We start from the raw sequence: 72,089 nt of genomic DNA on the forward strand, positions 1-72,089 counted from the left end.
TTGAACAGGATTTAGCCATTTAGAGCTATTTAAGGATTCTATAGAAATAGTTAGAAGCTTGTGTATCCTCTTCAGCAATAGGATTATTGGTTGGTTTATACGGTGTTTGACTGGCGCTATCAAATAAGATACATGTCGCACCAAATTGAGGTACTTATGAATACGACCTTCACGCACATTTTACACTGTAACTCAGAATACAATTTGCCGACTTAACGGCTCATTCGTAGTGTACGGCCACAAATTATCATTATGTAGAAAATAAAATAAAAATTCCTTTAAAAAAGGAATGGGGCGCCCAATGGAGCTTTCATGTAATGTGCTGCAATGTAACCGTTTGGATACTTTTTTTTTTAAAACAATAATGTGTGATGTACCCTGTATAATTGTGTATCATGAAATAGGGGAAGTTACCTTTCTAATCATGCAATAGCTTGTTTATTAATTGCAATTCTGGGTAAAAACCACATGTGCCTGATAACGGTCAAACATTTTTTATTGCATGAGGTGAAAGGGCTTTGGTAGTAGGTTACAAAAAGTCACATCAAAAATTCCTCCGGAGCTTGTTGCCATAGCAACGGCAGTTTTTATGATTTTCGTGATTTTTGCTTATTTTGGGGTGAAAATAAGGGAAAATATATACTTTTCTGAATTGCTCCTGACTTTAAATTTGAGGTCACATTAAAAAAGTAACCTTACCACCATAAAGTATTGTCTTTGGGCTTTCCCCAGATGAAAAAAATATTTCAATAATATTTCCCCATGTGCAATTTTAGGGCTGGGCAACATTGCCAATTTAGCACTTTTGAAAAATGCAATTTTACCCTATCTTTGAAGTCTAAAACTAATTTTGCTTGAGCACCCAGAATTATTTCCTCTTTGTTGGTACTTGGGCAGACATTGCCCTTCCAAATTTGGTAAAAAATCTCTGGGGCTATTTGACCTGTAAAGCCAGTGTTGCCAGAAAGTTTGATAATAAAAAAAAAATGCATTTTTCAAAATAATGCATTTTCTACATATTTACTCATGTAACCTTTAATACCACCAACTTAATTGAAATATTTGCACACTTTGCATACATGATTAGACACACACTGCAACGGAAGCAACACTTTGAGGCTGGGTTCAAGTCCTGTCCTGCAAAAACCGGTATTGCCAGAAAATCATATTTTATTAATCCAAATTTCCTATTTGTGCATTTTACAATTATTTATTCAATTAATTTTATAGTATCAAGGTTAGTTGAATATAATGTGCATTTAAACATCATCTGATACAATACAGGTTCAGACACATGGGCGAGTTTCTCGACAGGTGGCTTAGTAAGCCTTAGGCTTTGGCGACCTAGAGGATACTAAGCCTACTTTTGACCCACAATAGTAATTTTTACATAGAAAATTTTTTTGATAATGATATATGCACCTTAAAAAGTGTATCAGCTTACTAAGATGGACGTTTGGATCAAAAAAGTAAATCACAATATTTTTCTGTGACCTATTTTTACCTATGACCTCTTGGAATTCATAAGTAGGCCTAAAATGCAGGTTTTAATGATTTTGGTCATTTTGGGCAAAAATGGACCCTTTTAACCACCATCACAAACAGGTTTTGAAACTTAGGCAATGATGGTATTGCCAGATTATATGACAATTAATTTACCCACAGGCTTACCCGTAATTTTTGAGTTCGTCAAACATGCGTGCATTTGTTTGAAAACGTAGCCATGTAAAATTAATGATACGCACAATAATATAAACTTCAAACTCCCATGGGGGCATCAATATTGACATTTGCATTGTTTGACACCCTTATTGAATTTCTCTCCTAAATTAAGACATCCGTTCTGATACCATCAATTTGACTTCTACTTTTACGTTGATACAGGACCTGTTGAAGATATACTTGTCCAGGGTGGAAAGGTAACATCACATCGAAACAACCGTGCAGACAATATTTACCATGTTTACAATGCAAATAATAATCCAACTGGTGAAGAAGCTAGTGGGTCATGATAGGCTGTTGCAATTAAAACACTCCCTAGTTTCCCGATTTCTTCTTGTTTCTAACACAATCCTCAAGATAATTTTCTATCTGTATGTGTAGGCCTATATGCTATCAATTTGGTTAAAAATTGCCATTCCAAAAGTATCATGGTATGATCATTGGGTGGAAGGGAGAGCAGTTTCATATCCCCGGCAAGACCCCGGCGCAGATTTGGGGGAGCCGGCCCGGCCCCCTCATTCCGCCCCCCTTCCAAAAAAAAAAAAAAAGGAGAGAAGAGAAGAGAAAGGGGAAGGGGAAAAGAGAAGAGAAAAGGGAGAAAAGGCGATTATTTTAGGCATTGCTTGAAGGCGGGTCCTCGTCCTAAAAGCATGTGAAATTACTGCGGGCCCGCCAATATGCAGGGCCCGAGTGGGACGGGAGGGCCACTCCATTTCGTACATTTTTCTCTATTTTTCTCAAATCCCCTCTGACTGCCCTGGATCCGCCACTGCCAAGGCCACATCATTTCACATTTCAGGTGGGATAGACCTAAGGGGGCAGCTATGGCCAGCTATGGCTGCCATTGAGGTGTAGGAATGCATGCATGAAATTGGATTCATCTACAATATAGCCTCGATTCTTTGTTAGCCTTGTGTGCCATGTTTCCCTAAAAATTGTGTAGATGTAGTCTACGAAAGCCTGTTGAGTCAGATTTAAAACTCATCATTCTCATAATAGATTACACAAAATATCTGATATATTTACAGGCTAGATCACACAAATTATGTCTGGAAAATGTACTTAAACCATTGCTATGACGTCTATTCATTACTGAAGATTATTTTCTACGAATGAACACTTGACACGTTTCTATGCAAGAATCCACAGTTTTAGAGCGTATTGTTAGTATAAAGCAATGGTTTCAATCAGCGAATACACTTGAAACTGTTATTCCTTGATACAAGTTCACTCGGCTATGCCTTGTGGATTCGTAATCAAGAATCAGCAGTTTCGTGTATTCTCATTAACAGGATTATCATAAAGCCTAAAATATTGTTTGATTGGCATAACATTTTAAGCTATTAGGAGAATTCAAAGAGATGCCAGTATACAAGGAAACGGCCTTTTACGCCCATTTTTTGCTAATTTTACTGGGAAATTAGCTCTATTTCACAGATATTTGCTTAAAAATGAGCATTAATGGTCGTTGCCATGGAAACTGCATACTTGTTGAATTCTCTCAATAGCCTAAAATTAAAGAAGCCCTATTTATCAATAAAGTTAAGTGTAATTTAAAACTTTTGTAATGCAAAAATTGCTAAAAATGGTAAAAGGGTCCATTTTACCCAAAATGAACAATATCATTGAAAACCGGCATTTTAGGCCTACTTATGAATTACAAGAGGTCATAGGTCAAAATCATAGGTCACTTTTTTGATTTAACATCCATCTTAATAAACTGATACACTTTCCAAGATGCATTTGTCATATTTAAAAAAATGTCCATGTAAAAATTACTATTTTGGGTCAAAACTAGGCTTTAGCCTATAGTATCCTCAAGGTCGCCTAAGCCTAAGGCTTACTAAGCCACCTGTCGAGAAACTTGCCCATGTGTCTGAACATGTATTGTATCAGATGATGTTTAAATGCACATTATATTCAACTAACATTGATAGTATAAACTTAACCGAATACATAATATTGTAAAATGCACAAATTGGAAATTAAAAATAGAAATTTAAATGGTTTTTGCAGGACAGGACTTGCCCCCAGCCGCAAAGTGTTGCTTCCGTTGCAGTGTGTGTCTAATCATGTGTGAAAAGTGTGCAAATATTTCAATTAAGTTGGTGGTATTAAAGGTTACATGAGTAAACATGTAGAAAAATGCATTATTTCGAAAAATGCATTTTTTGAAAATTATCAAACTTTCTGGCAACACTGGCTTTACAGGTCAAATAGCCCCAGAGATTTTTTACCAAATTTCAAAGGGGCAATGTCTGCTCAAGTACCATCAAAGAGGAAATAATTATGGGTGCTCAAGCAAAATTAGTTTTTAGACTTCAAAGATAGGGTAAAAATTGCAAGTGCTTAATTGGCAATATTGCCCAGCCCTAAAATTGCACATGGAGAAATATTATTGAAATATTTTTTGCATCTGGGGAAAGCAAAGATAATACTTTATGGTGGTAAGGTTGCTTTTTTAATGTGACCTCAAATTTAAAGTCAGGAGCAATTCAGAAAAGTACATATTTTCCCTTATTTTCACCCAAAAATAAGCAAAAATCACGAAAATCATAAAAACTGCCGTTGCTATGGCAACAAGCTCCGGAGGAATTTTTTATGTGACTTTTTGTAACCTACTACCAAAGCCCTTTCACCTCATGCAATAAAAAAATTTTGACCGTTAGCAGGCACATGTGGTTTTTACCCAGAATTGCAATTAAGACTTTTCTGGAAAACCCCTATGATGGAAATAACAACATCATTTATGAAGACTATTTATGTCAAAGGGAAAAATCCCCTGAGACAGATTGTGAAATGGACATAATAGTGGGAAAAACCCACAGGAAGTGATATAAGGTGATATGTTAATGTCTATTATTAGAACATTGGGAAAATCCCAGATTTGCTTCAAAGCTTCATGTTTGCAATAATTCTAGGCAGACCTGTATCGATATGATTGTAATGTGAATGGATGTAGCTATAGCTCTCAAGAAGAGAGTAAATAATGTTAACCAGTTAAAATCAGGATACTGAAAGAGTATTACTGAGTGTGGCCATGGAGATCATGAGTTTCCTACAGTGCTATTTAAAACAGCCTCTGAGCGATGGAGATGGATAGATGTTTTCACCGACAAGCTGGAAGTATGGTTATTTCGAAGCTACGAAAATGGACCAAAGTAAGACATAGAGGGTCTTCTGCGGATTGTGAAGGACTTTATGAAAAATGTTACAATTATTATCATCTGGTTACAGAACTGACAGGCAGCCATAGCCTTTATTATGGCCGAGATTTCAAGACAGAATGCCATGGGAGATTGAGAAACTCCACATGTGTGTGATGGTCTTCGTGTTTCAAAAAAGAAGTACATTTTAACCAGTTTATGTAGCCAATAATTGAGCTATTTTAATACAGCAACGAAGGAGATAGCGAGCAAACAAATGTGCTCTTCCTCATCAAAGGATTAAAGATCTTCTGTCGAATTGCTGGAGTTTTGCTGGGTTTGTGAAGGCCATGCATCTGTCAAAAAACAGCGGAGCTGTGTTTCTAGAAACCTGTTCCCTGGAAAAAGAGTGATTGGTGAAAGAAACACCATTATTGGAGAAAGCAGCGCAAGGAGATACATTGAGAAGAAAGCAGCGCAAGAAGACAAGTAATAGGAGCAAGCAGCATCATTTTCGTGTGAGGATTTCATACGCATGGATATTTATAAACGCAAGTGTACACTGGACTTCGCTGATTTTTACAGGACAAGTGAATGACGATATATTACATCAGTCGTCCAGAACATTGCAAGAACTTTATGATCACCAAGAAGAAGAATGCTGGCTAAGTACTAAATAGATAAAGAGTGATTATATTTGATTATTGATTATGTGCATTTGCTGTCATATATTGTACCAATAATAACGTGTTTTCAATTAAAGACTTAGATTTTGTTAGCATAATCAAACAGTGTATTTGTTGTGCATTCGTGTGAGTTCGGGTAAAAGGTGATTTTGGCCTTGAGTCAAGTACGACTCGTAACAAATGCAATATTAGCATAGATAGCAAAGAAAGGTGTAAAATCGTAAAAAAAATTTATTTCGTGTTTAGCAAATATAAATCATAAGCTTTAAAATGGTATATCATTTGACTTCAAACGATATCCAGAAGCGGGGTTATGGTTTGTTGAACTCTGTTCCTTCAACAAAATTGTATATTTTTTTCGGTTCTACGTGTGTCTCTTTTTCCACCTTTCTGGTAATAAATATCAAACAGTCATAATTGGCGGTCATTTCAAATCATCCCCAAGTCAACGAGGTTCAGGAATGTTGTTAATTGTTGGTTATACACGGGGTTATACATACCTAGACAAAATACAATGCTTTGTTATCCACCACTTCAGTCTTCAGTCTTTATGCTCCTAAATAAAGCAGATAGCTTGTCCAAGGAGAAATGTCCTGCTCAAAACACAGGTGCAGATGTGCCAATAGTGCAGGATATGTACAAGATGTGCGAGTAAAAATGAATTCTAGATGCTTAGAGAACCTGGTGGACTGCAGAAGGCTGTAAAGCTCTAACTGCAGGGAGTGCTGCTGACTGGAAGGCTTGGACTGATGTTGATGTTACAGCTTCCACAGGCAGGCAGTTCCAAATTGGTATCGTGCGAATGAAGAAAGAATACTTGTAAGTTTCCCGAGCTGCTCGGATGGGCTGATACCGGAGATGGTGGGTTAATCTCCCAACGGTTGGATGCAGTTTGATGATGGGTGGAAAGTTGACATTTATGAGTCCATGATGTATTTTGTGGAACATTGAACACTGAATGAACAGTCTCCTTGTTTTAAGAAGGTCCAGATCTAACTGGTGAAGTAGTGGTGTGACGCTAGCCCGCCTATCAAAGTTTCCACAAATAAATCGGGCTGCTTGGCGCTGGACTGTTTCCAATGACTTGATGTCCCTAGATGTATATGGGCTCCATGCTGATGCAGCATATTCAAGCTGAGGTCTTACTAAACTTTGGTAAGCCTTTAGTTTCACCTTCTGTGAGCATGGTCCAAGATTTCGTCGAATGATGCCAAGGGTACTCACTGCCTTAGATCGAATGTTAGCAATGTGCTCTTTGAAAGTCAAATCACTGGAAATGGTGATTCCGAGATATTTGTGACTAGCAACTTTTTGGATGACTTATTCAGCTACAGAGTAATTGAAGACAGACTGCTGCTTTTTACGGGTGATGGTGAGATGTTGACATTTTGATGCATTGAAGGCCATTTGCCAACGGTCAGCCCATGCAAAGCCAGCTTGCAGATCTTGCTGTAATATCTGATGATCTTCAGGTCCCCGGATTTCTCGGTATATAGGATGCTATCATCGGCGAATAATCTGATGTTGGACTTTATCCCACTTGCAATATCATTAATATATATCAAGAAGAGTGTAGGACCAAGGACAGATCCTTGTGGGACCCCTGATTGTACTGGGGCCCAAGCTGAGCTTGAACAGGATTTAGCCAAAGCAAACAAAGATAAGACCTATTTCTATAGTAATAGGTAGAAGCTTATTATCCCCTTCAGCAATAGGATCATTGATTTGTCTAAACAGTGTTTGATGAGATACTTGTCGCGCCGAGTTGAGATACCTATGAATACGACCTACACGCATATTCTACACTATAACTCAGAATACAATTTGCCGAGTTTACGGCTCATTCGTAGTGTCCAATCACATATGATGGACGGCTTTTCATCCCAGCTACATACTCTAAGGACTCTTAAATACTAATTTTTAATCATTTCCCATAAAATTTGTATTTATCGCGAATTTCAAAAAATCAAAATTATATGATATCAGAAGGACATTCTTCGTATTGGAAATGCAATTCAATACGTCTGATGTGCTCTCATGTTCCATGAAAAATACTGCGCAAAGGTGACCCAGCCCTTAGGTGGTGAAATTTTACAGATTCATGTAAAATATCTTATTTTGACTTAAAATGCCCGTTTTTTGGTTCACCACTAGCAGCCTATATTAAAACATCTGTGACACTATAACAGAGGTACAAAAATATGAATTTTGAGGATTTTTACGATCCTCCGGATGAGAAAATCACTGATTAACGATTAAAGTATGTTAATCATAATGCAAAAACGAATGAAAACTGTGCAAAGTTGCATAAAATGCACACATTGCCTACAATTTCATGAAATTACAATCTCTGTAAAATGTTGATAAGAAAATAAAATCTTTGGTTTTATTTAGAAAGATAGATTTTCATTTAAAATTTCAATCCATTTAATTGAATTGTAAGTTTTGTATCAGCTGCATCGGGATGAAAGTACACTGTAGCTGGTTTACTGATATCGAGTATCTCGTTTAAATTCTGACGTAAAATTATAGAGTGTTGCCTAACTAAAGTGAGTAAACATGCGCATCTGACATTCTGTAAAACGAAGTACAAGAATGCATTATAATGCATTATAATGTTATCTTGGTGTAGATTATAGCCATCCAGTAAGTATCAGGTAAAGTTAAATCGAATTCCAGTCTACCAGTTGCGAAGGCTTTAATCCCCTGGATTACATTAACTGACATGTCCCTGTGCATTAAACGACATATTTTGCGGACTAAATTAAGTTAAAAAGCAATCAAATTGTGATAAAAATTCCTTGAAATTTTGATTATCAACAACGTAAACTTGAACCCCGACTTTAATTCATGAATGAAAGAGAAGCACCTTTTACTGTCGCTATGGAAAATCTCAGCCCAGTAAGATCATCGATCTCAATGGGCCACACAGCGCGAGATCCATGCTATACGTTTTGTATGCAAAACATGTTCAGTTCGGCACGAAAACCGCGGTGAAAGCAAAATACCCTTTTAATTAATTATAAACCCCAAATTTCAGATTTAGGTTGAGATATGTTTTCTAAAAAATTCACAGAAAATTGCAGGACGACACATATTCGTCAGCCAAAAAGAGGCACTTCTTACTTTCGCTATGGAAAATCTAAATTTTGATCCCAATGGGTAAGACAATGAGCACCTATGCATGCTTATAAGTTTTGTACACAAACTGTTCAATTCGGCAAAGAAACCGTGGCGAAAACAAGGGTCAAAATACCTTTTTATTCAATCATAAACCACCAGATTTTAGATTTAGGTTAAGACATGTTTTCAAAGACTACAATCATGAGAAATGACGACGATGTTTTCCAAATTAACATTGCAATAGGGCAGGATGTTGGCCAATTAATGCTTTTGTGTGGCAACCTTTTCACCAGGATTGTAGCTTACAATCGTTGAAACAACATGTTCTGTTTTCCTGTTTTCTTGTTACAGGCTAATCGAAAAGGTGTAGGCGCCGTGACATCGGGTTCTATATTCGCAGTGTATCTCTTTGTTCAGGTTATTTCTTTTCCGTTATGGGGGAAATTTGTAAGTTACTTTAAACCCTTAAACAGCATCTACATAAACTAAAGAGAATAGTTACAAACAGCTAAAAAGTCCCAGTGCATATTCCTGATCCGGGGATTCATGAGGCTCGATCGCTCGATCGTGCGTGTCTAACAATCACACCAGCGTTGCGTGCTTTCGCGTACTAGAGCGAAAGACCATGACAATGCGCGGTACATGTATGTGCTTATGTGCGTAGCAGTTTCGTCTGTCGTACTTCGATGGAACGATCGGCCCTCATTAACCCTAACCGCCCTGAGAACTACAAAACACTACAAACAACTTCACTCCACGAGATATGATGACGCAATCACCGTAAGTGATACATGGGCACGCTTTCAATGGCCCCCGTGGCTAAGTGTCAGCGGCCTAGTGCTTGGCATACGAGGGGTCTCGGGTTCGAATTCCAACCCAGAGCAAACAACTTCTTTGTTTGTTTTCTCTCATTATTCTTCCTTTCTTTGCCTTCCAGTCGCCAAAAAGCACTTTAAGTCAATGCAACATGACATGCACTCTGCTGACTTTCTTCAGTTCAGATTACAGATTTAATGCTTAGGCTTTTAGTAGCTTTTATTTATGGTTTTCCACAAAAAAGGAGGACAGTTACTTTTGGCGACATGTTTAGTATTTGACCAACATCAAAAGAGTACACTCAAATCGATGCTGTAGGCAATTGCCTGATTATAATACTCACGCATGTGCCAGGTTTAGTCCACTCATGGTACTGACAATACTATCATCAGTTAGCGCTATTTTATTTTACATTTTGGGACTTCCCGAGATAGGGGCTGGAATTTTGTTGCTCTTTCACCAAACATTCCTTCACAAAATTGCAATCATTTTATGGATACGAACCCGACTATATCCACTGGATTATATTTTGCTAGTCTTACTAGTTGCTTCTTTACATCACTCAGCTACCCAAGATTGGTGCTAAGACTATGTTCCTAGTTGGACTATCGACGTCAGGAATTGGTCTACAATTGTTTGGGTGAGTAATTTTTATACATACATATCTCGATAAAATTACATGTATTTTTATAACTTCGAACTACATGGTAAATATAAATATGCCTAATTATTATATTAACTAAAGACTTGACATTTAATATGGAATATTTTTTCGCAAGACTGGTCTGGAAGGGGTTTCTGCAAATACCACACGTGTTAAATATTAATTAGGGTGTGTCGGGAGATGGTGTAAAATAATTGTTTGACAGAATATGTACTTTCCATTAGTTTACATTATGGCCCTGAATTGGGTTGCCAGTCTGTTGATGAAAGTCGAATTTTCACCTGAAAATTCCAGGTAGGCAAATTTTTGTGTTGTGATCAAAGGTTTAAACCACTAAATTAAGACACCACTATAGAATAGTTGACCACCCCCCCCCCGACAAAAAGAAATCGGCACGCCAATGGAAATGAACTGCAAAAAGTCAATTTGGCCTTCATATTGAACATTTGTCAACTTTTTCCAACTTTCATTTTTCACAATAAAAGTGTAAAAAGTGTCCACCAAATGCCTTCATTTGCGCTCATTTGATAAAATTTTCCAATGACTAATGGAGGCACATCCCCCTCAGACACCCCTCTGCGACGAGATACGCACTGCCGGATCATAATTTACAAACATTGTGCCCCCCCACCTTCAACTTCGGATCTAAACAATATATTGTTGCGAGTCGTACTGACTCAAGGCCAAAATCACCTTTTACCCAAATTCACACGAATGCACAACACAAATACACTGTTTGAGTACGCTAACAAAATCTAAGTCTTTAATTGAAAGTAAAATATGATTGGTACGGTACAATATATGACAACAAATTCACATACAATAAATCACACAACTACAATTTTAACTACTCAGTACTTAACCAGCAGTCTTCTTCTAGTTGATCATAGAGTTCTTGCAATGTTCTGGACGGCTGATGTACAAATGTATACTTATTCACTTGTCCTGCGAAAATCAGCGAAGTCCATTGTACTGTTGCATTTATATATACTTGCGTATAAAATCCTCACACAAAAATGGTGCTGTTTTCTCCAAACTCTTAACTCCGTGCGCTGCTTTCTCCAAAAATGGTGCTTCTTTCACCAATCACTCTTTCTCCAGGTAACAGGCCCCTTTCTGCACTGCCCCACTGTATTTGACAGATGTGTTGTTTTAAGAACCAGACTCCAGCATTTCGACAGAAGAACTTTAATTCTTTGATGAAGAAGAGCACATTCTCCTTTGTTGCTGTATTAAAATAGCACATTATTGGCTATGCAAACTGGTTTAAATGTACTTCTTTTTGAAGCACAAAGACCAACACATTGATAGAGAGTTTACAACCTCTTATGACATTCTGCAAGGAGAAACTCAAGCGTCCACTTTTATACATACAATCTATTATAAGACCATTCTGCCATTCACTTCCTGGGGGATTTCCGAAATTATGTCATCATATCCATCTTACAATTTAAGGGATTTTCCCCATGATGCAATACAGAGAAATTTCTGGAATAGTAGGGGCTTTCCAAGATTATTAATAACTCTGATTGAGTTTGTTTACTGTAACTAAAGGGGTACCTCTAAAATATGTTGTAATACACAAACTCTTGGTGTCGCCTTTCTATTAATTCTTATGACATAGCCTTTAATAAACAAATATAAATAATCAAATCCAATTACTCAGGGCACATCATAATATATTAAGTATAATCATGGGTAGTTTCAATTTCCTGGCATGTAAGATAAGAGAGATTATGATGAAGGAGGTAGAACTTTTTGAATGACCCTCGTAGTTAGAAAATAAGCTACAGTTTAATACAAACATATCCATTCCAATTGTTAAATGTCATTTAAACAGACAAATGTGACATAAGGCAGCCATTGAATTTAGCGCCTTTTTGAAACAAACTCTTCAAATGGAAAACCGTCGTATTTCAATGGGCACTTTGCATCCAAGAGGTTTCAATACCAAATTGAACTCATTTGAACTAACATACCTGTTTTCATGTCACCATTGTCATACACGATGTATTTATAATACGCCTATTGTTGTTTTTCCACTTCCATATAATCACAGCGACACTCCGCTAGTCCGAATTTAAGATACACTCTGCCAGTCCGACACGCCGCTAGTCCGAATGTGAAATGCAATGCGCTATTCCGACACATCGGTAGTCCGAATCTGAAAAACACTTTTTCAGTCCGACACTGCGCTAGTCCGAATATGAAAAACACTGCGCTAGTCCGAAATTCGGACTAGCGCAGTGTTTCTCAGATTCGGACTAGCGCAGTGTTTTTTAAATTCGGACTAGCGCCGTGCTTTTCATTTTCGGACTGACGCACCTCTAAGTATAAGGAACTTGTGTTGTTGGACTAGCGGCGTGTCGGACTAGCGGCGTGTACCCAATGTATAATGTGCTTTCGTTTATCTTGTTTTTTCCCCATTTTTCACTTTCTCTTAGGATTTTCGCCCAAATTTCAAATATTTTTGGTGAAGTTGGTCAAAATTCAAAAAAATATAAATTAATAAAAAAAATTTTTGGCCCAAGAATTTTTTTGGTAGGATGTACGAAAAAAGAAGTGGGTCAAAAACCAGTTTCTTGGATTTGGGGCCAAAATGAGCATTTTGGCCCAAATTTGACCTCACAGATGAACTTATCAAGTCTTTGCCATTCTAAATATGTATACTTTTATATACATTACACCAACAATTTAGCAGTTATGAGGCCCGAAAGTTTCCACAATTCCAGGGTTCAGACCAACCTTAAGCGGGCTCTAGCGTGATAGAACTCGTTTGTAGAACTTAGTTCATTCCCCCTCTTAATTGTAAAAATATGAATGTTGAGACGATATAAATAGCGTGATACGTAGAGCTAGTTAAAAATTAAATATTATCAAATGATTGGCATTAAATAGCGCTTTCTTTCCCATATAATTGATAGAGTATAACAGAAGTGACGGTTGGTTTAGGTTCTGCAGCCGGTCCCGCCATTGGAGGCATACTCTATGAGGTAATTTATAATTTCAGTTCGTATCTGCCCAGATCAAACCAGCAAGCGAACGTATTCGCCATAGAAGTGATGATGTAACAGGATTAACTACCATAGCAATAAGCTAAAACAATTTTAAATATATCGCCCTGCATTAAAATCAGGTTGCACCTGTGTATGTCTGCAATCATAGATGGAACTCAGTACCGCTCTTTCCAAAGATACTAATCTTACAGGTGCGAGAGATCAGCAGATTGAATGTTCTATAAAATTACGATCCAGATCCAGTGCAGTGCGATATATTCAAAAATTTTAAGCTATGGTGATGAATCCTGTTACATCATGACTTCTACGTCGAATACATAGCTGTCACAAAAATAGGGTATAGTATCAATAACGAAAATGTCATGTCGTGTGAATTTTCATAGGAGTTGTAAGTGAAACGTCTCGGGCCTAATCTTCTCAATGTATGTGATGTTTAAACTGCCATCAAAATTGTAAATGTTTGAATATTGAATATTTACTGCCGAGAACTACATCAAAATGTTAGAAATAAGCTACATTTCCACTTTGGAAAAAACGACTGATTTTTTGATTTTTTGGGTTGGTCGGGAATGTACAATCAACCCTTTTTCTAGGCCTAATATACAAGCCGTCGCTGGATATGCTTTTTAAGGTTATTTGGGTGCTTTTACATGATTATTTCCGAGGATTATTTCAAACGCCCTGAATATTTTGAAATTTGCAAAACAGGTAGGCGGCTATGAATTCCCGTTTCTAATATTTGGCGGTGCCGTCGTTGTCGCCGTGATTATTAGCATCTTCGTTCTTCCTAATCAAGGTAGCAATTAACGTTAATTAACTTTTTAATATACGCCTAATAAACACTTGAATACTTAATAAACACTTGTTTGTGAAGTGAAGGTATAGGGTGTTAATTTATAAACGCTAAAGTAACACGAAAACGCGAAAAAATATGAAGATGTTTATGTTTTTTAGACAAGATAGTGTTAAAAGTATGCTTTCAAGTATGTGTTTAAGTGTTTATTTTAATAAACACTTAAAGCACAAGTGTTTATTTTAATAACACTTAAAAGTGTTCAAGTGTTTAACAGTGTACAGTTATTTATGCACGATTTGTGTATATTTGTTTGGCCGTTACTTAATCACTTTTGACATTTAAAACAATGGTACTCACACAACTTTCGTTCAAGAGAAACAAAAGATTCTTCTCTTTTAGCGCAGCTCAATAAATCGCCATGTCCCTTCCTTCGTTAGTACCAAAGTTTTTTCTGACGGTTTTTTTCTACAAAGCATTGAAAGCAATGACCGATTGTCATAAATTTGCATATTTGCTTTATCAGTCCTGTACAATGATTTTGTACAGGATGTCTAGCATGAGGCTTGAAGCTCTGTGGGTGGTCTTCCTGTAGTTTTCAATTGTGGCCATTTTTCTGCTTAGAAAATTGTATTTTGTGCTTATAAAACAGTATTACAGACAATTCTCTTGATAACTTTTTTAATCTCTCGACAAAGATTTTACAAATATTGTTTTGTGCATTGTATGTAAAATTTAGAATCGCCCAATGCTCAGAATTTTTGCCGTAAGCGGTGTATCAAAAAGTCATGATTCATTTTCAAAATTCTCCTATTCATTTGTGTGTGCAGCTGAAAATCATCCAGCCATCTTACAATGGGTGGCCTGCTAATGGCTACCTCCATGAGCTCTACTCGATAATATATTATCGACTATATAAAATCATTGTACAGGACTGTTTATTGGATAATAGTAAAAAGGGTTTAGTACAAAAACTGTAGTTTTTTTTATTACAAAAAACAAGTTTGTTCTTCCTCTTCCATCATATTCATTAGGGTTTTGGTTGAAACAAGCCGCTCAATTTCGACAGCAATTTAGCCTTGAAGTATCATTTACCCACTTTTACCATGTTTACAAGCAGCTCTTTTGTAGTATTTCCTTTTATCATCCATACTCTCTAAGTGAAAGTACAACAGCAGTGTGGCTCAATTACGGAAATACTCTCAATTTGGCGTGTGTGGCCAATTTTAGTTGTAATACTTATCGATACCGCGGGTTTTGCATTTTTCCAACCAACGCTGTCAGTTCACTTGGAACAGGTAGGCACAATCATAATAATAAACATAAATAATAAAATAATATTTTTATATAATCATAATAGCTACATAGTCACGAACACTTAAAATTATTTCTATGAAATTATACGTAAAAATGGTTGTTTTTTAGCGATACTTTATAGTTTCAGTTTATCATTTTATAGACAAGTAAGCAATTCAACAATGAATATCAATCGTCTTATTAAATACGTAATTAAAAATACAGCTAAAATACAAGTTTTAATAATATCTATCGAATTTTGAATTCAACCAGATGATCTAGCATGGCAGTGATTCAAAAGAAATATATTCATCTTGGGTGCTGCTGAATCTTCAATCGTAAAAAAATTATTTAAAAAAATTCTAAATTACTTTTTTTTTCTTCTTAAATGCAGTGTTACCTATCGCCAATTCAAGTTGGTTTATTCTTCTTTGCCACTGCCTTTGTGTACGCAATACTGACGCCACTGGTTGGGTACTTCGTAGACAAAACGGTAAGAGTGCATAGTACTGCATACTTTAAGATCAGGGGTCGATTTAGCGAAGTCCCGAACCCGACATAACTCTTCCACATGATTTACATATTTGAATTACCATGGTTACGATAGTTTTTGAGTTACGATGCGTTGTAAATGTTAGTGCAACCCATCCCAGGCCCATTATCATAATATAGGATGCAAAAGAATTGAACCTGCCCACAAGATTATTATGGATAATTTGTACGGATGCAATAAAACAAAGAGCTACAAAGTGTTTTGCGTATAAATATTTCAACACAACTGGTGCTATTGATTATTGAACCTAGAGTTATACTTCAACTTTTAAGTTTAAAATACTCTTGGCTCAATACTCAATAGCGCCAGCTACATGTATGTTGAAATATTTTGTATGTTTTTAGTGAGAAACGTTTCCTTCTGTTAAAAATATTCATATGTAGTTTATTAAATAATTTTCAGTGAAGAGTCTTTCAGAACTCAGCACCTATACCCTTAAAAACCTGTTTGCTCTCCAATAATACGACATACCGGAGAAAAATAGAAGACATCTTGAATACGGTACGGTATTTTGAGTACATTTCAATTATAACTATTACTTTATAGGATTGGTCTCGTGTTGTTATTCTGTTAGGACTATGTTTTTCTACAGTCGGGTATCTATTAGTCGGACCGTCGCCGATGTTACATTTACCAAGGTGGGTTCAAAGGAATAACAGGTGTAGCAAATAAGTATTGTTCTTGAATTATTATCATCATTTCGTCAGCTGTTTTGTACATCCCAGGAAACACAAAACGTTTTCGACATCATTCGCAAAAGGTTATAAAAGGTTGTCAGAAAACGTTTAAATGTCGGGTTATATAAAGGGTATATTAAGAGTATAAAACGTTTTCATAACCTTAAAAACATTTTTGATAATCTACTGCTCAGCAAACAAAAATGTTTTACAGAAAACGTTTAAATGTCGGGTTATATAAAGGGTATAAAAACGTTTTAATAACATTCCAAAAACATTCTTGAAAACTTGATACAAAACATTCTAAACAGAATGTTATTTTGGGGTTGAAAAATATTTTGCGAAAAATGTTTGCCCAAAATATTTTCAATAAAGTTTTAAAAACGTTTTCATGACCTTTATATAACCCGACATTTAAATGTTATTAAAGGGTTTTGAAAAAAACATTTTAAGAACATTTCTGTGTTTGCTGGGTTCAAATATTTTAACATAATGTTATTTAAGTATTGACACAATATTTTGCAGAAATGTTTGCAAAAATAGTTTACAATAACATTTTTTGAAAACATTTAAAAATATTGCTGTAGTGTGTTTTCATACAAAACGTTTTAAAACGTTTTCATGACCTTTATATAACCCGACATTTTAATGTTATTAAAATGTTTTTACCTAAACCAAAAGCCAAAATATAACTTATTTAAAATGTTTTTAAAACGTTTTTGTGTTTGCTGGGATCACACTTTTTTGAAAGCCTGAGCTATATATATTAGGTAACTCTCAATACAGAAAACAAATTAATAACAATTATTAGTAGATAACCAGATCGTTTTATAGTTTGAAACCTATTGACTATTTCTATAACTTCCTACCGTTGATGGGTTAAATATATATCACATCGACATCACATATTATAAAATAACGAAAGCAAGGTCAAGAAGGGACTTCCGAGCGATGGTCTTACGTCATTATTTGGTTATTTTATAATCACGTGATACCCATCTTGACCTCGCTTTCGTTATTTTATAATACGTGATATCGATCATGTTCACCCCATCAACGACAGGAAAGTGCCAAATATAGGAATGGTCTATTATGTAATCATTATGTCATACTACCTTATCAATTAGCTATAGAAATATCGGACACTTGTCCTAACAAATCAATATATTTTAATCAATTCGCAGTGAACTATGGATAATATTTTGTGGAAAGTTAATCCTAGAAATTGGATGGAGTTTAAGCTTAGTAGCGCCATTCCAGGATTTGCTGTTACTAACAGAGTAAGTACATATATAATAGACGTCATAACCACTCAAAACGTTGGTTAAAAATTAACCATTAGGTGAAATTATTATAACCAACCAATGTAAGCAAATTTATCCAACTTTGGTTCTCTTGGAGCACTATGTGTTGACGATAACTCAATGAATCTACATACCTATACTCGTTTTATTGACCGCGAAAATGACCTCTACTCCACCGCGTCTGATTTTGTTAGAAAAGTCCCTTCCAAATAACTTCCGTAACTATGCACGGTGACTTTGGTGTCAATTATGATAGCCCCACCCCATTGTCGTTATGGAATGCATAACCAACGTACTACAGGGTTTATTGTTCTATTTTGTCCGATTTGAGCGCTGACATATTGGAAAATGATGCCAATTAATATTCATGAGAGTGTGCATTCAACGTCCAGTTATCGAAATTGGGTGACTTGTGTAAGTTGTGTTTGGCAGGTGTGAAATACATCTGACTGGGTGTTTTAATTACGTAACGCATAAAGATTTTGGCATCATTGAATGGCTGCCTAGTTCTGTTGAGTAGTAATATGGCATGTGGAGACGTCGCCACTTTGAAAGGTCAGCCGGAAAATAAAATTTCAAAAAATGTTTTAAATTGTTTTCAAAAAGTGAACTTTGACCCGGAAGTGACCTTTGACCCTGAGTGCCCCTACATGACCTCTCCTCAAATGCGCCAATTACATCAAACACGTCAATTTTGTGGTGAAATGAGTAAATCAGCGGGGAAATGAGTAAATGAGCAGGAGATGAGTAAATGAGCGGTAAAATAAGTCAATGAGGAGTGAAATGAGTCAATGAGTAAAATGAGCAGGGAATGAACAACGAAATGAGTCAATGAGCAGGATTAAAAACAAACGGGAACTTTGAGGGGTATTTACTAGTCAAGGGGATTCGTGATATAGAACCGGATAATCTCCTCTCTCCTCCCACCACCCCCAAATATACAAACAAATGCACAAATGCGTCAAAATGCGTCGATTGCGTAACAAAATACGTCAAAGCGTAACGTAACAAAGCGTAACGTAAAGCGTGGCCACGTCTCTACATGCCATATTACTACTCTGTTGTATGCTTAGTTTATATAATAATTATTATTTTCATCATTCATCCCTTTGGATAGGGTTGGTTGGAATATACTCCCGATATAGTGAATCCAGCACCTTATGGTACAAAATGCGCGCGAAAAATGTTACCATAGGCCTATTGAAACTAAACTGGTGTTAGACCTATACTGCGCAAAAAAGTATCCTTACACAAAATAATCACATTTTCAAAATTGAAACATCTAACCAGGTACATTATGACAACCCATTGAATCCAAGAACCACAGTTACAAGCATTGATTAGACGAAGGTCCCGTTTTAAAGTGAAAACTGGCCTATTCAAAACTCCACGGACTAGACATCTGGTTCAAGAGTGGTGAATGGCTAATTTGTGTGTATCTTTAATTTAAAACAAATGGGACAAGAAATGTCTTTAAAAAAGACAATGCCTCCAAGATACCAGTGGGCACCTTTTGTTATTAGTTAAGGAGACACTTATAATGCTAGCTTTAAGGTAACGCTATTGGATATAGATTTTTGTCTGATTGAAATATGTGAGTCCATTCTCTCCTGATTACAAGACTGAAAATTTTATTTTAATCGGATATTCGGTTACCAAAATATATGGCCTGTCAAAATGGCGCGAAACCAAGAAGTTGGCAACAAATTTCTTTTATTTTTGATATGCAATGATGTCAGGTAGGCCTTATTTTCTAATTATATATGCAAGAATTGTACAAAGTAGAATGTTCAGATCGGCTACAAAATAAGATATAAAACCCATGAATGCCTTTTTTTCCATGCAAATTTCCATTTGCATAATTAATTAGGGCCCTAATCAACTTTTCTAATAAGTGGCCCAAATTAATTATGCAAATTGAAATTTGCCAAAACGCAACTGTAATTTTGTAGTAGATCTACAGTGTGTGTTCTACCCATGTACCATGCCTCAGTAGGCCTACTATAGCTCTTTTAATTGTATCTGAAATCTTTACTTTGCATAATTCATACATGTAATTAGAAAATCATCTGGCAACTGGACTTGTCAAAAATATAGAAAATAAAAAGAAAGTTGTTGCCAATTTTTTGTTTTGGGTTCGCACCATTTTGACAGGCCATATCTCAAGAACCGAATGTAATCTACAGGGCATAAGCTTTAACATATTATTTAAATAGAAAGAAAATCTAAATGTGTGCATTAGCCAATAGGGCCACGGTCACCTAAAGCCATCTTGCAATATAGCAGATAATTCTGATGTATGAAATAAGACCTTCAAACTTTCAGATATGAAGAGTTCCAGATGCAGGCAGCCGTTTCTGTTTTTAAATGCATATATGCCTAAGTTGTATCAAGAGTCATTTCTCGTGGATTTTTTGACTGAAAATTACGATTGTAACGTTTCAGATTTTTTTAATGCTTGTTTATTATATTTTGTATTCAGGACTAAAATAATATTAATATTATTATATTTAGGGGGTATTTTTATAGGTCATTACTCTTTTGTATGTGTAATTGAATAAAAAATCAAAAACATTATTGTTTTGTTTTGTTTCCTTCATTTGTGCTTTGTCTTGCATCGAAAGGGCCAATATCAACACCTTGTTTGTAAGAAGTATTGTGTGGGGAAAGATGATTCTTGCATTTTATTTTTATTTTTATCTTAACAAACAAAAAGCAAATTTCTCAGTCAAAGTCTTGAAACGGTCATGGGTATGCATGCAAAAATATTGCAACAGTACTCAGTAGAACATAAAACACAACCACGCATGGGAATTGGGGAAGCAAATACTTTAAAACGAATTATTCCGAATTATATCAACGCAATAAAATTGCAATACTTTAGTACATGTATTTGAACAGCAATGCCCGGGCAGCAATGAAGCCGGCCATAGGCGCGGCTAGGCGTATCATACCATACATTGCAGTTCAAATGCATCGGATCATGATTGTGGCCTAGTCGAGCCTAGCATGCATGCCAGTCGGTCTGCTGACTCGCCGTGGCACAAAAATACCTCAATTTTGCACAAAACAATCCATGATGTCAAATTATCACATCCAAAGTGTCGCCATGAACGTCAGCTTCAACTTCTCCAGCCAAAGTTTTTGCATTAATAATCAGGTTTCATGTAATCATGAAATTAAACCTTGTTTGAGGTGTATTCCCATTGCCACAGCATAACGGTTTTCCAACTTGTCTTCAACGATAAAGCTGCTGATCACACCGAAGGCATTGAGGTGGTGTGGCTGCTGATGAGCGCTGAGGCTACAACCTATAATTAAAGACCGAATTAAAAAAGACTAGTTTGCGTCTGACGTCATGACAAAGGCGCGCCGTGATTGGTTGCTGACCTGCGCAGTATGGCATTTTGGTCTGGTTTACAGGACGGCATACGCAAGCTAGTCTTTTTTAATTCGGTCTTCAATTATACAACATATGAGTTTGAAAATATTCTAATGCATAATTCATTAACTTGATAGACCCACGCCATTGGCGCCACGTGCTGGGCGTTTCTAGAATCCCTATAGAATAAGATTAATTTTAATGCTAATTTATTGCACATGCTGAGGAAGCGTGATTACCTTTTGAACATTCGGAAATGGCGATAGGCGAATTTATGTATGGCGCAAAGAGGTGGGGGATATATATTGGGCTCTCGATATTGGGCGGAAATTAGAGTACTTGTCAGAATATAAATTTGTACAATCGGCCTACATGCCGCGCAATGTGCGGCATTTTAGGTGTAAATTTCAAAGCATACTACCTCCTGCGGAGGCAGAAAAAAAAGAAAACTGAAATAGAAGAGCTGACAAATAAAATGAAAGTTATGAAAAGTACAGAGAAGTAAAAACTGAAATAAAAACTGCTTTAAATAAAGTTTCATTGAAGAAACTGTGTTGTCTCTTTGTTGCGCTTGTTGGAATCTTTTTGTGCCTTGTATAGGCCAGTTTGTCACTTTTAAAACCGGACCTTCGTCTATTCAATTGCTTTATTGCTTGAGGTCACATTGGATTCAATGTGATGTCATAATGTACAAGATTAGATAGCGTGTCTATTAAAAATACAAATTTACCCCAATATGGTTCAGTTTTGAAATTGTGATTATTTGTAAGTGTAAGGATACTTTTTGGCGCAGTATATATACCAAACAGCCATGGCATGTTGTTACAAGAAGGTTTCATCCAAGAAAGAAGACCAGCAAGGAAAGACAGGTAGGTTATGCAATTGTCGCAAGAATACAACATGTCCCCTATAAGGTAAGTGTCTGACCCTCAGCATCATCTACAAAGCAGAAGTGAAAGCAGCCAACGAGGAAAACACCAAGGTCTACATCGGACTTACTTACTGAAAAGGTGATTTTGGCTTTGAGTCAAGTACGACTCGTAACAACTGACCTTCAAAAAGCGTTATTATATCCCATGCTGCAGTTACTGTCCGTTTTCCTATACACAATACACAGTGCTCTTCCCATTGACGCGTGACCTCTACAAGTAGCGTACGTTAGAAGTACGGGGATTTGGCTAGTTAACGTCGCTGTGTGAAAAATAACCGGCCGATATTAAAAGTACTCTTCTAAAATTCTAGAAAATATAGTTTTGTAACATGTCCTAAATTTTTAGCTAATTTAGATATTTGGAAATATGCGTACTTTGGTGTTTTAGTGTATGTTATAGGTAATAGTACATTGCCTAGTTAACGTCGCTGTGCGAAAAATAACCGGCCAATATTAAAATTACTCTTCTAAAATTCTAGAAAATATAGTTTTGTAACATGTCCTAAATTTTTAGCTAATTTAGATGTTTGGAAATATTCGTACTTTGGTGTTTTAGGAAGGATATGTAAACGACAGATAACACCGAAAAATATGACGAAATTATTTCCAAACCGTGTTAAGTCAACAATCATTATGTTGCTCATTTTCAAGAATGCTGGTTAACAAAAAGCAGGCCATTGTCTCATTTCGTGAACAAAGGTCCACATACCATTGTTTCCTTGCGTTTCCTTTATAATCGGGTACCCAACTGAAGCTATAAATACCAGGTCATTGCGATACCGCACATATAAAACAGACACATGTGCACAACCAGAGAAGATCTGATTTAATCAGTTGAGCTGTTTTCAATGAGTGTTATCTTGGTTTAATAGCTTTTAATGGGGTTTAAGTCCTGCAAAGGTCGCGGTGAATTCTACTGTAGACATGACTGCATCATGCACCAGCAGTCATTCAGGGAGGGACAAGAATCACACGTACAGCACTAAATTATCACGGTATGTATGGGGTCTAAAGAAGAAGGAGAAGGAATACACCATCGCCTGGTCTATCGCCGCAAAAGCACGCGCTTACGACAATGGCACTAAACGCTGTGGCTTATGTCTAACAGAGAAGCTATTCATCACCAACAGGGACAAAGGAAGACTACTCAACAGAAGATCGGAATTCGTATCAAAGTGCCGACACCAGAACAAGTTCAGCCTCGCAAATTTCACCAAAGATATTACGTAAGTATTTCTCTCACGTCCGCAATACCCATCTCATGTCGCCCTCTACGACAGACCAAAATTCTCTATCACGTCCGCATTAATAGGATAAGGCCTACGGTAAGTAGCGAATAGCCCTCGGTCCGGCAAGGTCCGTAGAGCTGGCAAAGTAATTGCTCGCGGGCAACTCAACCCAAACCTCCACGCGGTGTCGGATGGATAACGCTAACTTGGGCTCTGGGGAACAGGCTTGGATGCGAGGAAGTCAAGCTAGCGTAGGATCATGCAAAGTAATTTGACCACGTTTTAGCCCTTCCTCGGCTGACTCAGCCTGGTGTGGCTCTGAAGAGACACCGTTTGGTTTTTACCACGCAGGCAGAGGAACAATCTGGATTTTAGTGTACGAGCAGATACTCAGGAGATATCAACGAGCTAAGCATGAAGAGGATATAAATAAATATGATGCAGTGAAGCAGAAAAATACGTATTGTGACTGAATGGAGTTATACAGGTGCAACTTGACAAAGGAGTGAGTACTGGCGCAAATAACCTCAGTAGTTGAAAGCGCCATACAAATCAACCAAAAACAAAAACAAAAACAAAGAATAGCCCTCATTTGTCTGGTGATCGCATTAGCGTGAAACTCAAAGTTACAACTTTCGTTCCACAAGTCCTACTCGTATTATTAACTCTGCTTTAATGCATCGAGCACTCTGCACGAAGATAGTCATCTTTCTCCAAGTAAATAAATAAATAAATAAATAAATAAAATAAATAAATAAAAAAAAAAAAAATTAAATAAAATAAATAAAATAAATAAATAAATAAATAAATAAATAAATAAATAAATAAATAAATAAATAAATAAATAAATAAATAAAAAAATTAAAAAAATGAGTACATTCATATCTAAACCATCCCTAGCCACGCCTGCGCGATTCGACGAGCGAACCGTACATCCAATTTTGCCCGGGAATTTTTGCCCAAATTTGATATTATGGATCAGTAATATTTGAATTCGCGTTTTGACCGCCCGTTTTACAATTTAATTATATTGACGTATGTATTAATGAATGTCTATATTTTTCATTGTTTCCTATAGACGGCATGGTTTTCCAGCTAATGTTCAAAGACAAGGAGTAATTGCCGGGATTTTTAACGGAGTGTTCTCTACAGGGTAAGATTTATTTTTATCGCAACCATAATAAACGTTGGGTAATTTTGGTTACATGACTGGTCAGGGTCATCAGTCCGAAAACCCAAATAACAAATAAACCATTACACTTACCCTAATCCTAACCCTAAGCCTCTCCTAACCCTAATTGGTCCTGCGCCATGAGTTGGGATACCTAATATGGCGGTGGAGTAACACTTTTCCACCTTAAGTGATGTTTATGATGTCATATTTTCCATAATACTTGTCATACAATAATAAATTTGGTGTCATTTTAAAGAGTAATCTATACTCTTTCCATAGCAATAAATAAAATTGGTTCATATTGTTTCAGTTTTAATTAGGATTAATTAATTAATGAATTGGTGATTGCGGTGGTGGCTAGGGAGCCATTTTCACACTTTTAAAAGTTAATTTTAAAGAAACAGGATGGTCCATGTGTCATGAAGACACAATTTTTGGATTAACAGAACCCAAAAACATATAAATAGACACCAAAATGAAATAAGAAAAATAAGAAATTAAAAATACATATTTTTGAGACCCCCTAACTGAAAATAGTATTTTGGCCAGCACCAGCTCATTTCTTGGCCGATTTTCATTAATAAGGTGTCAAAACGCTCAGGAAAACAAGCCTCATCAAGTAAGATGTTACTTAGCTGCAAGATGAAAACCATTGTAATTTTCAAAATTGCCATGTGTTACCGAAAAGGGTCCCAACTCATAGCGCATGACCAATTATAATCCTGAATATACATCAATCTAATCATAATTATATTCCTAACACTACCCCTAACACAAATGCTAATCCTAACGCTAGTTACCTCTCCCTAACCCTGATCCTATCATAAAAAATGCCCTAAACCATAATAACGTTGTCAAAAGGTTGTCAATTTTTGTAGTCTAATAAATGCTTCATTTGGTGGTAAAAAATTGGTGTCCGTATCTAAATTTACCATAGAGCTTCCTTTTCTTACTTTTGTTTGAAGTTGTACTTTTAGTACACAAATTTCGTGGTCTTCCAAAGCTTTTTCTAATTTCGAAATAAAAACAAGTAAAGTTATTCGATGTGTTACTGCATGCGATTAACTAATAATTCAAAGTGTTAGAATAATAATATCTTGATAATTTTTATAATCAATTTTTTAAACTTGTGATCTAAACACAACGTACCTTAAATTTTTGGTCACATGGACCATCTGGAGACTGGCAACCCAAGTTCCGGATAACCTGTTGGACACTTGACTCCAAAACTCCCTTTGCGGTTGAGTGTTGGTTGGTTGACTCTGATGTAAATTGACTCCTTCACACCCATTTCTAAATAATTATCAGGAGTCCCGTTCAAGGAGTTAAACTTTGATCAAATCAATTTTGAATGATATCACGAGTTTAAATAATCGAAGCCTGTATATGGTTGTTTATACTTTGCCAAATATAAAATAGTATCATTAATAACTGTCAGGAAAGATTTCCTGTCATTTTAAGCCAAAACTAATGAAGTAAAATGGAAGAAAACTAACTCACCATCTTACCCGCTTTATCTGTAGTGTTCTATGGGGGATTTAAAGTCACAATATCACTTTAATTCAAACTTGCTCAGTTGTCCTAAAAATACAATGAATTTGGCTGAATCCAATTTGGTGTAAGTTTGGACATGTGTAAACGTTTCAAATATGCCAACAAAAAAAAGATTTCAAAAAAAAAATGAACCAAACTTATTCGTACATTACGGCATTAATTATGAAGTCTAACTTTCATGCTAGTATCTAGTATGTCAATAATTTGTCGTGTCACATAATTTCAGAGAATTCGTTGGTACGTCGCTCTCTGGGGTTATGGTAGATAACCTAGGGTTTCCACAATCCTGTACCGTTCTTTCTGCGATAGTCTTCTTCCTAGTTCCTATCTTTGGACTTTTCAGCATATTTGAGTTACGTTACGTAAAAAGGTAAGTCTGTGTCCCGGGGTCGTCTGTATATGCTGGTTTGTTTTGTCAGGTTACTTTTAATGTAATTATGCCTCTATCACACATCGCCGTATACACAAATATTTTATCTGATGGCGAAATCACCAGTCTGGCAGAAGATTGGGGCTGGGGGCCACACAGAAACGTATTTGCAACGAACATGACCGTTTCGTCCGATTTCCGTTCGTTTCTCTATATGCGTTATGGCCGCGGTAATAATCCTGCAGGAGTCCTATGTAGGCCTATGTCTGATTTGTATTCGTTCAATGTCCGGCAAATGACCCGGGGCAAGTTCCCATGTTCGCCAGTAATGCATCCGTCAACCCTCCCGAAGACCTGCAGCATATAAACGAAAGAATAAGGAACATATACAGGACAAATCGAATACATTTGGACAACTATCAGTCATGTTTATTCGGCACACTCCGTTTCAAGTTTTGTGCAAGCATAAAACTTTCGACGGAAGCCGATAGATAGCATCATCCGCTGATTTTTCTCATTGTTGATGAGTTTTTAATATCATATAATGGATCATATTTTTCGCATTTCCATCCTACAATTTGACGCTTCAAATCGATGTATTTCCGGAGAAATCTTGTAAAAACAGCTTCCTGGTGGTTACTACTTTGTCGAAATTTCACTCTGCACGGGTAATTCTCAAATCGGGATAAATTGAGATGTTTCACCCCAATACCAATTCTCCCGCAAAAATTTATCAAAATATATCAAACTATAGATGGCGCTATATTGATATAAACATAAAACAAAAATAAAGAAATACATTAAGGGCGAAATAAATTTTTTTTAAACTGTTTTTGTCAAGCATTAAATGAGTAACATGAAAAAAAAAATTAGAGCACGTACATGTACCCCATTTTAAGAATTCGTTAAAAATACAACAAAGAAAAATCAGAAAAATGTTCATGATATACCCATAAATAAAGATATCATTATGCGAAATCAATAAAAGCATGAAGTATCTTGTCAAGAATTATAGTGGGCGAGTGATATGTAATGTTAATTAAGATTAATTAGTATGACTGTCCGGTATAAGGCTAATGAAATGAAATGATTAGTTTCCCGTCACATTATTTTTCAGTGAAATATGGGGTCATGATTTACATTTACATTTACATGGCTATTACCTAAATTGTTGATGAAAATACCATCGCAAAACAGGTATTAATGCTTAGATCACCAATACAGACATTTTGCAACAGATGAGAAAAGATTTGAATTTGTTTTTATTAAAATGAAAAGAATTTTTAATCAATAGAAACATGATGAGGTAATCCTTAAATTTCCATTATTTACCACATCCCCTACCCCTACAACTAAGAAAAACTGCTGATTATGATCAGCAGGCTGATTATGATCAGCAGGGTGTGACGTGCCCTGAGTAATTTAATTGAATTATTTAGCTTGTTTACAATGTAATGTGAAAGGTAAATGTGTATAATTAATCTTGGGAAATCCCAAGCTTGCATCATCTGTTGTGAAGATGTGAATTATCATTTATTAATAGATGATGGGTTTTGCATGAGTACTGGTATAAAAACTGCAGGCTTGAGTTTGGACTTCACAGAATGTCATGGGAGATTGTAAAATTCCACATGTGTGTGTGTTGGTCTTCGTGCTTCAAAAAAGAATTACATTTTAACCAGTTTACATAATAATATAATTCTAATATTATAATATAATTGAGCTATTCTAATACAGCAACGAAGAAGATTTATGAGTACGCGAATGTGCTCTTCCTCATCGAAGGATTAAAGTTCTTCTGTCGACTTGCTGGAATCTGGTATTTTAAAACAACACATCTGTCAAATACAGTGGGGCAATGCAGAAAAGGCCTGTTCCTGGAGAAAGAGCGATTGGTGAACGAAACACCATTTTTGGAGAAAGCAGCGCAAGGAGATAAATGTTTGGAGAAAGCAGCGCAAGGAGATCATTGTTTGGAGTAAGCAGCACCATTTTTGTGTGAGGATTTTTATACGCAAGGATATTTATAAGTGCAAGTGTACAAAGGACTTCGCTGATTTTCGCAGGACAAGTGATTAAGGATATTTACATCAGCCGTCCAGAATATTGAAAGAACTTTGTTATCTTCAAGAAGAAGAATGCTGGATAAGTACTGAGTAGTTAAAATAATTATTGTGATTATGTGATTATTTTTGTATATGCATTTGTTGTCATATATTGTACACATCATTTTTGATTTCAATTAAAGACTTAGATTTTGTTAGCTTAATCAAACAGTGTATTTTGTGTTGTGCATTCGTGTGAGTTCGGGTAAAAGGTGATTTTGGCCTTGAGTCAAGTACGACTCGTAACAAGGGGATGTCAGACATTTTGAGAGTTTCAATTTTGATTATTTCAATCTCAATTTTCAGATAATTGACTTTTTTATGAAAATAATGAAAGTTTTGGTCAAATTGAAAAGGTGACGCGGGCGTGTGACGGGAAACTAATAATTCATTACATAGGCCTAAAGGTGTACAGTGCCCCGGCGATTAACTTCCTGTTTCCATCGGGACATGAACTCGCCCGTATACACGACACACAGTGTTGTTTCGGGATGCCTGACCAGAATGCAATTCACGCGTACCAACGTATTGGCTTGCTAATTATGCTAATTATTCCAATTACCATGATTACGTTGAAATTGTTCCCGTTTTCTCACGTATAGATACATGAAGGGGACAATATTTGACATTGTTAGTTTGAAGACATTCCATATCCTAAACCAATAGGGTTACACCCCTTTAATGAATTTCTCCTAACACGAAACGCATTTGGCTGATGATAGGGATAATATATAATAATAAGCATCATTGTTTCTAAATGCAGAAAAAATGTCATATTTTGACCCTCTTGTTTTTAAAGATAATTTGAGACAATTTTCGTTGAAATCAGAGCACTATTAATTTCTGACCTGTGGCCAAAAATAACTGACCACCCCGACTTTGACAAGTTTATCTGAATCCTTGAAATAAGAGGAATGCTTAGTACTTCCATGGTACGGTGGATGAAAATTATTAAGGGGGAGAGTGTTTTGATTATTAGACCATGTACTAATACCACATGGGTTAATTTGATAACTTTGCACAAAATAAAAAATGTACATTATTATGTTTAACGCGTATGCACATTTTATAAGTTAATTATATTCGTAAATATTGAAATTTATTACACAATGTTTAATATTATGATAATTGTTTTTTTGAATGATTTCTTATTTTCTAGCCACCTGATACAGCCTACTAAATACCAGGCTAAATACCAGTTACTATATCCGACCAAATTTGACGGACTTATGGCAGCGAAGAAAATCCATGTTCAATATAACCCGCTAAAGGACTCTTAATCTTGAAGCATTTAATTGTAACATTCTCATTCCGAAGCTGAAATACATGTAGATCAATAATCGGAAAGTGATTTTCTGTACTACCTGTCCACAATTTCACAACTTTAACATGATGCAGTCATGTCTACAGTAGAATTCACCTCAACCTTTGCAGGACTTAAACCCCATTAAAAGCTATTAAACCAAGATAACACTCATTGAAAACAGCTCAACTGATTAAATCATATCTTCTCTGGTTAAATACACACAACATATGTTTCTGCTTTACACGTACAATGGAGCAATGAGCTGGGATTATACTTTCAGTTGGGTGAACGATTATAAAGCGAGCGCTAGAGAACAATTCTGTGTGGTCTTTGTTTACGAAATGAGACAATACGTGCTTATTGTTAACCAGCGTTCTTGAAAATGAGAAACATGGTGGTTTGCAGACTTAACACGGTTTGGAAATAATTTCTTCATATTTTTTGGTGTTATCTGTCGTTTACATATCCTTCTTAAAACACCAAAGTACGCATATTTCCAAACATCTAAATTAGCTAAAAATTTAGGACATGTTACAACACTATATTTTCTAGAATTTCAGAAGAGTACTTTTAATATTGGCCGGTTATTTTTCACACAGCGACGTTAACTAGGCAATGTACTATTACCTATAACATACACTAAAACACCAAAGTACGCATATTTCCAAACATCTAAATTAGCTAAAAATTTAGGACATGTTACAAAACTATATTTTCTAGAATTTTAGAAGAGTACTTTTAATATTGGCCGGTTATTTTTCACACAGCGACGTTAACTAGGCAATGTACTATTACCTATAACATACACTAAAACACCAAAGTACGCATATTTCCAAACATCTAAATTAGCTAAAAATTTAGGACATGTTACAAAATTATATTTTCTAGAACTTTAGAAGAGTACTTTTAATATTGGCCGGTTATTTTTCACACAGCGACGTTAAATAGGCATATCCCCATACTTTTAACGTAGGCTATTTGTAGAGGTCACGCGTCAATGGTAAGAGCACTGTGTATTGTGTATAGGAAAACGGACAGTAACTGCAGTATGACCTAAAGTAATATGTCATGCCACTTTTGTATATTTCATGCATTATCAATTGTTTTCAATAGACATCTTACACTTGGCGTGTGGTACTAATCTTCAAGTTTTGAGTTTCATTTGTCGAGTTTCGAATAGGTACCTGATCATCGCTAGCTAGCTGTCCTGCGCAGCAAAATAGGTACCTAATCGACGCTACGAAGCGAATCCTAAAACACCTATCGATCGCTACGAAACGTGCTAAAGTGTGACAACGAGACACATCGCCTGGTTCTATTTTGGAAAAATCGCGTTCCTACATGTAGCGGCAAATTTGCAAATCTAAAATCACGCATTCCTACACCTGACTAGCAGCCTTTAGTTAGGTAGCCGTCGGCTACAATGCACTCAAAATGTGAAATGATTCGGCCTTGGCGGAAATTTTAAACTGCATTCCACCACCCGTTTTACACCTTCTGCGAAAATACAGGCAGACAAAAGAATAACACAATACAGTTCCCTTCGACAAAACACACAGCATGGTCTATTCGCTGTTGAAGTGACATAATAATCGGGTTAACTACACGCGGTATCTATGCATTAATGTACTTGCGAACAAAAGGACTATGTGTGAATAGATGCGACGGGATTACCTACAGAATTCTCTCCATGTATATTATTAGCTATTATTCTATTAATCCTCCTCGTCCTTTCATCTTCTCTAGGTGTTAGGCGGCTTTTATTTGCACAATTGGACGCTCAAAACACCAGTTTGGTGCTAGCGGCTACCCAAAGATGTCCGACCAAATCCTGACCATGACTTGGCTACTTGGATTCGTCTATACATTACACGGACCAATCATGCATGCACGATGCAGTCAAAATCGATATTATGTATTGTGTGTAGCACACTACACGTATTGTTGTATTTCTATGCTATACCCGAGAAATGTGGGAGTTGCCTATAATACCTATGTTTAAAATTCAATCTGGCTACCAACAACTCATGTAGTCCAATGGATTAGCGCGCTGGACTTGGAGATTCTGTATGCAACTGTGACGTGGGTTCGAGGCCCGCCTCTGCCAAACTGAAATTCACTGGTTTTTTTAATTTCATATTTGGGAAATGGGACTGGGCGAATTTATGTATGGCGAAGAGTGGTGTGAATCTAACAGGTTCGAGTGATCAGCTTGATATGGTTCAATGCAGAGGTACTCAAAAATATTTGTCCATAACTTTGGTCAGTGCAGCGAGTCAGGGAATTTCAAGTGGGTGATTATTGATTGGCAAGTGCCATATTTGGGCATAAGTGCAGTCCACCATTCAATGTGGAGGATAGACTAGACTTTATCGATTGATTTTGCTGGAATAGTTTCTTGTTAACCAGGAATAAGTACTGCAAAGGTCGAATCATGTTTGCTGTGCAGTATGATGATGGTGTGAGCCGTCGTATCCGACAGATCTCCTTTCTCTCAAAGCTGGTTGAGGGTTTGATGTTTTCTGCGGTGGCTGACCAATCCTGCGCGGGAACGGCAGTGTCGTTGACAGTCAGGGCAGACATAATCAGTATTGCTTGGTGGAATTTGGCTTTGTGTAGCATGGCGGGTTGAGCGGGCTTCCTGGAGCGTCTTGATACGTCGCTGTTCGAATTTGCTAACACCAGCACGACAAGCGGATCGCCACTCTGGACGGGTGAGAGCCTGACTCTCCCAAGATGCAGTAGGTATGTCACAAGCTTTCAGACTGGATTTAAGGACATCCTTGAATCTCTTGTGTTGACCTCCTCGTGAACGCTGACCATTGACTAGCTCGCCATAAAACAGGGCCTTTGGTATTCTGCTATCATCCATGCGAACAAGATGCCCAGCCCACTGGAGTTGACCTTTGATGAGGATTGCCTCGATACCTTCCGATTCACATCGCTCAAGTACTGAGGTGTTTGGTACTTTGTCCTTCCATGAGATACCACAGATTTTACGAAGGCACCTTAGATGGAATTGGTCAAGTTTTCTCACATGCCGGCGATACCAGGTCCAAGAGACACTTCCATAAAGGAGGGGGGATAGCACAACTGTTCTATATACACCGAGCTTAGTACTGAGTCGGATGCCATGATCAGACCAGAGTCTGTGCTGCAACCGTCCGAAACTGGCACTTGCTTTGCTAATTCGTGAAGTGATCTCGTCATCAATGCAGGCATTCTGTGAGAGGAAGCCACCTAGATAGCAGAACTTCTGCACAACCTTTAGTTGATCGTCGCCGATCTTGATGACTGGGTCTATAGGTGGGCTGCCTGGCTTTGGCTGGAACATCACTTCAGTTTTCTTAATGCTTATTGTAAGACCATAGCGTGTGGCTGCTCCAGCAAAGTCGTTGAGAATGCTCTGTAGATCCTCTTCGGTATAGGCAATCAGGGCGCAATCATCAGCAAATAGTAGCTCACGCAGAAGTGATAGAGACACCTTTGTCTTGGCTTTCAGGCGTTGAAGGTTGAAGATTCCACCATCGCTTCTAAACCTGATCATGACTCCTTCGTTACAGTCCTTGAAGGCATCTTGAAGCATTGCAGAGAAGATGATGCTAAACAATAAAGGGGCCATAACACATCCCTGCAGTGCAGCGAGTCAGGGAATTTCAAGTGGGTGATTATTGATTGGCAAGTGCCATATTTGGGCATAAGTGCAGTCCACCATTCAATGTGGAGGATAGACTAGACTTTATCGATTGATTTTGCTGGAATAGTTTCTTGTTAACCAGGAATAAGTACTGCAAAGGTCGAATCATGTTTGCTGTGCAGTATAACTGCACTATGAATAGCATGAAAGTTCATCTGTGTTGGTAAACTTCATAATTAATTATTTAAACTCATTATGTCAACACAAAATTAAGACGTACCTAAAATTGTCAAACTTTGACCTTCATATAATAATAAAAATATAAGGACACAGCAGGGGCCTTTATTATTAACAATTAATGTTACTCAGAACGGGCTTTAGACGCCGTATTTATATATTTAGATAACCAGTCCAAGAGAACGCCAAATATGGATCAGGAGTATTACATAATAATACCCTGCTATGACAATAGCTGCACTAGCTTAATCGTATAATCTCCTTATGTGGTTAGCATGGCTGGGCCAGGAAATCCACAAGGTCAGCCAATGTAGGTACATGTATTCGGTACATGTTCCATATCTTTTACAATGGGTGATAAATTTCTGGTTTGTTTTATGTCAAAACGCAACATTCGATATTCTAAAGCTTGGTCCAAATCCAAGAGAAGAACCAACTCTAGTAATTTATGTGGTTTCAAATTATATCGGCCGTTGCCTTTTTGATAGAAATGGTGTTTGTTGATGTGCACAGTTTCCCATTAGATCATAACATGCTGTTGTACATCCAAGGTCAAAGGTCTTTTAATCCATATTTGGCGTTGTTCTGGGACTGATAACCAAGCTTTAATATAAATTTGAATCCACTTCAATCGGTGAGCTACGAGCGTAAAACAAACGTTATGCTTCATCTAACAAAAAATCATCCTTAGGAGATTTAGCAAAAAAATCATATTTTGGCCTTATTTGGTCAATAATTAAACAAATAAATATTGCATGTTTATCTCTCCCTCAAGTGCTATGTTAATATAAATGTTAGAAGCGGAAACAGCCTATATGCAACCAGACATCATATATTTTCGAGGCCGAGAAACAAATAATGTAGATGATATAATATAACAAAGAAAGGTAGGTGAGCGCGAGTGAACTGGCAGAGGGAATAATTCAGAACCAGCTGAGTTTCGGAACCCACAGTCTCTCAGATTTCCATTCTTTTAGATTTTAATAGCTTTGTTTGATAGCATGTAGAACTGTATTCGTTTTTAAGCAAAGTTGAACACTGATGGCGCTATTTATCTTAAATGTTTACATCTTACTAAGCGGTAAAAAATGATTAATACGTAGAAAGGAAATTTACAAACTACTTTTTTATCATGAAAGGAAAGGAGTAACTCATACTATTGGGCTAAATAAAATATACATAAATAGCGCCCTCAATTTGCACACAAATATACAGTTTATAGAATAAAAATTACCATAAAAGGCAGAAAAAGATTAAAAATTTGATAAAGAAAAGAATATCTAAGTTAACAATAGCTAAAAAATTATAGTAGTATAATTATGTGATATAGCTGTTGGTATTGTAAATGTCCAGAAATGAAAATTATGTAATGTTATTTAGAAACATTAATAAATGATCCCATCAAACAACCGTGGATATACCACTTACCATTTCACCACGCCACCTATGCCTAGGAAACAAACCTTTTTTTAGCCTGAGGGGAAATTATCAGTTAGGTGACCTTACTATAAATTCCACACATTCAGTATCTATCATTATACTGTGTTTATTTATTGAAAACCTGTTCCTCTTTAATGAAACCCAATGATTCGATATTTTGAATAAAACGTACAAAACGTATGGCAGCTATTTGTTAGTTATTCATTGAACTTACCCCGAGACCTGACAATCTGCTGCCATATCCTACGATGAATTAACCAAACAAGGGACATACTTTCAGGCCTCTTCTTGGCCTTCTCTGTGATTCCCGCACTCTCATATATAATATATTATTGTTATATGATGAGTGAAAAAAATAAATTAATGAAATGAATGAATGATGGAAATATTACTCGAACACGTACGTGATGTTCATAATACAGCACGTACACATGTTGTGTGGGACGCATATTTTGTTTCTGCAACCGTTGGACCGCTGCAGCGCGCTGCAACCATAATGAGCCGCGATACACCTATTCTTGAGGCTTAAGGTTATTACCTATTTTAAACTGTTGTGATTTGGTAGTTCACAACATCTTACGAATGGTAGTGAGCTTTGGCAAAAACTGCATTGCTCAATTCATAGCGAGCGTGTAGAAGAATTAAAATATCACAGATATACTTTTATAGGTGATGCGGTTCTTGAGTTACGTTGTAAAGAGGGCTGAAACAACAACACTTTTGTAAAACTTACATACCTCATTTAACAACAATAAATTAAGCAAGTTTGCAAAGTATACGATTTGTAGAATGAACTTTTGCAAAACATCAAGGTGTTATTTTTCAATAATGTATTGATCTAGACAACGAAAATCGATTTTTAGGTTGCTTCGACCAACAATACCTCGTCTACCCTTAAGATTAGCGTATTTCGGCCTATTATGGTTGCAGAAAATAATTACGTCGGGCGGTCGTAACACATCAAAACAATCGACTTCAGTCATGTTCGACGGATTCGCTCGCATTGACGACATTGATATGCGCTGGTATTAAATATCGATTTTCTTTGTATTGCATCATCTAGGCCAAAATAAAAAGAAGACATAGGTGACTGTAAAAACTAACATTTTGTTAAAAACAAATACAGTATTCTATTTCTATTTGAATTTGGACTGCTCAGTGCCAGAAGTAGGTAAGTGCAAATTACATGTTATTCATTTCGGCAACAAATGGACGGTTAATTCTGCCCTCCATAATTGTCAGTCACAAAATTCTCCAAGTCGATTTCCGGTAACTTTCGTGACCAACTGGTAGTCTTTACAGGTGGAGGTTATTCACAATGCCGTTGTAATAAGATCCAGGATATGACTTGCGCGATGGGTAGGTTCTTGGACATATTGATGCAGTCCAGCGGTTTCCATGTGATCTAAGAAGAATGTATAGCGTATAGGGGTATCAACATGGAAATTAAAGTCTCCCAGCTTAAGGGCTGGGGTATGAGCGACCTTGAAGTTCCGGTATCTGGAGAGGGGAAGCAATGAGTTACCCCAAATCACAGCGGCAGGTAGTGACTGGGCCGCCGAGTGCTAATATATATTTATTTTGGAAGGTTCGTGTTTGTTTTAAATTTTGGGGCGTTTTTCCAAAATTTGATATTTTTGGTCATATTTCAAAAAAGCGACATGCCAAAGACAACTCTTTGGGCACATAGTTTGTTATTGTTATTGCAGTTCTTTTCCACATACCTACGTTAACATTCGATTGGGTGATTTACTAATATTATATATTTTATGACTGCAATTTGGCGTTTTCAATGCGTTTTACACGTATCATGAAATTAACGCAAATATCTAGTCACGCTGCTTTTAGAAATTTTACCTGATCGTCGGCTTTTGCAGGCAACAGAATGCAGATTGGCTCACGATAGATGTCGTATTCCTCTATGTGGTTCACTCATTGATAAAATGAGTTTGCATTCCTTGTAACAACACACACATTGCCGTCTGGAAACCGGGTCTGGTACTGATTTTGGGACAGCCAATAGACTTCAGCGCCGTATCAAATCTCATAAAAACCACACGACTGACGACTATGTGTTTATGTTTCCCGCACGAAAGCTTGTGTCTACATCTATTACTATACTTCTTTGGAAACGTTGACCTTTGACCATTCTTTGTATAACGCCACGATATGACCTTGATATGTTCGCTTGATTGGGTACGTTATAGCATCCATTTCATTGAGGTGTTAGGACTTGGTCAGTACTATACTTGTAGGGATACAATAGTTTAACATGGTGTGTGAGCATGGTGAAAGACTCATTATTGATTAGGCGCGGACATATTAAAGGCACAGGTCCTTTGCGTGTATAGCAGAAAATTATAATAGAATGTGTGAATAGAATGTTTGGAATTTTGCAACTAAAATACTAACTGCATTCTGCATTATGTATTTATTTATTTATTTAGGCCTATGCCTATTTATTTATTTACTGACTTAGGCCTATTTATTTATTTTATTTATTTGGTATATCTGATATTAGTTAGTAGGCCTAGTTTAATAGTAATATTCCATGATAGGCCTACGTCGGTTTATTATTGATTGTTGATAACTTGACATCTTGATTAATTGATCGATTGATAGTCATTTCACATTATATTCCTAGTTTATAGGCCAATTTGAATAGCATCGTACATATAAATAGACCTATCAGTATTGATTTATTCTATTCAGCAATATCAAGGATTACTATCAAACTTCTCATAGCTAATTGTCAGTTGGCTCAGTGGCAACGCAGTAGGTTTTACAACACGGAGGTCCCGGGTTCGATTCCCACCTCTGCCTATTTTTTGCAAGGCTGAGAACAAAATGAAATTTCTGGACTGCAAACTTATTTGGCGCGCGATTTGAGCTGGTCCTTTTCTGGTGGCTGTGTCTGTTACAGGCACACTCCCTCTGCATCCAAACCAGGTTCACGCTCCTTAGACCTCCCTTAAGTAGCTGACCAGAGTATATAGCGACTGATTCCAAAACTATGGAAAAGTAAACAAAGAACATTCTAGCTGTGAAAATTGGATGGTAAACAGTCTGAAAGAAGATAGTCCACCAGAGAGAGTAGAGTCCATTTACTTAGATGGGGTAAATTATTGCTGAGTCTCAGTCTGTTTCACTTTATAACCTCGATGAGCAAGAAGACATATAGGTATACCACCTCTTCTTTTGTGAAGGCGCGAACGCTGGTAGATGTTTTAATGAGGAGGATAATTTAGTTGTCAAAGCAAAAAGGAAAAAAATCGCCGGCGAATTCCACTGTAAGTATATGTGATGCGATCAAGCAAAATCAGTCGGAACTCGGAAATAATAATTTTCAGTTTCTTAAAGGATAGTAAGAAAAAACTACAAAGCTGCATGTTGCAGAAAACTCCATTGAAATTGAACAACTAGTTCCATAGATATGAGCAATTTAACCGTTTCCAAAACAAAAGGAAACAAAGGGAAATATTACCTTTGTTTGGCTATATCTCAAAATCAATATTTCCGAGTTTCGACTGATTTTGCTTGATCGCATCACATATTGCTTTTCAATTTGTAATGCTAATTGTTTATTTTGAACCGGCTATCAACATTGTAGTTTCATCAGCCTCGTACGTTACGTGACGCGTGTCCTATACCGCCTGAGGGGCAGCAGTATTTTAATACTACTGCCCTCAATTTAAATTGTGTATATGTTACCATGATAACAATAGTTACAGATACAGAGAGACTGGCTTGGTTGTGTTAAAGGTAGGACTTTTCGAAGGGTTATTATTAAAGGCAAATATCGGACTGTTGTAGTCGGAACATCACCAGTGTAGCTCAAGCCACCAAACTGTTTTTTTGTGGTACGTAAATTGTTTCGCCTTTATAATTATTGTACGACTGACGCGATTTTTGTGAACTCTCGGGAGTAAGTTGGGAGTTTATGGACACGCGCATTTTGAGCCGAAATAATGAGGCAAAATGAAAGAAAAACCACATACTATATTGGACGCTTGCATGTGGTGTTATATAGGGGATATAATGTCTTAAATGTATTAAAGGAACACTCCGGCAATCACAACAGTATGCCTTATATGTTAGAAAAATAATCATCAAGCACGTATCACGTGGTTTTATTTCAAACAAACTCACATTAACCTTTAAAACAGCCGTATCTCACCACGCGATATTCAAATTTCCCAGGCACTGAAATTGCTTGTGGCAATGACGTCCTATTAACACAGTAAAGGCTGACAACAATTAAGAACAAATTAACATGACATCATTGCCACAGGCAATTTCAACTCGGGAATTTTGAATATCGTTTGATAACAAATATGTAATTTTTATCTCAATATAAAAATAAATAAATAACTATAGATATTTATATAGCGCTTTATGCCGTAAACACCCTTAAAGCGCTTTACATTTATTCCGCCGTCAGAATATGTCGGAACCACGTTTGCAGCCTACAAGTGGCGCAGGGTCCATCAGTACAACGACTGTGACTACCCCTAACAGCTTCCCATTGCACCTGGGTGGGTTGAAGCAGGCGAGGCAAAGCGCCTTGCCCAAGGGCGCAACACGGTGGTGGGACGGGAAATCGAACACACGCACGTCGTGCAAGCTCTCGGATTATGAGTTCAAGGCCGTAACCACTGAGCCACCGTGCCCTCACAATATAACCGACCTATATAACCGACCTATGGTTCAGAAGTTATGTGCCGCAACAGGTCAAGAGTCAATTTCCAGTTTGCGTAGGGGGCAAAAACTAAACTAAAACTAGGTTTCTGAATTCCTTTTGGTAGACAAACAACAATCGGAGCAACTTTAATTTTTGACCCTTCTGTAAACTGGAAATTGACCAATGACCTGTTGCGGCATATAACTCTTGAACCAAAAGTCGTATTGAGAAAAAAATACATATTTGTGATCCTTGGTTGCAGACGAATAATTTGATATACTTTGAAGTGATGTTTGAACACTTTCAATTTTTGACCTCTGTATAGTCCTATGGGGTCATTTTGGGGTCACTTATTTCAAACTGCTCAAGGGTGCCAGAGTGGCACCCGCCAGATTCTCAATCGGTAGGTCTCAGAGATATAGAAAACACACTCAAACATTGTGCGGACGCTGCTTTCAGGTTTTTTGGCTTAGGCACCAGACTACTCTACATTACTACACTGTAATTCTTGTAATGTGGGGAGCATTATGCCATTGTGTGTACCGTTTGTCCAAAACACTAATACAATCGTATAATTTTCTATTACCATGATTACAGTCGGTATCTCTAAATATTTTAAAGAGCGCAGGATAACGACCGCAACCATGGCAAAGGTGAGTGGCACTTTCGTCTTTCTGACGTATTTCTAATCTTGAAATTGCATTGTGTATGCCCATATCAAATTTATCTATAGATTTATGGACGAGTAAAAAATACAATTGACCTGAGAGCAAGAATAAGAAACTTGTAACACTAACTTTGCATGGGGTAAATTTATGCAAGTTGCTCAACAATGCTAATGGCTGAGGTGACCCCTAAACTAGCACACGTGCATGATGGGAGGTAAAGACCATTGATGTGTTTATTATTATTATTATTATTATTATTATTATTATTATTATTATTATTATTATTATTATTATTATTATTATTATTATTATTATTATTGTTATTCGTTAGATAATCATTTACGACAAGAAACGCTTCAGAGGAAATACCCGTGAACTAACTGCGGATGTAGACAATCTGAGCTCTGTTGGATTCAATCAAAAGACTTCTTCTATCAAAGTCATCGATAGTGTGTAAGAATTGTTTCTTCGGCTTCGTGTAAATTATATAATTATAGCTGGAGAAACACATGCCTAAGGAAACACCCCACCGCACCATTCCAGTTCTCAAACACCCACCCCACACATAATACAGACACCCCACAAACAAACCAAGGGAAAACAACCTACACCACACACCTACCCCCCCCCCCCCACCCCACCCCAACATTTTAGGGTTGGAAAGAGTGAAATCCAGTTTCCAGTAAAATAATACATCTTAGTAGTTATAAGTTTCAAGCATCAACAATTCGAGTGTGTACAAATGCGTCTCTCCTCATTTTACCCTTAAAGTGATTCGTATTGTTTAAGATTAGCAACTATTTTAAATTGTTGCGATTTGGTAGCTCACGGCATCTTGCGAATGGTAGTGCGTTTTGGCAAAATAAATGCATTGCTCAATTCATAGAGAGCGTGTAGAAGAATAAGTCCTGTGGTTGTTGAGTTATGTTGTAAATGGGGCTGAACAACATCACTTTTGTAAAACGTACAAAACTCTTGACTCACCCTGTAGAGGGAGGGAACGTTGCTCGTGCCTATGATAACAAATTTTGAATGCGTGTTTCCCCTCAGCTGGGTTGGTTATCAGCATATAGGCTACACAGGAAACCAATATATATTAGAAGAAGGGGAATATCCAAAAGCGGCGAGCTGGAAAGGAGTTGATAAGGAATTGTCTTCATTGAAGAGAGTAAGTGAAGACCTGAGCGCAAAAAGACCGTAAGTCCACTTGGCCCCTCAACATGTATACACTAAAGTTACGTATAGTTTCTTAGAGTTTTATAATGTTTAATACATGTTCCGGGGTGAAAACATCATGAAAGGTTGTGAAAGATTTGTTTTGACCCCTGAACATAAAACATTACCCAAACTATACGACACTATACGCAACTTTAGTGTATATGGTCAATTCCAGCCAAAGCGGGACAAAATTCTCTCTATGTGAACTTTCCACTTTAAAATACCATTAATAAAGGAAATCACGTTATTGATGGAGAATATCATGTCACGTCCAATGTGCTCTATGGTGTATCTGTTGAGGGGCCAAGTGGACTTCTTGCGCTCAGGTCTTAGTGTAATAGCCCTCCCTGAATCTAGAGTTATCTAGCTTGTTTGTTGTCTTGGTTGATTTTGTTCAAGTATTCTCTCGATGCGATTTTGCATTATTCTAGTGAATATTTTTAAGCATCAGTGGGACAGCAACTTTAATCTGTAATTCTTGATATCTGCTTTATCATCCTTCTTGTGGAGCAGATTAAACTTTAGACTCTTTCCCGGTTTTAGGTCTTTTTCTCTTGTAGCATGTTGTTATACAGTCTGACAAGTTGCACCTCTGCACCGCCTATGGTGAAGATGTCACTCGGTAGGTCGTCAGTGCTTGGAACTTTATCATCTTTCATTAATTTCACTGGCAATTTCACTTCTCCTGCTGTTATTAAAGTTTGTATACCTTCGTCGAGTCAGTAAATTAGATGTTGTACTGTAGGCCTATGTATAAAAGTATACATTTTAAAAAAGAAAATGATGTTAGGAATCCAACTAGCATAACAGATTCCTGCAAAAAATAACAGTTTTTGAGAAAATCAATAAATGTTTGGATATCTTTACATATTATTATCACGCGAAGAAGGAATAAGTGTTTGACCCCGCACATTCAACTTACTTAAAAGTAGGTTACTTCTATTTGCTTTGTATCACTAATCACTAATAATTTGTATCAATAATGTATGCATGTTTGTCCCCGCACAGTCAACTGAATTAAAAGTAAGGTTTTTGTTTTTTTTTTTGTTTTTTACTATAATGCCTCTTTATTTTCAGGATCTATGCTCTCATTGTACACAAATCCATGCATGTAGTCTCCCACGATGTACCTCTGCACGGTTTGGAAAAAACAGTTTACAAAACAGTGGGGATTATAATAAGTAGTATGCCGTTTCTAAGCAAATCAAGCAGCCTCATGGCACTAATAGCCCTTGGGAATTACACTGACCCAGTGCCCAAAATGTTAAAAGAAATGGTCGACAGTTTCTCATTTTTGACGGGCCGAGAGGGGGGGGCAAGCGATCTTTAGCAGGCCGAGAGGGGACAAGCGATTTTGGCGGGCCGTTCAGAAATTTTAACACCCCAGGCTCATTATTATTGCACAGCCTCTGATGGTTCAAGCACGTATCCGTAACGTAATGACCCTAATTATTTCTGATTATTCCCTTTAAAAGGGCATTTCGTGATCCACAGCCTCATCCCCCCACTTTTCTCAAAAAAAGTTGAGATTTTATATCACTGGAAACCTCTCGCTACATAATGTTTATGTACAAAATATTTCTTGCAGATTAATTCGTTTAGCAAAGATATCGTGAAATTTGAATTTCGTTCTGGTGCACCAGAACGAAATTACAACGTATTGTCTATGGAGCAGTGTAATACACATAATCATGCATAACTCGCAAACGCAATATCGGAATCAACTGACATTTTGGGAATATGCTTTTTTCGTGGATATGTACTGAAAAATGTCATAAAAAGAGGATGCTAGGATCACGAAATACTCCTTTAATTTGTTTCATTATCATTTGTTCTTGTGCAACAATTGGTGAATAAATATGTTTAAATGCATGTTGAACCATATTTTGTACTCGAAATTACCAAAAAAAATGACGTAGGCAATTATCGTAACAGGCTGACGATTTACGAAACCTAATAATTATGACCCTTATAGCAAAGAAAACATTAGTACAATTTATAATTTCCTTTTTTCTTGCACAGATCAAGAGTGGGAATGTTCCTGATGGAAAGCCGGCGGTAGGTAACACAAATGTATATTTTTCATTTATACTATGATGGCTTTATTAAAGCAAAATCAAACATCGACCGGCGGTCAACCGCCAGTTCCGGGTGGTTCCGTCCGGTTTCCATTGTTTAGAACAATAGCAACCGAAAGGAACCGTCCGGAGTTTTGATATCGTCCCTCTTTCTAATAATAATAATGATAATAGTAACACATGTAATAATAATAATAATAATAATAATAATAATAATAATAATAATAATAATATAATAATAATAATAATAATAATACATAATAATAATAAGATTAATAATAGTAATAATAATAATGATAATGATAATGATAATGATAATGTAAATGTATTTTTTCTTTTTAATGTCTCTCTCAGGGCAATATATGGGTGTTCGGGTATGGAGGGACAGCCGGTTGGTGTCCTGGGCGCATGTGGATCGCTGGACCTTTCTCCTTGGATGGGGTGCTGCTGGGGAACTGTGGCTGGGTGGGGGCTTGGATAGGATCAATTTTTGTTGTTGTCTCCCTGCTCCCTGACCAGCCTGGGGCCCTACCAGTGCCCTGGTCGGGGTTGGGGTCCTGCGGCCTGCATGTGGCTGGGGGTCAGCTCCGGGTGTCCCGCCTGACCCTGATCCACTCTTTCTTGCCGATTACCTTTTTAAATCTGTGTGCTAGTTTTTTACTATGTATATTATTGTTCCATCTGTATTTTTTATATGTTGTATCTTGTGTATTTTAATGTTGGCCTTGTGCCACCTGGGCACCTTGGGAGAACAATGCCAGTGCATTGAAAGGTCAACCCAGCTTAAATAAGAATGAAATAAATAAATAAATAAATGTGACTTTGATTGGTATTACAACAGCATAAAAATATAATAAACTTTTTGTTTTAATCAGACGGTTGCATCGCTTAAAAAGGGAGCGACATCACTCCTAGATATATCGGGGCTGGTGTCTAACGTTGGGGTACTTACTCTCCTGTTTGGACAAGATGTACGTAACAAGTTTTTTGCACCAGTACTAGTCTTCCTCAGCATATCAATAATATTACACTGCATTATGGCTGTTCTTCTAATAATTAAGGTAAGTTATTACCCCCCCGCACAACCACACCAACGTCACCCTCACCCCACACCCCCACACACCCCCCCCACCATTTGCTCAAAACCCTTTACACTCTTGTGGATGGGGCTCTTCGTGTTTGCTCGATAGTTAGACTATGCCATAGTCGAATTTTATTAAAAATATGTTATGATGAACCCATTTCGTTGAACTCAAAATTATACTGATGTTTATTAAAATTAAAGTATTCAATAGTAAAATGGTCATAAAGAATTAAGAATATCAGATGATTAGTGACAATAAAAGTAATTGAATGCAACATTATCTATGGACTTTGAATTTTAAGCAGAACTTTGCCCCGGGACTTTGCTCTCTAAAAACACACTCTCAAGTATACTTGTTTATCAGTCCATTAACCACAAGTACTAAGCATGGTATAATACAAGACGCGCTAGATGTTTGGTGAGAGATTAACTTTCGCGTCAACACAAAAGCGCCGCAAATACCACAGATAGTTGTGTACGGTGTAGTTAATAGTAATGGCGCGGGCCCGGAAGATTTAAACCATAGCGAGATATGGGCGACCAATCACAAGGCAGATCCATTTAAAGATGCATTACATCATGGCTAATTTTAGTTAGGCCAGAAATTGGCCTAACTCTCCATAGAGTCCCGTGTTAAAAATCTTAACCGCAAGGCAAAGTCAGTAGTCCACTTGGGAAGCTAACAAACAGAGGGAGTGCGGTGACTGAAAAGATCAGATACAGATGTAAAAATCTATCAGTTGCACACAAATCAATATAAATCAGAGTTTTATGCTTTAAAATGTAATAGCCAGAGTATGCAAAATGGGCAAGTGGACTACGGAGAAGTCTACTCAATAGTAAGCACATAATGCTAACTATCGAGTTTTCACGGTATCACGGTATTGCTGTAACTTCCTGCTGTAAATGCGCATTGACTCGCGGAGAAAGCTACAAAAATACTGAATTTTATTATCTTGTCTCCCCCATTTCCAGGAATGTTTATTAACTTATTTCTTCTTTATGTTTAAATCATCAGGCATACTGCAAGAACCGGGCGGACAACCAAAAGAAACATATCATTGCGGAACTTACACTTACAATGCAAATTCTAGCCATGATTATCGTTCTATCTAATATCTTCATTGTAGCGTTTGCTGCTGTAGCCAATGAGAAACAGTCTGATGGTTGCTAGGGCCATTTACTATTGTAAAGGTCTTTTTTATTTTGAAAGGCAAACTCTAAGAACATGAAGAATGACCGTTACACGAAGTAAACACAATCAAAGTCGTTTTTTTTTTTTGGGGGGCGGATGGTCGTCTCCAGTTTTGTAGATTAGATTTGGTTTGATATAGGTGATATATCCTATAAGATATACCTCAAACGGTGGCCGAATTTTAAAGAAAACCAAGAAAATGAAAAATTGACAGGGTAGTTTAGAAACCTGTGTCTCTCGCTTTCGCAAAAACTCCCGTCACTCAAAACCTGTATACATATTCAAAAGGGTTCAGACCATATTTGGTATGCAGTAAACAAGTGTAACAGTCCCCATGTTTATCAAGACCCTGAAATAAATATTGGTATTGGTCCTATTTTTCAACTCAAAACCCAGAAAAGATATCTTACCCTTCCCAGAATCCTTTGCAATTATGATACATCCCCCATCCCATTACTTTTTACAGGTTTCCTTTGTTTCCAAAGACTGGCTGAGCTAGTCAAGAAATATACATATTTTGCAAGAATCTGAATGTGCGCTACGTTCACTGAGGTATATTTCGTCACTATCGACCCATGTTGCACTAAGCAAATCAGTAAAGAAAATTGAAATGTACGAAATGCATTATGGGAAGTGTAAGATATGTTCTCTGCTCCAAGCACCGCTCTTGAGAAACCAACTTATTGAAGTTGTTCATTGTTATGCAAATAAAAAAAGGTTACATCTTAGTGTAGATTATTCATCCAGCAGTTCAAAACATTATTTTGTAAATTAAATCTAATCCTGGAACTAAAATTTGCAACTCACTGTACTACGTTGCGCCTGAAAACATCGGACTTCATCGGGCATCTAAATTATTTGATAATGTTGTGATGTCAGATGTTTTGACGTCAGACAGCGAGGAATGTCTCACTATACCGGGTCCCATGCGTGTGATAACTGGAAACGGAGTCCCCCTTTACTTCCATATGGATTCTCTGACTCATCTTTCTATCTATCAAGGATAACTTCAGGATTGAAGAAGTGTTCAGTGTTCTTATAACAATGGTTGTACACTGCAGAGTTTTGAGCTTCGTTGGGCGTCTGTGTCTGCGCTCGTAGGGATTGTTTAGTTTTACCTACTACATAGGAGTCACCACAGTCTGAGGCTGCTTCTTCAATCATGTTTTTAAAATTCTATTTTTATCTTGCATGTACATTATATGAGTTGCTCCGATAACAACGTTTGCATTGTATTTATCTGGGACAAGAGAGCACTTTACATCAGACATATCGAATTGCATTCTGAATACAAGGAATGATATCAAATAGCGTTGTTGTTTTTTTAATTCGCGATATAATACACATTTGATGGCAAATTATTAAAAATTGATGTTTTTGATATTTAACAGTACCTATGACCTGCTTAGTGACATGCTATTTTGCATTATGATGCAAAATATTAGTTCTTATATAAAATTACAAAATATTGGTATTATGACACACGGTATAGGTGATATATAAAACGACTAATAAAATCATGTCATCATGGCATCATGTCAAAGGTTCATTATATCCCGCATGTTTAAATTAATTAATATTTTGAGAACAATTTCTACACCCATTTAATATGTACTCAGGTGGAACCCGACTTTTTTAAATTTTCATTTCTTTTTATGTAGCAAATTCAGGTTTTTCCATTGCGCGGGGCCGCAGGGCAATACAAATTTAATGCTAACATTGAATGAACGCGGAATTTAGAATAGGCGTTTCTATTACAAACAGCGTCTGACTCTGCCTGAGGACCTAGCCTAAGTCCCATGGGCTCCAAGATTAGCTCTCCATACACAAATGAACAAATACAATGAAGGGTCACCATTGCTCTCCATACACAAATGAACAAATACAACGGAGAGTCCGGCTGCCGTGCAAATGAGCCAAGTGTCCTCTCAAGGTATGCTCTGTGACCATACTTTTAAAGATAATTTCTAAAGTACGTGTCACCTTGCTATCAAATACACTTGATGGCTATTCAACACCACGGTGATGAGTCGTACAGTGTTCCTCTCTTATCGCGAGGCCGGCAAGAGATGACACATATCGTCTTCCCGGGCCAATAAACGTCCAATAATTACAGTAATCCATTGCATCAATATTGGCCTAATACTAAAATTATATATTGTTAAAACAATGGCAGCCAATGACTACTACAGAATATGGGAGTAGAGTCAAAATGGCCTGCCATCAGGCCAGACCCGAGGGGCAGACCCCCGGGGCAGACCTCAACCCGATTGAACACTTGTGGGACCAGCTTGATCGTGCTGTGCGTGCCAGAGAAGCCCATATGCAATCACATTGAATGACCTGCGACGAATCCTTGTTGAAGAATGGAATTCCATCCCACAGTAACGTGTAACCAGGTCGGTGAGCAGCATGAGGAGAAAGTGCCTGACTATTGTGGCTGCCTATGGTCTTTCCATCCGCTATTGAGGTTAGTGGCTAGCGTTGTTTGAGCACAAAATAATTGTTAATTTGGCAAATTCTGTTTGAGACCCCACTACATTCACTAGACGCGTACTCAGCTGTGAAAAATGTTATTGTTTCAAATGAGGTGTCATTGTAAAGGGAGTATTGTAGCTATCCAGTGATGTGCAACACTATATGAATATGTCACAAATAATTGGAGATACAGATTCTTGAAAAAACTTTCCAAACTTTTGTTGAGGAGTTTATATGCGAAACAAATTGAGGTCAACCGAGGTCAAAGGTCATCTAGGGGCTAAATTTAAACTTCGCCCTATTATAGTTGTAAGTAAGTGCCTAAATTTAATAAAACAGCTTATTTTACTAAGAAACCAGGATTTTTTTTCACCTATTCTGGTTTTTGGCAGAATGTTCCTGTTTTTCTAGTTTTTACAGAACATTTCTGGGGTTTTTTCACAGAGAGTTTCTGCTTTAAAACGGAAAAGTTTCTTAACCGACGTAAACGGACGTCTGAAAACAATCTGTGTTTTTACCGGGGTTTTTTTACAGAATGTTAATGTTTTTCTATTGTAGTATTAGCTTTAAACATGATAGAAATATCAAATTAATGGACATTTTCGATAAATATATACCCATTTTGGAGGCATAATGAAATTGTTTTAAAATACCTGGAAATAATTTGTAGTTAAAAAGCGGCAAGTTGGTGTTAAATGAAAAACAACCAAACTCACCTTTTTGACAGTGACACGCAACTGCATTCTTACTCGGCTTACCAAACCAGCCTTTGAGAGTCCTTATTAATGGCTACACGCCAGTGATTTTACAATTGTGGGAGGACAAAGATATTGATTCAGGCATTCAGCTATCAACTGAAGCAATTTGACCAAATACCTCATACTTAATTAACTTATAATCGGAAGGCTGTGGCTTTGCGGGTTCGAGCCCCGGCGACGTCATCGTGTTGTGCCCTTGAGTAAGGCCCTTTATCTCGATTACTCCTCTCCACCCAGGTGTATAAATGGGCACCGGCATTCTTAAATGCTGGGAAGGTAACAGACTCGCTGTGCAGGTGTAGCGATCCCCCTATAGCAACATTATCTGGAGGAGTCTGGCCCAATCACCAATGAAAGAGTGATGGGGACTCCGATTACTGTTTATACAGGATCGTCTCCTTTACATTTACCTTTACCTTTTAATCTTGTGGCATTTTTCAAATAAGTTAACTTTATTTTGATACACCCTGTATTGGGTGCAATCGTTTGCTAATGTTCTTAACGCTGTTACATTATAGTTCTTGTTGGTATGGTACGTTATGCTGGTTAGCTACTATAACAAATCACTTGCGAGATATACGAATTTTATTCAGCAAAACAAATAAATAGTTACATCGAGAATTCAAAAAGAAAGTTGGCGCTGTAAAGCAATTTAAAAACTCACAAGGAGCTTAAAGCCATATTATAACATTTGCTGAGGAAGACGCCCTCAATATTTTGTTTTAATTCTGTTTTCTACACGATTGTTATGTACTTTAGTAAACTAACATACCCTACAATAAAAGTTCCTTTAAAAGGAATAGGGCGGGCAAATGAAAAATTGTCAAGAGAAATGAAAGAATGAGTAAGTCAAGTTCACAATTAAAAACAGGGAAAATATGACAAAACATCGATTTCCAATGGGAGAATAACACAAAACGTATAAACAAAGTTAAAAGAGTTTGTAACTTTATACGTTTATACGTTTGTTATTCCCCCATTGGAGGTTGTGTCATATTTCCCCTGATTGTAATCTTATCTATTGCTTATCCTCTGTTCTCTGCTGGTCAGTTGGAACAGATTTTCCCTTTTTTATATTAACCCTTCACATCATAACAGAAGACGTTTTATGTTAACATTTTATATAAAACATTGTTATAAAACTGTAAAAATTGTAGATAATAGTTATTTAAAACATTTACGTAATCATACCTAGAGGTTTTTTTTATCATCAGATAGAAAGGCTTCTGCTCATCTTCTCTGGTGAGACAACAGGGCTGGGGTATCTTTCCATATCAAAGTTTAAAAATCTGTCATATCAATATCAATATGTTGTTTTGATACAACTTATGAGGGGAAAAGTTTGATTTTACAATATTTCGATATTATTTTTTAACTTTGTAACTTTATTATGATTAACATAACTGTATTTCAAAGCGTCAAACTATATCATTATTTTGTCCCAACAAAAATAATCCAGGGAATAAAATATTCATTCATATGTTTATTTATTTTATTCAACCTGGGCCATTTCTACTGGTGCACATGCATTCTAATACTTTGTCTATAATACCTTATACAAGCATCAGCAAGCACTATTTGTCACAAGATTTGAAAAGTAAATAGCCTATGTACACACTGAACACAATGCACATACAAGCTGTATTTAAGTACATGCCGAAGCTGTCAGTATAAAATGATATATATGACCTTCACGATGCTATTAATTTAGCCCAGAGATTAGGAAAACTAGCAAAACTGGTGAACTGGTACTGTTCAAATAAAAACATCTGCAAATCTTGCTGCAATTTCCAAATAGTATTTCTATTACTTAAATAATTATTTTTGTTATTTCTTTTAATACAAACACATTACTGCCTATGTCGACTTTATCGTATATCAAAATCAAGTAATAATTACAAAAATCACCTCTGTGGGTGTTTGGGATATAACCGGCACGAATATTTTCTCAACACTGCGGTATGTGAAAAAGTAGGTCAATAGTCAGAGAATATAGGGCGGGTGCGGCACGCCGCACCCGCCCAAAAATCAAGACTTGCGGTGCCGAGATTGTGAATAAAACGCAGGAGCCGTCGTTTTATTACTATGATGGAAATGTTAGTCGAACGCGTACACGATGTTCACAACACAGTACGTACACGGCGTGCGGGCAGTCGTGACATATCAAATGAACCGACACGACTACGTTCGAATGAGTGGCTCGCATCGGCGACATACGCTGGTATTAAATAGCGATTTCCTTTGTATTCCCTCGTCTGTTTGGGCCAAAATTAAAAGAGGACATATCTGACAGTGAAAACTAACATTTTATTCCAAAAAATATAATTCTATTTCTTATGGAAATGTTGTAATATGGCTTTAACAAGCTATACGGCGTGCCCCCTCGGAGCAACACGGAAATAATTATTGTTAACAACAAAAGAAATATGTCCGCAATCGTTGACCTTGAAAGTCACACTAACAGAATGGCCCACAACACTCCGGTAAGTATAAGTATTAAAGCATCACCAATAAAATTTGGAAAACAATATGGGGGTGCGTTTGGTATGTGTAAGGGTCGTGCCTTTGGGGTGTGTGCGCGGGTGTGTGGTAGGGGTTGATGAGGACCGTAGTGAATGTAGGTATAGTGTATTCTCTCTTAGTATTTTGATGGTGTATCACGTATATTTGCCTGATATTGCCTCGTCTGTTTGGGCCCAAAATAAAAGAGGACATATCTGACAGTAAAAATACAGGGCAATTATTGAAACAATGGCATTTGCTATTCGCCAGAATGTTAACATTAAGGGTATTCCTATTGAGGAGAGAGAGTTAAAAATTTCATTGTTAGCAGATAACTCAACTTGTTTTCTGGATGGTTCGCCTGATTCCTTTAACAACCTTTTTGAGACTTTACAAAAATTTGCGACTTGTTCTGGCTGTAAAATTAATCTCACCAAATCTGAAGCTATTTGGATTGGCTCGAAGAAAGGTTCTTTAAATCATCCTTTTTCTGGGCATGGTCTTCTTTGGAGATCTAGTGATTTTAAAACTCTGGGTATTAATTTCTCTCTGAATTTTAAGTCAATGTTTGATCTTAATTATAAGGTTAAACTGAAACAGATTGAGGGGACCTTAAATTGCTGGCGCGCTAGAAATCTTTCTATGATTGGAAAAATTTGTGTTATTAAAACACTTCTTTTGCCTCAGCTGCTCTACCTTTTTGCAGTTTTGAGTATCAAAATTCCCAATTCTTTTTTTAAAGAACTTAACAAATTGTTTTTCAAGTTCATTTGGAATGATGGTAATGATAGAGTCAAAAGAAAATGTGTGTGCAATGATTTTTCTCTGTGTGGCCTTCGTATGATTGATCCTTATCCTTTTGCCTTGGCTCAAAAAATGTATTGGGTTAAATTACTCCTTGATAATAACTTTAACAGTTTATGGAAAACAATTGAGTTATCTGTATTAAATCGTATGTATGGTGATATTTTATGGAAATCTTATGCTCCTGAAAGTGTTTTAAATAAGCTTCATTGTACTCAATTGGCCGATTCACTCAGGACGTGGTATGTTTTCCGTGAAAATGCTGTGAACGTCAGTTTTGGCATTCCCTTTTCAGATCTTGGGGCTTGCCAATCTTTGTGGTTTAACAGAAATATTCGATCAAAATCTAAACAGTATTTTTACTATGAAGACTGGTGTGATAAAGGTATTGTGTATGTTGATGATTTACTTAATCCTCCCCATCCAGGTAGTAAATTGTTTGAAGAATTAATTCTTGATTTTGATATTTCTAATCGTGATAGGAAGAAATTTAATTTCTTTATGAAAAATGTTCCCTCTTCTTGGATTGATAATCCAAACTTTGATATTTCTAGTTCTGAGACATTTAATAATCTGGTTGATAACCTTATCCAACCTCCAAAAACTCCTCGATATGCTTATTCTATCATGATTGAGAAATGTGTTCCTGAAAAGCGGGTGTGTTTTTGGAATGAGTTTGTTACTGACCCTGTGGACTTGGAATGGGAACAAATTCATCTTCGTAATTTTAAATGTTCAATTGATTCTCGATTTCGTTCATTTTATTTTAAAATCTTCCACAAAGCTATTGCTTTCAATGATTTTTTGTTCAAAATTAAAAGGAGGGATTCTCCGGAATGTACCTTTTGTAATAAGATGCCTGAAACAATAACCCATGTTTTTTGTGATTGTGAGGTCATCAAACCCCTTTGGGATGATATGGTCAAAACTATTAGAAATAAAGATGATATTGATTTTGATATCTCAACATTTGATAAAATTTTTGGGGTGCCTGATGACATGTTTTTGACATATTTGTTCTTGAGTGTGAAATATTATATTTATGTATGTAAATTTCAAGGCAAATCTCCCACCAGTATTGGTCTCAAGGCTTTTATTAAAATAAAACAGAGTATTTCATTGCTAAGAAGAAAAACAAACTCTCTTGCCACTTTCGTAAATGGAGATTTGACATCTAATGTTTTAAGTTTCAGTTTTAGCTTGTATTGTTTAGGAATGTGTAACTGTATTTTATATTTCGGGACTGATATGGTTATTTTATTATGTTACTTAGAAGTGTGACTGCATAACTTTGTATTACTATTATGTCTAATTCTTGCTGCTTTTTTGTGATTTGTTGTTGATTTTCTTAATTTGTTTGCTGAAATCAATAAAAATTATAAACATTGAAAAAAAAATACAGGGCAAGGCCGTTCCGACCATTAGACCAGGTAAGGCGGTCGCCTAGGGCAGCACTAAACGCAAAGGGGCGCAAAAAAAGGACACAAAAACAAATAGTCAAATCTGATGAGTTTTCAAGGAGGTAACCCCCTCCTTAACACTTTTTTGGTATGCTTTGGTGGCGCGGCAGGGAGAGGTTTTACATAGGGCGGCAAAATCCCTAGGAACGGCCCTGTACAGGTGTATTCAAAAACCGGTTCGCCATAATTATAATACAGTAAATTTAACAGCGAGATGGAATTGTGAAGAACACAGCCTAACAAACTTATTGCTTACGTCACTATGATATTAATCAATCTGGGGATGTCCCCAAACGAAAGGAAGATTTTGTTGGTTATGCTCCAAAATAGTGTAACTACTGTAAAACGGAGAAGGATTTGGTTGGCCGTAATCCAAACTACATTTCGTGCGGAAGACCCGTTGACAGACAGAAGTCAACAATAGTTCAATTACATCTGTTGTTTTAAAGATGCATGCCCAATTGACACCAAAGAATATCACTAGTCTAGCGTTGATACGAAACGAGGAAATAAGATTTATTTATAACAATACACACTTCTTTCGGTAGATAATGTCATATATTAAACAATATTTGATACAGCAACTTGTAGGTCCACAATGCTATTCTTCTTTCATAGTAGAGCATCGACAATGGAATAGTTTATATATACTCAGAGGCATTTTATGGAAAGCAACTCGGAAATAATTATTGTTAACAACAATAGAAATATGTCCGCAATCGTAGACCTTAAAAATCACACAAACGGAATGGTCCACAACACTCCGATAAGTATTAAAGCATCACCATTAAAATTTGGGAAACAATGGGGGTGAGTGCGTTTTGTATGTGTAAGGGGGGTGCGTTTGGGATGTGGGGGTGTGTGGGGGTGTGTAGGGGTGGGTGTATGCGGGTGTGTGGTTGACGTGGTGTGTAGGGGGATAAGGACCGTGTGGTGAATGTGGGTGTAGTGTGTTCTCTTAGTATTTGATAGTTAACATGTTTATATTTTTTAGGTAACCTCTGATTACGAACCTCTACCGTTCCGTGACCAAGGCAACTACTATTCGGCCTTCATCCTCGCGTTCTTTCTGGGCAGTTGCGGCATTGCTATTGCATTCGCTTTATTCGCATTTCCACCAGAAGAGGAGTTCCAAGGTTTTAAACCATATCTAATTATTGTCGCTCAATGTTTTGGCAGTCTATATGCGTTATGCCTAATCATTCTTTGTCTTTGGTTTATCTTGAGGTACAAACACCTGATTCATACTGGCTCGATCGCGATACCAGTCCGCCGATGGGAAAATGCGCATGTGCAGTTGGTCTTATATACGGATAAGAATGGCATCCGAAAGCACGCACAACATAGTCATTCTTCAACGTTTCAAATCTTAGCTTTTGGCATTGGAAGCATTTTGTATCTTATCAGCGAACTAGTAAAAGTTGCATCTGAAAACACATTGACAAGATCCAAATCTTTAAAAGTACTATCACACTTTTATGCTGTCTATTGTTTATAATTTTCCTTAAAAATTACCATGCAGTTGTGCTGAGAAATTGCAAGCTTTTCCATTACTATATCGCAGTAATGCTTGGAGCAGAAGTATGTATATGGGTATCTGTAACGGTGAGTCCATTGTGGAGTCTCTCAGGAGCAAAAAACACAACACACAGCGGATCAGTTTATCATCATCGTGGACACTTTAACACTTCTGCAAAGCATAACGTTTCTCATCATGATCATATCAATTTTGAAATGGGACTCGAAATTGTCCAAAGTTTCTTGCAGCCATTTTTTGTCGAGTTTCTTTCCATATCGGCTGCTTGCTTACTGGGGTTGCGGAAAACAATGCGACATGAGTCACATTATCAACTTGAATAATGACCCAAATTGCGACAACAATACGCCTTCTGATCACTTGGAAGACTATGATACCTTACTTGATAGTAACGAGAATTTTGCATCTTCTACTAGCTCAAGCGTGCAACAGATATCGAAAACTGACAGAGTTAAAAACATTCAAGCTACTATCATAATTATACTCTCAGGCGTCACCTAGGTGTCATTATCATTGAGGTATAGGACTTTTTATTTTTTTGGAGGAGAACAGATAGGGCAACTACTTGATTATATTTCTACATGTTTATACTACATACTCTGAAAATTTTAGAAAATTCGCACGAGTCCGTTTTTTTTAAATCACATTTTTGTTCCTAAAATGGGGGTTATAGCGCCCTCAACGGGCACTCTCTCCATAGGGCTACATGTAAAGACCAGTTATAGACAAATGGCCCTAAAATAAAACGGACTCGTGCGAATTTCCTCAAATTTTGCATATGCTGTAGATTTAACATCTGGAATGTAATGCAAGTGATGTCGTTGCTGCTCTCCTAAATTCATTTTTAAAATGTCCGCCCCAGACCAAGGTGGCGTCCTTACTTTATATTTTGTTACGTCCTGTGCCATATTGCCACCAGTGCCACTCATCAATATCAAACAAAACACAATCACGAGTTTATTGAAACCGATAATCTTTAGCACTGTTTTTGGACCTTTGATAATATTGTTTATAACATGCTGAGAATCATTGCTCTGTTTGGTTTCCTTATTATTCACCCGAACCAAGGAACAATAGAAGTGATTTTTCAAATCGCGTTTTGGGTTGGCAGCACCGTCCACATCTGGGGTCAAACACAATTGATTATGACTACACAGTACATTAATAGTAGGGATGCCCACTCTCAATACAGTTTCCACTAGAACGATTTTTCATTTACTGTGTGCGTGCACTCACACACGTATTGTCTATGGAGAAACTGATCGATACAAGAAATCCCAGGCATGTTAAATGGCGTACATACTTGTTTTGATCCAAATGTAGGCCTATATCAGGGTGTTTCAAGAAATTCCTGATTCCACCAGAAAACATTCACCAAACTTTTTCCTGTTTGGTCAGTAAATAGAGAGGACCTTCCTGCATGAAGAGATCAACTTTTTTAATGAAAAATTTAATGAGATGAGAACTACAACAGGTTGAAGTGACACCATTCCGTGCATCAGGTGTTCAAACGCAATTATCTCCAAATTTGGAGTGAATCAGACAAACAAACTTACATACTCATAAAATTTAACTATTTATGAAGACAAAATGTGTAGGATGTTAAGAAATTTAAGAACGTTTAAGCCTACCGCGGCCCATCTCAAATCATGCACTTCCCCGTGCACTTCTTACTACCATGTCCATTTCATAGGGAGTATAAAACCGGGGACCATCATGGCTTCCATGCACACAGTGTATTGCTCAATGTAGTAAAGATAAACTTTGAGTTGGAGCAAATTTCTCAAAATTGGCAGTGATTAATGTTACCAAACTTATGCCATGATGAAATATAATAATTTTTGAAGATAAAATGTGCTGACCGTAAAAGATTGAACAATGTTTAAGACTACCGCCATTCATTTGAAATAATGCACTTATTGTTCATCTCCTCTATGGAGATATTTTCCATGGCGGCCATCTATGATCATGCTTGGGGTTTCACCAAACAAACCATGGGTTTTGAGGTCTTATATTTTTTGTTGTATGTCAACAAAATCGATTAAATTTTCAGGATGATCTTATTTTCATGTTGTTATAAGCAAATATAATGTTCCAGATAACGCTAGTTAATAAATACATTAAGAAAAAGTACCTTAAAATTGCACTTTCTGTTAGTAATCCTTTTGGACTTTAACTTTTAAAATGTTCTAGCAGCCCTATATAAAACCGTAACACTCAAAAGGCCATATCTCTGGAATGAAACGTCCGATTAAGATTATTTAAACGCCAAAATGTTTCTTTCATCAATTCCCAGCCAATAAGTTAGGTCTGAATCAATTTAAAAGTACTTCAATTTTTAGTGGACATGCCTATTAATAGATCTGATGCACAGACGATGAAAAAGTTTATTAAATTTACATTGATATATCTTGTTGCCATAAATATTGGACTTTGGATGTGCGATTCAATCACTCACAAGTGGACGGAGAATGAAGACGCTGCGTTCCATAGCGATTGTCCAGAATTGATTTCTATGTTTGGAGAATTGCATGCTAAGATGATTTTGCTAATTTTTCTACCTATTTGGGATATTTACTGCTTCCATTCCGCAATTGTTGTATACAGCCTGTTACGGAGAAAGAAACATTCTTAAACATTGGACATTTCTGCAGCTTCAGTTTTTCCGTTGAATTTTAAAAATCACTCGTGTGTAATTTAGACCGCTATTAAAGGGGCAAACAGTGATTTGCTTAATTAAAACACCAAAATCCAGATTTTATCATTTTTGGAACAAGCATAGCAGCTAACGAAGCTAAAGCAATCTGATAAAAATACAATCTGACACTCTCAAGTATGAAGGTAGAATCGCGCGAGTAGGCTGTCGAATTCAGCAACCATGATAAACATACGTACGCGAGCAGTTACACCTGAGAAGTCGTAATTTGACGTCATGCCGATCTGCGCCGATGCGCACATAGTTTATTGAACATCGATAATGCGACATCTCAGGTGTACTCGCTAAGGTTTATGGGATTTACCGAAAAGGTCAATTTACATTCACAGAGCGATCTATATGGAATAGACATGAGAATTTTAGTATGTGACACGCAATTATCGCAGTCAGACTAATTTTGATTCACTAGATGAACATTTTTACCGCGATAACCAATTTCAATTTATATCTACGAATCAAATCACAAGTACACTGACTAATCAAGCCCTCAGAGTTAAAGGGCTGTCCCTTTTGGGCGTACGAACTCCAGTGAGTACGCTCTGTTTTAGTATGACTTGACACGTCATGACCTATAATATTAGATGAAAAATTTTGTCACGTTTTTGTAGTCTGAAACGACGCAAGTGATATTATACGATGCAGTTGCAATGCAGTTTTGTATACTATTAGTCACTGTTAATGACCCGTTACATACAAGCTAGACACGGTAGCTCACGGTGATCTTCTGATAGATGTAATAATATTATTGTAACTACTAGAATCACTTTTGATCATTAGCGGAAGTTGCAACAAAATATTATTGACAGAAGCTGCTTTAATATTTGCACAGTACCAATTGCCAGATTTTTGTCCACCTCCATCATGGGCACTTTTCTTTGGTACGCCCATTTCCTTTTTATTTACCGGATCACTGAAGTGATACGGATTTATTGCCACAGGTCTTGAAAAGTGGAAGAACCATTTCTGCTTGATATATTTTCAAATTTGCCTTGATTGATGGTTATCATGGTTATCGCTATATACGAATCCAACGAGCCAAGTCATGGTCAGGATTTGGTCGGCCATCTTTGGTTTCCCGCTAGCACCAACCTGGGGTTTTGAGCACCCAGAATGTGTAAATAAAGCCGCCTAACACCTAGAGAAGATGCAAGACGAGGAGGGTTAATAGAATAATAATATACAATAGAGGTAATCCTGTCGCATCTATTCATACATAGTCCTTTTGTTCATCCATTTGTACATCTATGAATAGATGCGACGGGATTATCTGTGGAATCATCTCTATTGTATTATTCTATTAACCCTCCTCGACCTTCTCTAGGTGTAAGGCGGCTTTTATTTGCACAACTGTTGGAACTGTATTGTGTTGTAAACTTCTTTTGTCTACCTGTGTTTTCGCGGAAGGTGTAAAACGGGTGATGGAATGCAGTTTAAATTTTCCGCCAAGGCCGAATCATTTCACATTTTGGATGCATTGTAGCCGACGGGGACCCAACTATTAGCTGCTAGTCAGGTGTTGGAATGCGTGTATATGGATTCCTCTACATCGGTTACCTTATCACTGTCGAAATGAAATGTGCGCGGGGTGAAATAAACCCAGTAGAGTATCAGGCGAGGGCCATGACCAGCGTAATTTTCGGCTAATTCACTACATTATGAGCGACATAATGTAAACTGATGGAAAGCACATTTTCTGCCAAACAATTATTTTACACCATCTCCCAACACACCCCAATTAATATTTAGCCCGTGTGGTTTGTGCAGACCCCTTCCAGACAAGTCTTGGAATTTTGCGAAAAAATATTCCATACTCAATGTCAAGTCTGTATAAAGGTCATGAAAATGTTTTTCAAACGTTTTATACGGAAAAAGCTACATTATAAAATGTTTTTAAAATGTTATTTTAGAGTATTTTTAGAAAACATTTTTTCAAAATATTTAGTCAACTCTTAAATAACATTTTGTTAATATGATTTGGAGCGTTATTCAAACGTTTTTATACCCTTTATATAACACGACAATAAACAGTTTTCTGTAAAACGTTTGTGTTTGGTGATTTGTAACTTCTTGAATGTCCTCAGAGGAGATTTTTCCTCACCTTCTTTTCTTTCCCTTTTTTACCCTCTTCTCCATTTCTTATGTTTCGACCTCGTCTCTTTTCCTCCCCTCTCTTGCACTTTCTACTCCGCTGCTCTTTCTCTCTTTTCTTTTTTCTATTTTTTTCTTCCACCATCTCTCATTTTCTTGCTCATGGTCCCTGTAATGCCTTGATTACGCTACTGTCCTATACTAGCCTTGAAACAGAATAGGTAATTGTGTTTTGGGTAAGTGAAAGAAAGCCCTATCTGTAATAACTGCCAGGTATGATTATGCAGACATTGTCAATTGCCTATAGGACAACTATTCCAGAGATAACCTTCTTGCCCAAACCCAACAATAGCATTGATATCAGCTAATGCGTTTTGGGGGTTTGGTTAAAGCCTTAATGTACGATCTTTTTTCAGAATTTACCTTTATTTTTTTTTCAAACCCGATTTTTTGGCATATTTGTAATACTTACACATGTTCTAACTTAAATCTATGAGCAAACTGTCAAATTCGCCCTATTTGTAGTAAAACGGGACGATTTTCTGTTGGTCCGACATAATATCATAATTTTTTAGATTATGATTTTATGTCGGCCACGATCACAAACCGTAGTCTCCTACTAAACTAGTTTGGTTACACTCCCTCCACATGTGGAGGAGCGTAACTAAACTGGCCGCGTATTGCTTTGAATTAATGAACAAGTGCATGAATAAAAGAATGAATGAAAAGTTGTTTGTAGTACAACATGTTGAATGAAAGATGTTAGGATGCGATCATTAATTCTACATGTCGATTCAAATGGATCAACGTTTTTTATGCCAAATCAATCTCTCTTGCTAGTCACTTCTTCATAGTGGTCATTTGCAACAAAAAAAAGTTATAATCAACCATGGTTCGATTGTCAGATCTGGATAAGGCTCACCTTATTGGTCAGCTTGAGGCTGTCATACCCCAGAATCAAGTTGCGGCAACTTTTGGAGTTTCCCGCAGTATTATCTCCAAGCTAAAAGCCAAGTTTCATCAGACCGGAGATGTCAAAGAAAGACCCAAGTGGCCGCCCAAGAAAAATAAAACGGCTGCAGAAGACCGGTACACAGTGTCATCGCCCCGATATCTTCATGGCAGAAAATGCCATGGTAGGTTGAATCCACAGCCAAGCATGGCCATTGTGTTCCCACCTGTTCAATAGTTTTTAAATGGAGGACATCCGACTAAGGCTAATGACATTAGCCTGTGACTGACCTCTGTACGGTCAGCGAGCATACATTCGCCATTGTCATCTGCTTAAAGACTGCCTCTACGATAGTCTCCTACACAGCCAGTTTGTGTCAGTCGGTCTGACACTCGTCGATCCTGTATGTTCGTGATAGCCACATACAGTCTGGCCCGAGACTACCTCCACGAGGGTCTACGCTGCGCTATTTAAAATCTTGAATTTTGGTCACTTTTTCAGCTCAAGACGCAAGCTACTCTCTCAAGACGCAAACTAACGACTATCATATCTGTTCAAAATATATATTCAAGTGCAAGGAACCACATCTGGTTTCTTTATACGAAATCATTTACGGGAGCTATTCATCATTTTCCACCCCGGTATCCAAAGATTTATCGTCTGAATATCAATCGTGCATGGCACATTTACGTGTGTCGATCCCGTGTATTCATTTCAGTGTCTCTGCCTTGTATAATGTAATTATTAACCGGGCGATGTCGATGTGCGGTACATCAGGCTGGCAGCACTTTGAAACCGTTTTTAATGACACAGTGTGATATTCCTTATTCATGTTTACTGATGCAAAAATGATGGCGCAGACAATGGCAGATTTGGCACATTTTTGTTTGAGACCTCCTTGTCTTTCACAGACAGTTACTCAACCATGGAATAAGTTATGGCCACAAACTTGGTGTCATTTTTGACAGAAAAGAACGATGTTTGTATTGATATGAAACAATATGAAAATAGATTCAAATATTTCTGATATAAAGCCGTTTTTGAAAGTTTCCAAACTTTTTTGAAGAGTTTATTTTCTAAACGGTAAATGCAAGTTGCTAAATTTGCATACAGCAGCTTCAGGTGATCTATTCCCCTGAAGTGTTAACCCTTATCTAACATCTCCTTTATCAGCCCTTATTTCATTTTCGCTTTTGCTCGGGGGCCCTGAACCCTCGGGCCCATGGACTTCGTCGTCCACCCGCTTACTACGCCTCTGCTCATCTCTTACATCTATGACGTCTTAGTATAGCAATTCAACTAACATCACTTATATCTGACACCTGTATACATTTGAAACAGTTCATTAAGGGAAGGGGTATGAACGTTTGGACAGTATTTATTGTGGGACATTAGAGCACATCAGACATATCGAGTTGCATTCTGAATACGAAGAATGTCCTTCTGATATCAAATAATTTTGAATTTTTGAAATTCGCAATGTAATAATACACATTTTATGGCAAATCATTAAAATTGATATTTTGATAATTAATAGTACTCGAAGTAAACTTTATAAATCTGATAATTTATACTTAAAGTGTATGTAGGTAGAATGAAAAGCCGACGATCAATTGAAAATTTTGACCTTTCGTATTGAAGATATGGATTTATTGTCCCAAAACACCACAAAAAATTAGGTCTTTTGGGGGGGAAATCCATATCTTCAATATGAAAGGTTCAAATTTTCAATTGATCGTCGGCTTTTCCTCCCAGCTACATACACTTTAAGAATATGTCATTAGATTTATAAAATTTACTTCGAGGACTGTTATATATCAAAAATGTGAAAAATATCAAATTTTAATAATTTGTCATAAATGTGTATTATATCGTGAATTTCAAAAATGAAAATTATTTGATATCATAAAGACATTCTGTGTATTCCGAATACAATTCGATATGTCTGATGTGCTCTCATGTCCCACAAAAAATACTATCGAAACGCTTAAAACGCTCATTCCAGATCCCTTAAGCTTAATCCCAAAATTGCAATATCCTAAAACATTTACTCAGCGTAAGTAAATCATTGCTCAAAAATAACAGATATTATAAATAATTGTCACTTGACATTAATATCCTCAAAATATCCAAAATAATAATGTAAGCTGGTATATTTTATCTGCCCGAAAGGAAGAACATATTACCAAGTTCTATTATATTTCTTTACAAGAACGTAGTGTATTGTAAGCGAGAACTGCCGAATGAAAAGAGTAAATACTACTTGCTGGCAAGAAAATAAGTAACAATACCTTGGATTGAAAGTACCCAAAGCTTGCCAGGAACTCGGGACATTCAAGTTCAATATGTGTGTCGTTTTCGAGCCATTTATGAAACGCTGCGACACACAACCAGTTGCCTGTATTAAGTGCGACGAGATAAATTAAAGTTAAGTATGACGTAGTTGGGATTCTTTGTTTCGACCACTCCCAGCTTTGGATTGTCATGATAAATTGAGTTTGTGCCCATACCCACAGAGAACTACACACCCAGAAGAATAACGTAAAAGCAAACATCATCGAGTCTTCTTCCTGAATAACAAAGGTCGAAATTAGCGCCACAATTCGTAGCAGATGATACACAAATAAAGCAGCAGACATGATGAGTAAAAGAATATCACTGCTAGACAGAGGCTTAGCAGGAATAGTACCCAATCTACTGTCGTGCAATTTGTAAAGCGAAGTAATAAGCAAAATAATCAAAGGTACAAACACAGCAATTGGTATGATTGTAGCTAATATGATCTGGCTATTTGCTGTTAAAACGTTGTTAGATATTGTTATTATTGATGCTGGAGGCAACACGGTCTGTGCAGTAACATAGAGAACCACTAAGACAACCGATAAAGTTACCACCAAGTACTTTTTACATTTATGCGTTCTTATAAATCCGCATGTGCTTCTTTCGGAAATTGTGCCGCGTTCTGCGTTTCTTAATATGGATCCATAGTCTTGCGTATGATCTTCAATGGTTTCTGTAGGTGTCTCGTTTGTATCAGTGCTATATTCGTAGTCAGAACAAGAGAACATATCTTCACTCATTGTATTCCATAATGCTATCACGCAACCTATTGATATGGTCAAGAATTCGATGTAAAATGGTTGAAGGAAACCTTCACTAATCATGAGAGTCAGCTCTAGGGGATCGTCTTTCGAGGTATTACTTGGAATTTTCCCAACTGTCCAAAATGGACTGATCGTGACGAAAACCCACACACATACCTGTGCTCCAATGATACCCGCGATGGTATAGTGAAATAATTTACAGCTCTTCAAAGCCGCTCCGTGGTATATCAGAAGAAATATGATGAAAATAATGTAGAAAACTAGGAGACTGCAACTGTTTAAGATTTGAATTGCGTTTATAAGGTCTGGATATTCTGTAGCAACTTTCACTATTTGAGTTATCAAATAGCAAATATTCCCGACACCAAAAACGATAATTTGAAAGGGTGATGTGTGACTTTCAGAGACCCTTTTGTTGTGATTAGAATCAAAGCCGAGAGATTGTCTTCCTGTTATTACCAATCCTTTCAAAATAAGGCCTTGGTAGTTCCAGGACAACCAGAAACAAATACATGCTAGAAAAATAGCGTAAAGACTTCCCAAACATACAAACACGCCAAAGAAATGGTATCTGAAACGAAAAGTGTTTGATGATGATGAAGTAAATAACAAAATAGCGAAAGAAATGGCGACTCCAAAGCTTCCAAGATAAAATGTGAGTATCAATGGTGTGTATGACATACCACCGCCTTTTATGTGAATTCCGTTGTAGTAGCGTATTTCTCGCCGTCTGAAATGACAATAAAAATAATTATACTCGAATGTAATGTTCAACAAAAGGGCAAGTACATCACAACGTCAAAATTCGATTGACATTATGTGTAAATATTTTCTACGCTTTTCTCTGATCCAGTTCCTCATAAAAAGTTGGACTTGGATCTTTGTGTCAAAAATACACCATTATATTTTTAGAAATTTTTGATCGATGTAAATAACTAATTAACAAAACAATAAGCTTAACTTTATATGTGCTGAGGGTACGTGGTGTCATTTCTGCCAATTATGGCATATTTAACAAATAAAATTAAATTACCATATCAGGATTGGTCGTCTGTGCAAATGCAAAATATGTAATTACCAATAAGCTTAAATGGCTTTTAACTCAGTCAAAACGTTTTCTTATTACATGTAATACGTTTAAACTTTTTAAACTGGTTTGCTTCTGTCGAATTATGTAACTATGTAACACCAATAAGTATTTAACTTTCCAACTTTCCCGTTATTGATGGCTTTTCGTCTATAAAAAATGTTACATGTACATATTTAACACTACAGGTAAAATTTGACAAATCTAAGCTTACTTATCTCTCACACAGCATATTATTGTATGTGTTTCTAGTCTCAACTTACCAAAGTATCACTAAGCCTTCTGTTTGAAACTCGAAGCGTCGACGACATACTTTCGTCCGGAGTTTTATGTAGTTCAATTTTAAATTGCTTTCAAATTTCGAAGGTTTGACGAAGATAAGTGTGAGAATTATGTTTAAATTACTATATTTTGGATTTATATCTAGCGTATTTTTCCAGAGGTTTCAAAGCGCTGTAACTTCGCCGCCACTGAGAAAAAGTAATCACTAGCAGCGAATTAGAATAAGATCAAAGCCTAATAATAACGCATAACTTGTATTATGTTCCCCTTTTTATTCTATAGGCTTAAGTCCAAAATTCTCTATTTTAGACCAATCTTTTATACGACGTGGTTGCTATCGCTACGGATCGGATTTCCCCGATAATTAAGTCTTTTAGTTCCCTGTTCTATGTTTGTTTATTCATATATTGTTCCGCTTTTGTTATTCCCGTAGCACGTGTTGTTGTGCTTTTATTGTAGTCAATATTACCTCAGCCAATTATTTAAGTTTCTTCTTCATTGTGTCCTACGACCTCCGAAACTAAATAATGCATATACGAGTTTCTGGTGTTTATGTTTATTATTATTTCTTTTTATTTCTATTCATATTTGTGATAATTACTCTATACAATATAAAGTATGGATTGAAATACACGTGCAGTGTAAAAGATAATGAACTAAACAAACTAATGTTCTTTGAAAACACGCATTAAAGGTGGGTGGTCAGATTTTTTCACATTTGATGACTTGAGCGCAAGTAGACCGTAAGTCCACTTGGCCCCTCAACATGTATACACTAAAGTTGCGTATAGTTTCGTATATTTTGGTAATTTTTTATACATGTTCAGGGGCCAAAACAAATCTTTCACAACCTTTCATGATGTTTTCACCCTAGAACATGTATTAAACATTGTAAAACCCTAAGAAACTATACATAGTTTTAGTGTATACATTTTGAGGGGCTGAGTGGTCTTACGGTCTCCTTGCGCTCAGGTCTTCATCTATGTTTTCTATATTGCATTATTGAGGCTTCCATTAAAACAATCTGTTTGCAAGTAAATAAACGAATGTTCTTTGAAAACACGCATTAAAGGTGGGTGGTCAGAGTTTTATCTTGCATAATTGAGGCTTTCATTAAAACCATCTGTTTGCCACTTTTTGATATGAGAATCAAAAACGTGCAAATCAATGACCATAGAATAGTATATACTTCTGGTGGCGGTTACCGCTTTTTACCACGTTTTTATTCACGACGTCTAATCGAAATTTATCACAGGGGAAGGATATCGGAGGCTGTCAATGGGCTATTCCAGTAATCCACACTACCCCTGTGGAAGATTTTGGAAATATCTTCCACAGGGTTTTTCAAATGTAACTGGTCATAGTTAATCATTACCCCCCTTTTTGTATTGTTTTACCTATTATCTTCCACAACTGGAGTGAGTATTTTAAATGGAAGTTACCCAATTGTCTATTCTATTCAAGATTGATACTCCCTCTGTTTCAGACTTTCGCTAAATCTTCCACAGGGGTAGTGTGGATTTTAAATGGAATCCCAGCAAACACAAACAGGGATCGATACGAAGGATAAGCATCCTAGGTTACGTAACCAAACCGGAAGATGTAGCCTAGGTCTAGACAATAGGCGGATTAGCGGTCATTTTGTCTTCTACATGATTTTATTCACGTGTCCTTATACTTTAGTACACAAATATATAAGTTAACAGGTTTACAATTTTAAAATTATATTTTGTGTATACAATATATTCTATAGTAAATCGATCAAATGACGGTGATTGTTCAGGTATTATATGTGACCGTTCACGGCGAATGAGCCGTAAATTCCTCCCCGGTCAATTTTGTTTTATTTCGTGTTTAAAAATAAACATCATAACCTTAAAAATGGTATATCATTTGACTTCAAACGATATCCAGAAACGGGGTTATGGTTTGTTAAACTTTGCCTTCAACACAATTATAGCTTTTTACGTTTTTACATGTGTCTCTTTTTCCACATTGCTGGCAATAAATATCAAACAGTCATAATTGGCGGTCATTTCAAATCATCCCCAAGTCAACGAGGTTTAAGAAAGTTCTCTCATTGTTAATTGTTGGTTATGCATACCTGTACAAAATACAATGCCTGGTATAACCCACCACTTGAACAGGATTTAGCAAAAGTAAACAAAGACCAGAGCTATTAAAAGTTCTATAGCCATTAAAAGGTAGAAGCTTATTATCCACTTCAACAATAGGATTATTGATTAGTTTTTGACTATCAAAATGAGACGGATGTCGGGCCAGCTTAAGTTACCGATGAATACGACCTTCGTACACATTTTACACCGTAACTCAGAATACAATTTAGGGAATTTACGGCCTGTTTGTGCTGCCGGCTCACATATGCTTGTTAGAATTAAATTGTCTGACCAGCTAGTATTCTCCTCCGCCGTCAGTGTGATTCCAGTCACCCACGCATCGTGTTGTGAAGGTGGAGGAGACTAAAGCTGTATTGACGAACACGCATGCGTTAAAAATGATGTAGCCTTAGTCGAACAATAGCGTGACGTAGTTCCTGCATTGTTCCTATGCACTTTCACCTCCTGACACAAAAAACGTTTTCGACATCATTCGTAAAGGTTATAAAAGGTTATCAGAAAACGTTTAAATGTCGGGTTATATAAAGGGTATATTAAGGGTATAAAACGTTTTCGTAACATTAAAAATCATTTTTTGATAATCTACTGCTCAGCAAACAAAAAATGTTTTACAGAAAACGTTTAAATGTCGGGTTATATAAAGGGTATAAAAACGTTTTAATAACATTCCAAAAACATTCTTGAAAACCTGATACGAAACATTCTAAACAGAATGTTATTTTGGGGTTGAAAAAATATTTTGCGAAAAATGTTTGCCCAAAATATTTTCAATAACGTTTTAAAAAACGTTTTCATGACCTTTATATAACCTGATATTTAAATGTTATTAAAACATTTTGAAAGAAACATTTTAAGAACATTTCTGTGTTTGCTGGGTGCAAATATTTTAACATAATGTTATTTAAGTGTTGACAAAATATTTGGTAAAAAATGTTTGCAAAAATAATTTACAATAACATTTTTGTTTTTATTCATGACCTTTGTATAACCTGACATTTTAATGTTATTAAAACGCTTTTATGTAAACCAAAAGCCATAATATAACTTATTAAAAACGTTTTTAAAACGTGTTTGTGTTTGCTGGGATAGCCCAATCTGATCACACACCTTTAATGATGATATCGCTTATATCTTTTGGAACTGGTTGTTCAGTTTGAATGGTGTTTTCTGTCTTCCGTTTTCCGACTTCCGACTGATTTTACTTGATCGTATCACATATATAGAACGTTTCAAGAACTAGCCCGTTCATTTAGTTCATCACGGGTCTTAACTTCTTTGCCTTTATTACACATTTTGCGACTCACCCTAGTAAACAGTGGTAAAGATCACATATATAGAACGTTTCAAGAACTGAACCGTTCATTTAGTTCATCACGGGTCTTAACTTCTTTGCCTTATTGCACATTTTGCGAATCACCCTAGTAAACAGTGGTAAAGATAGGGTTTGTTCCTAACATCACTTATATCTGACACCTGCACTGCAAAAAAATATTTCTCAACATTGAGTGAAAAGGTCACAACTCAACAGTTGAGTAACAAAATACTCAACATTGAGCTCATATAGGTCACAACTCAACAAATGAGTAAAAAATTACTCAACATTGAACTCATGTTCAGTAATTTTTACTCAACTGTTGAGTTGTGACCTTTTTACGCAATATTTTTTTGCAGTGTGTATACATTTGAAACAGTTCCTAAAGTTTAAGTTTTATATAATAGGGGTACAAACATACAAAAACTCTTAATACAAAGTGAACGTATTGTCTTTACTCTCAATTTTCACATTATATAATAGGATTCAGATATAACACATATTATGTAGACCTACAGGTTTAATGCTTAATCCCAAAATTGCAATATACCAAATTATTTGCTCAGCGTAAGTAAGTCATTGCTCAAAGATAACAGATATTATACACAATTGTCACTTGACATTAATATCCTCAAAATATCCAAAATAATAATGTAAGCTAGTATATTTTATCTGCCCGAAAGGAAGAACATATTACCAAGTTCTATTCTACTTTTCACAATAACGTAGTGTATTGTAAGCGAGAACTGCCGAATGAAAAGAGTAAATACTACTTGCTGGCAAGAAAATAAGTAACAATACCTTGGATTGAAAGTACCCAAAGCTTGCCAGGAACTCGGGACATTCAAGTTCAATATGTGTGTCGTTTTCGAGCCATTTATGAAATGCTGCGACGCATAACCAGTTGCCTGTATTAAGTGCGACAAGATAAATTAAAGTTAAGTATGACGTAGTTGGGATTCTTTGCTTCGACCACTCCCAGCTTTGCATTGTCATGATAAATTGAGTTTGTGCCCATACCCACAGAGAACTAAACACCCAGAAGAATAACGTAAAAGCAAACATCACTGAGTCTTCTTTTTGAATTACAAAGGTCGAAATTAGCGCCACAATTCGTAACAGATGATAAACAAATAAAGCAGCAGACATAATGAGTAAAAGAATATCACTGCTAGACAGAGGCTTAGCAGGAATAGTACCCAATCTACTGGCGTGCAATTTGTAAAGCGAAGTAATAAGCAAAATAATCAAAGGTACAAACACAGCAACTGGTATAATTGTAGCTAATATGATCTGGCTATTTGCTGTTAAAACGTTGTTCGATATTGTTATTATTGATGCTGGAGGCAATATGGTCTGTGCAGTAACATAGAGAACCACTACAATAACCGATAAAGTTACCACAAAGTACTTTTTACATTTATGCGTTCTTATAAATCCGCATGTGCTTATTTCGGAAATTGTGCCGCGTTCTGCGTTTCTTAATATGGATCCATAGTCTTGTGTATGATCTTCAATGGTTTCTGTTGGTGTCTCGTTTGTATCGGTGTTATGTTCGTAGTCAGCACAAGAGAACGTATCTTCACTCATTGTATTCCATAATGCTATCACGCAACCTATTGATATGGTCAAGAATTCGATATAAAACGGTTGAAGGAACGCTTCAGTTACCATGAGAGTCAGCACTAGTGGATCTTCTTTAGATGTGTTACTTTGAAGTTTTCCAACTGTCCAAAATGGACTGATCGTGACGAAAACCCACACACATACCTGTAAACCAATGATATGCGCAATAGTATAGTGAAATAATTTACAGCTCCTCAAATTCGTTCCGTTGTATACCCGAAGAAATATGGTAAAATAACGAAGAAAGCAAGGAAACTGCAACTGTTGAAGATCTGAATTGTGTGTACAGGATCATGATATTCTGTACTTACTTTCACTATTTGAGTTATCAGATAACAAATATTACCAACACCGAAAATGGTAATTTGAAAGGGTGATGTATGACTTTGGGGACCTGGACCTGAGAGTTAGATTGGCCTCCAGGTAGTATCACCAATCCTTTCAAAATCAGGCTTTTGTAGTTCCAGGATAATCCAAAACAAATACATGCTAGAGTTAAAGCGTGAAGACTTCCCAAACATTCAAATACGCTAAAGAAATAGTATCTGAAAAGATAAGTGTTTGATGATGACGAAGTAAATAACAAAATAGCGAAAGAAATTGCAACTCCCCAACTTCCAAGATAAAAAGTGAGTATCAATGGTGTATATGCCATGCCGCCATATTTGGTGCGTGAATTCCGTTGGACATGATGAAGTAACGGCTCTGATGCTAGCCGTGTATTTCGTGCCGTCTGAAATGACAATAAAACGATATACTTCATGTTGAATGAGGCTGATCAGTATGAATTAAGGAACTAATTCGATTAAGGAATCGGATAGCAAGTTTTGCACAGTATTTTTAGTGTGGGACCCGAGAGCACATGACAAATATCGAATCGAATTGCATTCTGAATACAAAGAATGCCCTTCTGATGTCGAATTATTTTGATTTTTTTTTAAATTCGAGATATAATAAATTTTATGGCATATTATTAAAATTGATATTATGTTTTTGATATTCTAACAGTCCTCAAAGTAAACTTATAAATCTAATCTTAAAGTGTAGCTGGATGAAAAGCCGACCATTAATTGAAAATTTTGAACTACCTTTTTTTTGGTGTTTTGAGGAAAAATCTATATCTTCAATACGAAAGGTCATTTTTAGCTACATACACTTT

General features: G+C 36.7%; 1 protein-coding gene, 1 long non-coding RNA gene and 1 pseudogene across 2 annotated transcripts; all 3 read left to right on the plus strand.

The window, feature by feature from the left end:
* The first annotated feature begins 40,846 nt into the window (after positions 1-40,846).
* LOC140172160 (uncharacterized) lies at positions 40,847-44,843 on the plus strand. Its single transcript, XR_011861683.1, has 4 exons — positions 40,847-40,964; positions 41,562-41,679; positions 43,752-43,787; positions 44,683-44,843. It is a non-coding gene; the product is annotated as an uncharacterized lncRNA (long non-coding RNA).
* Position 44,844: 1 nt separating this feature from the next.
* On the plus strand, positions 44,845-53,806 carry LOC140170793 (uncharacterized). Its single transcript, XM_072194014.1, is given in 4 exon segments — positions 44,845-44,868; positions 45,910-46,049; positions 52,058-53,724; positions 53,727-53,806. Coding segments are annotated over 4 exon segments (1,911 nt in total).
* Positions 48,029-48,128, plus strand: LOC140172249 (small nucleolar RNA U3; annotated as a pseudogene).
* Positions 53,807-72,089: the final 18,283 nt, after the last annotated feature.

Source organism: Amphiura filiformis, chromosome 15, assembly GCF_039555335.1.
Source record: "Amphiura filiformis chromosome 15, Afil_fr2py, whole genome shotgun sequence".
Taxonomy (NCBI): domain Eukaryota; kingdom Metazoa; phylum Echinodermata; class Ophiuroidea; order Amphilepidida; family Amphiuridae; genus Amphiura; species Amphiura filiformis.